Raw genomic sequence first — 68,592 nt, 5'->3', positions numbered from 1 at the left:
ACTAGTCATGATTTTATAGACCTCTGTCATATCCACCCTTAGTCGTCTCTTTTCCAAGCTGAAAAGTCCCAGTCTTATTAATCTCTCCTCATACGGAAGCTGTTCCATGCCCCTAATCATTTTTGTTGCCCTTCTCTGCACCTTTTCCAATTCTAATATCTTTTTTGAGATGGAGTGACCAGAACTGCACGCAGTGCTCAAGACGTGGGTGTACCATGGATTTATTTAGTGACATTCTGACATTTTCTATCTTACTACCTGTGCCTTTCCTAATGGTTCCTAACATTGTTAGCTTTTTTTCACTGCCGCTGCACATTTATTGTGTCTTTTTTTCTTTACACAACAAACATAATATGCAGGCTGTCTGGTCTAACAGAGTGACTCCATTAGCTAGTAACAGTAGTAGGCTCTTATCCTCTATGCAGACCAGTCATTGAAGAGGGACACAGTGCATTTGGTCAATGTTAGGCCATGTCTATATTGCAGCTGGGAAGGAGCCTCCCAGCCTGGGTAGACAAACTTGCACTAGCAGGGCTCAAGCTAGCACCAGCAGCATGCAAGCTAGTGTGCTCAAAATAGCCAGGTGGATGTTCCAGGTAGGGCTGTGATGCCTAGGTGGGGTCGGGTGGGCTCGAGACCCTGAGCCGGAAGGTCCACATGGCTATTTCTAGTGCACTAACCTGAACCCCACTGGCGTGTGTCTGGCTATCCGGGCTAGGAGACTTGCTTCCAGCTGCAGTGTCGCCCTTCCCCTATAGGCCAACAGCGAATCAAACTGTGGCTTCCACCCTAACTCCCTCTGCTCAGTTGCTCCTAGGTCCCAGGCATGTCCAGAGCCTGTAGGAATCTCCTGGCTGGAGATATTGTGACCCACATACCCAAGGGGGGGGACGGGGACGATCTCTCCCTCTGAACCTGGAGCTAGGGGAGGGGAATTCAAGGAGCCCTGGGTTTATTCCCTTTGTTGTGTAACACCCGCTCCAGGCCTCTCCTGCCGTTGCCAGCCAGTCAATCTGCCGGAGCCCTGGGGACGTTGCTGAAATGCCTGGCCCAGCTGCTCAGCAGGAGCCGAGGCAGCGAGCGGGAGGGAGATGCAGAGAGTCTGTGACCGGGGCTGTCCAGCACTGTCTGTGCTCAGCGCCCTAGGTGAACTGGGCCCCCTGACGGCATTGGTGCAGCCCAGGGCATTCTCATGTGGGGAAGAGGAAGCTGATGCAGAGCATGAGCAGTGATGGAGGCTATCACAGGGCGGCCCCGCATGGAGCCTCCCCCTTTGGCAGGCCACGGCACGGCAGGCAGGCCTGCCTCAGTCTCCCTTTTTCAGAGTCCCCAGAAATGGTCCAAAGAGTCTTTCTTAGTGCAAATAACCCCGTGGGGTTAGTTTATTACCAAAGAAAACCCCATAACAAGTCCCAACACCACAGTCCAGCGTTCCCCCAGCAACATCCAGCCCCAGCATCTCCCGCCAGGCGGCAGCTCTCCAGAGCAGCCCTGGGGACCCTCGCAGATGCCAGGCCCCCAAGCCCTTCCGACTAGAGGGCAATCTTGCTCTTCCCAGCAGGCACCCAGCCCCGCAGCCTCCCTCGCTCCCCCGACACACTCATAGGGTCTGGCACCAGCTCTCTGGCCCTGGGCAGGTCATCAGATAAGCCCCTCTGCTGCTCTCCAGCATCCCCAGCCCTTGGGGACGTCAGCCATCAAACCCCACTTGCTCTCCTGGCCTTCAGCCTTCCTCCCGGAAACACCGTCACCTTCCTTCAAGGACATCCCACGGTCCCCTGGTAGCTCTCACCTGCCCAGTCTGGTCTGACTCCCTCTCACTGGGCCACTCCCTGAGCCTTTATCGCTCCCAGGTGCTGCCCCGCCCTCTTAACAGGCTAGAAGGGAGAATCTGCTCCAGCCCCAGAGGCCAGGCACCCCATGACAGGGCATTTTGGTGTAGCCACAACCCGGCTCAGAGCCCTTAAACCGTCGACTGTGGCACTGGACTCTGTGCGTGGGGTGCTGGGTCCATCTTAGTGTGGAACAGGCATAATCTCAGCAGGGAGCTGCTGGGCTGGGAGTTATGAACTGTCCTTCCCATATAGGGTTTTAATGCACTTGAGGCCCTGTTGGGTGGATCCTCTGCTCTGCCAGCTGTCTGGGGCCAGAGGGGCTGGAACAATTTGTATAGTGCGAGTGCTGAGAGCCATTGAACCAAACTGTAAAGCCTGGATATGATGGAAACTATTTCCATGGAGGTCTTGGACCAGAAATAATGGTTCCTGCTGGCCTCCCGCCCGAGAACCACCAGAACAACGTGTCAGCCTTTGGCCAGCTGGCAGCACACTGAGACGACGGCCTCTTGGGCTGTACTGGAGCCGGGTGAGCGCAGTTGCTGGTGCTGGCAGCTGTATGCGAATAAGGGTTTTGAACCCTGGATTGACCTATATGAATTGGTAAGTGACGTCCAGTCTGCAAGCAGGGAATGAGTCGGTGGCAAGGAAATACAGCTCACGGGCAGCACGGGAAGGCACTGGAGGATGAGCAGCACTCGAATCGCGCTAGCTTGTGTCCATGCTGCTTAGCAGCTGACGAGTTGTGCTCGCTTGGGCTTTAGCCTGTCATGGTGTCATGGTACCAATGTGAGTGACTAGCACTGCCACACTCGAGGAGGGGGTTTTGTGCGTCTCCACACACCCCAGGAGGGGAGGGGCTCTGAGCCAAAGCAGCTGTGTCCTCTTTTACCTCTGTGAGACCCAATGCAAAGCAGGGGCAGGTCCCAGCACTCAGAGTTGAACACTCAGCCACGGCCCACCCCTAGCCCCATCTGGCAGGACAGCTCGGCTCTCCACATCAGCCCTGGAACAGTCCCGTCAAACTTAGCAGCCCCGTCACAGCCGTGAGCAGCGCGGAAGAATCTGTGCGGGGCTGACACGTGGCGGCGAGAGGCTGAGGAGCGACACGAGCTGTCAGGACAATGTGATGAGTCTGCAGCACAGACAAACTGCTTATGACGGTGCCCCACAGGCTCAGCCTCCAGAGCTGCCCACGTTCTCACTCAACCAGACGCCCGGTGAAGTCAGGGCGAGTTTTGCTTGTGCAAAATCGAAGTCAGGGCTGCAGGATCTGGCCTTCAAATAAAGCAGCAGCAGCGGTTCTGCCAGCCAGGCTCTCTGGGACCTGCCCCACTCAGTGCGACATAAACTCACCTTCATCCCAATTCCAGGGGCCGCTCCCAGCTGCTGATTTCACAGAGAAGCTGTTTCACTTCCACAGCAAGAGGAATCCATGGAGAGGAATCGGTTCCACCCTGCCCTGCTCTAGGGCCTTTTAGCCAAACACCTCAAAGCACTTTCCAAACATTAACAAGGGAGGAGGGGCTAATCTCCCCGCTGGGAGGCCACAATGGGGATTATTATGCCCATCTGAGAATAGGAATAATTCTGTTAACAACTTGGACAGGATTTGAACTCGTAGCCTGACGTGAAAGGCTCCGTAGTCTAGCGCCTCCTCGCACCACTGCTCTAAGGGGGGTGTCACCACTAGGAAAAAGGGTGGCAGTGGGGGGCGGGGGTTGGTCCCATGGTCGCTGACACTTAGTGATTAAAAGCACAGGGTGGCCAAGTCAGCTTGCGGTGGTCGCACTTGTTAGTGGGGGCAGGTGGGGTTTATCTCGACCCATTGAAACTACAGCCCAACTTCTCCACACTAGAATTGGACCACAGTAGTTACCATGATTCAGCTACTCTGTGGCAAGAAAAGAAAAGAAGCCCCAGACAAGGGCTAAGGGACGCCCCTTGAGGCCTTTCCCCTGATCCCCAGCAGCCTGGCACTGGAATTGCTGTGAATAATGGCAGTTTCCAAGTATGATCTGGGTATGAACCTGAGATATTTGGGCTCCATCCTGAATCTCATTTGCTGGCCCTGTTCCAGGACAACCAGACGTCAGCTCCAGCCCCCCCTACAGAAATCACCCCAAGGGTACAGCGTTTGGCTATGCAGAGGCCATAATACACAGTGGGGACCATTCTGCCAGCAGCCTGGATGTATGTCAAGAGCTGTTCTATTTGCCCAGGCAGGGGAGCATCAGCTGAGTCAAACAGGGACTGGCTTAGCCTCGCCTGGGAAAGCACCAGGGTGACCCCAGCGTCATTTGTTTGACAATCTCTATGGCAGCCTTGCAGGCCTGTCATGAACCTTTCCCAGCTCTGGCACCAAATCCTCCTGCCTGCCCTTTGCCGGGAGGTGGAAATGACTCGCCTGCCCCCAGAAGGAAGGTACTCACCCTAGGCAAGTCGACTGTTGCGAGAGTGCGGGAGGCCCCCCAAGCAACTGGGGTGGGTAGCAGCCTCCCATAATATCCTGTGGGGCAGCTGGGTTCTCGGCAGGGAGCTGAGAGACCGGGCTCTCAGTTCCCCACACTGCCCCTCCTCCGTCGGTGGAAGTGCTCCTGGTGAGGACCCCTGGAAGGAGGGTCGTGTGGACATCAGCCATCCCAGTCATTAACATAGGTCAACTTATCTTTGTAATGTAGACATAGCCTAAAAGACAAGCCGTGAGCAGTGGAGAAGCTGGGAATGCAGCATCAAGGAGACACTCCCCTCACAACACAGGCTTCACTCTGCCCTGTTGGTCCCTGCTAGGGGGTGTTCCTCCAGGGGATCCCCGCACCGCACTCCTCCCTCAGCTTTGTCATCCAGCATGACCCAACCTGCCGCAAGTGCTCTCCAGAGAGCACAGAGAGGGTCCCGCTGCCGTATGATGAGGGAGCACAGAGGCAATCGCCAGTTTCGGTTGGGATGGGGAAGGTGCTGATGTGCCTGCTCCCTCCAGGCATCTCTTTGGGGGAAGAGTTAAGATTGGGTGGATTCGGACAAAAGGCTTCAGCCCCGAGCTGGGGAGGAGTTTTGGGCTCCATGGCCCCTTCAGTTCCTGGCCTTTCTGCTGAGCCAGGAGGTGACCTACTGAAAAGCACCCCCACGGTGACTTCCCACCTCCGATCTAGCAAAGCCTCCCACATACCCATCTCACCTGATTCCGTCCCATCTAACAATCCCCCCCTGCCTCCCAGTGACAAGGACCCCCAGCTCCCGCCTGAGCTCTGACAATCACGCACATCACCTGAGCCTGGCGTGTCGTGCAAGCCTTCCTGTTGTCCCCGAGTGATAAATGCACCTGACTTGACCTCACCCCCAGTGACAAGTGCCCCCTAAGCCAACCTCGCCACCCCGATGTCAAAACCCTCCATCCCCTGCCCTGGGGCAACATTAAGAAGCATGCTTCAGGTTTTCCTGTTATGGCTCTGGCCTCCTTGTGCAAGCCAGGAGAGAGAGAGAGTGTGTGTGCATGTGCGTGTCTCACCAAGATGCTCAGCTGGTGTAACATTCCATGACACAGTGCCCAGTGAAATTCCAGAACCTTCAGCCAAAGGGCAGCTGGCTCGGGCTGATCTCTGCCTCTTTGCTGACATCTCCCGTCCAGCGTGAAGCGCTGCACGCGTGATTGAGAGATCAGGGTTGTTCCTCGGGTACAGGGTGCAGTTTGTTTCCTGGGGTGGGGGCAATGTTCGAGAGTGAGCAGAAAGGCCTTCTTGGGGTAACGGTGCCAGGGTGCCTCTGGCCAAAGCTGGCTTTGTGTGCTGACCAGAATATACAAGTCAGGACCCTATTTGCTTCCAGTAACACAGGTCCCCGCTCCAGGAGGTAATGAGACAGCATCAACTTAAAACAAATATCCTCCTTTGGTGTGAAAATCATTTACCTCCTATAGTTCCGAGTGACTCCCCTAAGACTGCAATGGCTGAAAGGGGCTGAAGAGAAAACTATATTTCTCTCTGCGTTTTCGTTGGATGACTGTGCACCGACCGGCAGCACTTTGTATAGAGCCCTTGTCACTGAGTCCCCAGGAGACACTGACAGTCAGTCCCCCCCTGCTGTTTGTGTGCCTCTGCAACAGTGGGAGTGGGGGGGGGGGATTAGCAGTAGGAAAATAAAATAATAATAAAGCCTAGATCTGCTCTAGCGCTTCTCCTCGGTGCGTTACAAAGGAGGTCAGCAGCCGTAGCGCCGTCCTTGTGGTTATACAACTAGAAACACTGGCAGCGGGGCTCGGGGGGGAGGATGCGGGGCCTGAAATGACTGTAAACACTTTATTTTAACCATCACTAGATTTCAAGTTGACAATGGCCCTCTAAAGAAACAGCTGGTCCGAGAGCTCCTCCGGTTCGAAGCTGGGGTGTGCACACACAGCATTAATGAGCATGTCCCATTCCATGCAGGACAGGAGAGCAACACCTCTGCTTGTGCATGAGCGCACACATGGCAGCACGCACACACACATACGTAGGTCTGGCATGTGGGAGCAGTGTTTCACACAGACACGGGTCTGACCTATTCCATCCTGCAGGAGGCGGTGTTCTGCATACACATTTTGCATGGGCCCAGCCTCTGATCTCAGTTAGACTGGGGTAAATCTGAAATAAACCCACTTTTTAATAGGGCTCCTTGAGATTTACATGGATATAACTTTGCGCAGAATCCGGATCACTGACTGCCTGAGGGGTGGCAGGGAGGTCCATGCACTCTGTGCTAGAGAGTAGAGACCAAGACACTAGATCACTCTTACCCCGCACCCCCACAGGCTGTGAGGGGGCACTTCTTGTTCATCTTCAGTTCACATTTCATTTTGTACAACCACCTTCTACTCAGCAGGCCCCAGGTGTGACTGAACTTGGCACGCAAGAGTGCAATGAAATGAATGCAATTGGATTACCGTAGCCAACTAGTCCAGCGCGCTGCGTTCACATCTGCTTTGGTGAGCAACATTGGCCCACGAAAGCCTCTAGGCTCTTGACTGGAGCTAATTTGCTTCATTGGTTGAATGACTGTTTCAGATGCCCTTTGCCTCAGGAGTAATCAGAATATAAACAACTGTTTCCCTCCCCACTGTATACTGCCTTTTTAGCTCCTCATTTTGCAATGCAGAATGCGCCAAAGAAAACAGGGAAGAAAGCAGTTTTCTAATGTAACCGGTGCTGGAATAGGAGTCAGTAATTAGTCCTAAACAAACCCCATAGTCAGTGGCTGACCTGAAACACTGAACAGCCTGACTGGGGAGGAGAAAAAACTGGAACATTTATGTTATTAAAAAAAAAAATGTCAAAACGGTGCTATCAGGGTCCATATAGCACAAGAGGAAGGATGGTCATGAAGTTCAAAAACAGACCTGGATATCAGCAGTTCTGGGTTCAACTTCTGATTCTGCCTCTCAGTGTGTAACCATGGACAAGACATTTAACCACTTTGTGCCTCAGTTTCCCCAGAAATTAAATGGTGTTAGTGATACTCTCCTGCCTTTTTGAGGGGCAGTGAGGTCTTTAATGGTCCTGATTCTGTGCAGAAGACCCAGGAGGTGCCCAGCTGTCTTCACATGGGCCTCAGAGTCCAGCTGCACAGATCAGATTGCAGGAAGATTGCTTTGTGATCACAGGATAGAGGGAATTACTCACATGAAAAACATTATCGTCAGCGCCTGAGTCGATATCAAGGTGACGAGTATTTTGGAAATGCTAACAGACTGTAGCAATGAGCACATCCTTGCGCTGATTTGCATATTTCCTCATTCTCTGTATTATAATATGGATTTCTAAGGCCTCCATCCTTGCAGCGTTTGGCCACTATGATACAAATGTATATCTACATTGAGTCCCTCAAGGGAAAGGGGTGACTCTCCAAAGCCCTTCCCGCAGAGTTACTACCATTTACCAAGGGCTGGTCTGCACTTGCAAGTTACATTGGCACAGCTATATTGCTCCGGGGCATGGCTAAGATGCACCCCTCTCAGCAATGCAGCTATGCCCATCTAACTCCCAATGCTCCATCAACAGAGCTAAAGTCAGTCAGGGGGGTGGTGTTCCTGCACCAGGAGAAGAAACCCTGCAGCGTGGGCTGCACCTACACTATGGGGCTATGTCCACGTAGCTATGCAGGAACATTCTCTGTAGTACAGACTTGAAAGATCTCAGTCTAGGCGGAGTTCAGGGGAGCAGTTCCAGTCCTGGCTTCCCCTGAGGGACTGTCACCGAGACGGACCAGGGCCTTGGCACTTCGATCCAGACCTGGGCTTTTCCCCAAGTCCGGGGCGGCGTGTTCAGAGCTGGGGTTCTAGCCTCAGGGTCGTTACCAAGAGAGCCAGGGCATTCGGCCCCCAGTCAGCACTTTCCCCAAAGTGCAGGGGTGGGCTGGGCTGGACAATGGACACAGGAGATGCTTTTCAGAACAGAGGCAGCTGAAAAAGTGTAAGACTGGACAGTAAAAAACACCCTTAGGGGGAGGGGGGCCAGATGCGAGGGGGCAGCTGGGGGTCTGTGTCCGTGCGTCTGTCCAGCTGCACACATCCCTGTCCGTGGTGGGCACTGGGGCGACAAGTGCCAGGTCAGAGCGAAATATTATTAATGCTTCATGAAGATCAGTGTGTCCGTGAGTCCGTCTGTATCCCCAGGTCTGTTTATCTCCCCTCCTCAGCGGTGTGTCTGTCCTACTGTCTTTCCTTCCAGTGTCTGTCTGTCTGTCTCTCCTCTCTGCCGTGCCCTGCCCCGCCTGCACCCTCTGTCTGTCTCTCTGCCCCCCCCCGGCTGTCTGTCTGTCTGTCCTCCCCGCCCCCCTGCACCCTCTGTCTGTCTCTCTGCCCCCCCGTCTGTCTGTCGGTCCCCCCCCCCCCCCTGCACCCTCTGTATGTCTGTCTGCCCCGGCTTCTGTCTGTCGGTCCTCCCCGCCCCGCCCCCCGGCACCCTCTGTCTGTCTCTCTGCCCCCCCCCCCCGGCTGTCTGTCTGTCTGTCCTCCCCGCCCCCCTGCACCCTCTGTCTGTCTCTCTGCCCCCCCCGGCGTCTGTCTGTCTGTCCTCCCCGCCCCCCTGCACCCTCTGGCTGTCTCTCCGCCCCCCCCCCCGGCTGTCTGTCTGTCTGTCCTCCCCGCCCCCCTGCACCCTCTGTCTGTCTCTCTGCCCCCCCCCCGGCTGTCTGTCTGTCCTCCCCGCACCGCCCCCCTGCACCCTCTGTCTGTCTCTCTGCCCCCCCGTCTGTCTGTCTGTCCTCCCCGCACCGCCCCCCTGCACCCTCTCCCCGCCACCCCCCCCGGCTGTCTGTCTGTCTGTCCGGACTCCATTTCCCAGCGAGCCCCGCGGGCTGCGACCTGCGAGCGACCCGGACTCGGGGCTGGCGGAAGCGGAGCCGGGGTCCGGGAGGGAGCGACCGGCGCGGCACAGGTGGGAGCCGGGAGCCCCGGGGCGGGGGCATGGAAGGGGGGCCGGTATGGGGCGAGCGAGGGGGGGGCGGTATGGGGGGCTCGGTATGGGGGGAGGGGAGGAAGGGGGCCCGGTATGGGGGGGAGCGAGGGGGGCTGGGTTGGGGGGGTGGGTGGGAGGCTGGTATGGGGGGAGCAGGGGGCAGAGAAGGAGGGGGGCCCGGTATGGGGGGGAGGAGGAGGAGGAAGGGGGCCCGGTATGGGGGGGGAGGGGGAGGAGGAAGGGGGCTCCGTTGAGGGGGTGGAAGAAGTTGGGGCCTTGGCATGGGGGGAGCGAGGGGAGGGGGGCCCTGGTGTGTGTGTTGGGGTTGTGGTGGGAGGCTGGTATGGGGGGAGCAGGGGGCAGAGAAGGAGGGGGGCCCGGTATGGGGGGGAGGAGGAAGGGGGCTCGGTATGGGGGGGAGGGGGAAGGGGGCCGGTATGGGGAGAGCGAGGGGGGCTGGTGTGTGTGTTGGGGTTGTGGTGGGAGGCTGGTATGGGGGAGCCCGGGTTCACAGGGTACCCACCTGGGTGTGGTTTCTGCCCCCACAAACTGCAAGCCTCAGACAGGCTCAGAATCCCCCCCCCCAGCCCCATTGGCTGACTGGAGCCCCCCCCCGCCCCATTGGCCTGACTGGAGCTGCCCTGCCCCCCCCCCAGTTTAGAAGTCACCCTAGGCCCGTGGATACCCATTCCCAGGCAGGGTGCTGGTGACTGGTGGGCCCCGCCCGGGAGCAGCGGGATGCTGGCTCTGCAAGGAGCCCCGGGGAAAGGTGGGGAGGTCGCTTTGCCCCGAGAAATCAGTGACACGGGGGATCTGAGGGTAGGTCTTAAAACCCTGCATTGTGCGCCGGTGTAGCACTTCAGTGAAGGCTCTGCTACACCGACAGCAGGGCTTCTCCCGTTGGTGGTGTTAATTTACCTCCCTGAAGGCGGGGGGGGGGGAACCCTCCCGTTGATGTAGTGCTGTCCTCACCCGAGGTTAGGTCGGTATAACTGCATCTCTTGTGAAAAATCCATACTCCCCTAAGCGACGTAAGTTTGTAGTGTAGACCTGGCCCCAGTATGCTTGTAACTTGTTTGCACTCTGTGCACCAGTCCTGAAACAGAGGTGGTCCCAAATGGCGCGCAGTCAATCAACTCTTCCAGAAATGTCAGCCCCGGTGCCTGTGCCCAGTTTCCCGAAAGCAACTTTACTCCGAGAAATTACTCTGATAGATTAAGGCAAAGAGCAAACTCTCTTGCTGTTTGCAACAGCTCCCCCAAATTGAGACGCCATCACAAAGCTAACAACAGTACAGCATTTCTTGAAAGACTGAATACTAAGAAAAATAACTTGTAACAGCACCATTGGTGACTCCTGCCATAACTATATTAATCTGAGTCACGGGGTGGTGAGTACAATGCTTAGTTCTTTCACATTCGCAAATAAAATTATTGAAATGGAAGTGCTGGGGAAGGGGCAAGCTGTGATTGATTGATTCAGGGGTAGGCAACCTATGGCACAGGTGCCGAAGGCGGCACACAAGCTGATTTTCAGTGGCCCTCGCACTGCCTGGGTCCTGGCCACCAGTCCGGGGGGCTCTGCATTTTAATTTAATTTTAAATGAAGCTTCTTAAACATTTTAAAAACCTTATTTACTTTACATACAACAATAGTTTAGTTATATATTAAAGACTTATAGAAAGAGACCTTCTAAAAACGTTAAAATGTATTACTGGCACGCGAAACCTTAAATCAGAGTGAATAAATGAAGAGGTTGCCGACCCCTGGGTTAATTAATTAGAGATCCCATGTCTGATTTATTTCTGGCCCTTCATGCAGCTTGAACAGTGAAACTGTCCAGTGTCACTTTCTTTTTTGTGTTCAGGGATCTGCAGGGGCAGGTATAAATCCAAGAAAACCCTCTCCCATAAACTTTTTTGAGAATCTCTTAAAACGTTTCTTTTCATGCTGGGCTTTACCCGCACTCTCTGCCCAAACAAAACCTAAATGCGAGGTCCTAAATGCGAGACACTGTCAAGAAGTTTCAGTGATGCCCTCAACTTGAAGTGTGGCTGGTTTATTAAAAAAAAATTAATTTAAGGAACACTGATAACCTGAGGGTTTTTTTAAACCATTCTTTAAAAATCAGTGCTCTTTTAAAACACCCTTTAACTACCATGTACAAAAATATTTTTTAGTTGCTTAAATAAATTGCAAGGGTTTTTCTCCTTCTCTGATAATATTCATAGATTCATAGATTCTAGGACTGGAAGGGACCTCGAGAGGTCATCGAGTCCAGTCCCCTGCCCTCATGGCAGGACCAAACACTGTCTAGACCATCCCGGATAGACATTTATCTAACCTACTCTTAAATATCTCCAGAGATGGAGATTCCACAACCTCCCTAGGCAGTTTATTCCAGTGTTTAACCACCCTGACAGTTAGGAACTTTTTCCTAATGTCCAACCTAAACCTCCCTTGCTGCAGTTTAAGCCCATTGCTTCTTGTTCTATCCTTAGAGGCGAAAGCGAACCAGTTTTCTCCCTCCTCCTTATGACACCCTTTTAGATACCTGAAAAAGGTATTCATAAGGGTCTTTTGGAAAGGTCTGGGACCAATACCACCTTAGCTTCTCCACACACCTGCTTGCTGCCTCTTACGTTCCAGCTTTGCTGCTGCCACTAAGGTAAACAGCCTCTTGCAAAGTGCTGCTAAATGCACAAAGGAAACAAACTAGAAAAAAGTCTCCAATTGCTTTAAGTTCTAGTGATCAGAGGGGTTACTCGCAACAATGGTAGGTGTGACTTCTCCGTGGATGATGTCCTTCTAATTCCCATAGAACTATCTCTGAGTCTTGTGCTTTTATTAAAGAGGCCTTGAAAGATTATTAAAAGTTGTGCTTCAAAACAGGGGAAATTCCTCCTGCATCCAGCAATTCATTTCACCAAACAGCCACTGGATGGCAGTGGAGTGATGGAAAGGGCACAGATTAGCCAGATCTCTTCCCCACTAACTGTGGTGCAGCTGCCTTGCAACAGCTGTGTTTCCCACTGCCCTCGTGAGCTACTCAGGATCCTAGTTTGCTCACTGCCTTCAAAGTGGGGGCTTGATGACCTCTCTGGTGACATGGAGGAAGTGGGAAGCCAGGTTTGCTCACCCTGCCAGGATCTCTGCCCCTGTTAAGCTCACGCATGCTCCTGGCTTCTGCAATTGCATCTGGCCAGGCAGGTTTGCAGCATGAATCTCAGCACTGAGATGATCTGGGATTAATTGCCTTCCCTCCCGCCCTGCAGATTTTGTAGCCATGGCAGAGCCGGCAGGAACGAAGCCAAAGCGCATCCTGGTAACCGGTGGCACCGGACTGGTGGGGAGAGCCATTGAGAAGGTGGTTGCTGATGGAGAGGGCAGGCCAGATGAGGAATGGATCTTCGTGTGCTCCAAGGATGCTGACTTAACGTGAGTCCTTAAGAACATAAGAACGGTCATATTGGGTCAGACCAAAGGTCCATCTAGCCCAGTATCCTGTCTTCTGACAGTGGCCAATGCCAGATGCCACAGAGGGAATGAACAGAACAGGGAATCATCAAGTGATCCATCCCCTGTCGCTCATTCCCAGCTTCTGGCAAACAGAGGCTAGGGACACCATCCCTGTCCACCCTGGCTAATAGCCATTGATGGACCTATCCTCCATGAACTTACCTAATTCCTTCTTGAACCCTGTTATAGTCTTGGCCTTCACAACATCCTCTGGCAAGGAGTTCCACAGTGTGACTGTGTCTTTTGTTTGTTTTAAACCTGCTGCCTATTAATTTCACTTGGTGACCCCTAGTTCTTGTGCTATGAGAAGGAGTAAATAACACTTCCTTATTTACTTTCTCCACACCACTCATGATTTTACAGACCTCAATCATATCTCCCCATAGTTGTCTCTTTTCCAATCTGAAAAGTCCCAGTCTTATTAATCTCTGCTCATATAGAAGCCGTTCCGTACCCCTCATCATTTTTGTTGACCTTTTCTGAACCTTTTCCAGTTCCAGTACATCTCCAATATCCTTGCTGCACTGGACTCTTCTTTGCTTGTTCGTTGTTGTCTGAAATGTCCCTATCCATTTTGGGGTGGCTTGCTGGGGGAGTGCCCTCACACTAGTTTCTGGAGAGCAGGGTTCAAATCCTCGGCAGACAAGTGAAAATGATGTGGGTGGCGCGGAGGGCTGTGCCTCGTCCGAGGCCCTGTTACAAAACTCCCACACGGTTCTGGAATGACAGGCAGTCTCTTCTCCAGAGATGCCCAGGAACGGAGCTACCAATGGGCGCTGCTGGTGAGGAGCATTGGCAGAGCTGTGTGTGAAGCCGTAGTGCTGGAATAGCAGGAAGGTGCTGTACGTTAGGGTGGAGGTGCGCTGGCACAACTGCATGGCCAGAGCCTGACTTAAGGTGATGCTGTCAGCCCCTTACTTTCTTTCTTCCCACTAAACGTGTGTCTACACAGCAAAAGCTGGCCACGGGCTAGCCTACCTGAGCTAGCAAGCTGAGTGCGTACCTAGGGTCCATGCTGGATTTGCACTATGCCCGCTGTGCTGTCTTCACTGCTATGGTTACCCACTCTAGCTGGATTCCAGCTAGCTCGGGTCGGCTAGCCCATGTGCAGCTTCTGCTGTGTAGACATACCCTAAGTGTGGAGGGTAGGAGAATCTGTCACGGAGTGTGGGGAGACACAAGGCCCTGCACCCCCGGCTTCCTGCGATTCACCATGACGCTCAGGCAGCCAGGAAAACAGAAGGTTTATTTAGACGACAGGAACCCAGTCCAAGACAGGTCTTGCAGGCACAGACAACAGGATCCCCCCCAATTAGGTCCATCTTGGGGCCCCAGGGGCACCACAGCCCCATTGTGGGGTCAGAGCCCTGTCGGGGCTCCCCTCCATTACACTAGCCAGCTCCTGAAACTCCCTCTCTCCTCAGCGTCTCCTCCCCCTGCCTTTGTTCAGTTTGTCACCTGGCCTCTAACCCTTTCCTGGGTTCTCACATTACATGCTCAGGTATCCTCCCTCAAGGCCAGTCTCCCATCCCCCAATGTAAACCATCCTCCCAGGCCAACACTCCCCACTCAGCATTCACAGCCCACATTTAAGAACAGTCCCAGTTCATCTCAGACTCATGTTCACTTCTGGTTTAAACTGGCTTTTGGAGTAGTTGAGACAGCCACAGAATGAGCCCATTGCAGCTGCCTCGCATGTGTTAACGCCGCTCCCCTCCCAGGTGCAGCCTCGTGAAACGAAAGCAAACTGGATGCGTATTCAGAAGTCTGATGTCAGATTAACTGGAGGTGGCTGGCCACATGTGGCGTGTGGCTCAGAGGATCTGCCGGTGACTGGGGTTGTGGGGTTGATCAGGGAGCAGCTCTGTTCCAGAAGAAGTCAGGCAGAGGGCAGGGTGTAAGTGCTTCTATTCCATGGGCCCCTGGTGTAGTGGAAATGCAGCGCGCTGGAGACCCTGAGTGCGTTCAGGATCTGGGCAATGTTGATCCTCACGTAGACGGAGGTCAGGAGTATTGTGCCTTTAAAAAAGGAAATGGTGTGAGTGAGGGGTGCTGTAGGACCATGCCGGGGCTAGGCTAAGGAGATGGGTCCTTTGGGTCTATCCGCTATCTCTGCTGTTGAGCCCTCCATCTGCTGGCTTCCTAGCCACGTGCTGTTTTCGCTCCTGCAGCTGCCATGTCATTTGTAGCACCAGGCAAGGAGCCTGGCCAATCCCAGCCAAGGAAAGTTAAACGATAACCTCTCTTTGGCAATTCAGTCCTTGCTGTCACCGGGTCCAATCACATTCCCCCACGTATGCCACTCCCCGGAGCCCCGCCCCCTTTCCCGGTGAAAGTGACCGAATAGGTCCTGTCTGGTCCATCCAGAGCTTTCATCCTGTCTGGTTTTAGTGATCTGCAGTGGTGGTGTAGCCATGTTGGTCCCAGGATATTACCTTACACGGAGCTTTCCTTTAGGTCTCTCTCTCCAACAGAAGTTAGTCCAATAAAAGATACTGCCTCCCCCCTTGTCTCTCTAATCGTTCTAGTGGTGGCAGCACACACCTATCAAACCCTCATGAGGCAAGAAGTCTCATTGTCCTTGTGCTGCAGGTTTGTTTGACGCTCCGTGTGCTAACAGGAGTGGCATTTAATCAGCAGCAAGATCAGCTTACTGCCTCCTGAGAACAAGGCTGGGAGCCAGGAACTCTTTGAGTTCTAACTCGCCCTGACACTGACTCCCTCTTTGGCCTTGGGCAAGTCACCTCGGTTTCTCTGACTGTACAACGCACTGCTTAGGGGTGCTGTGAGGGCCCGTTAGTTACCTGTGTAAAATGCTTTGAGGATAAAAAGAGCTGTATAACTGACATGCGATGGTGTGTGTAAGAGAAATGGCAGACAGCAAAGGCCTATGAGATCAAAGCTCACCTGTGCCGGGATAGGTACATAACACTCCACAGTGGTTAGGCAGCTGCCGTGCTGTGTCTCCTGCTTACCCCCTTGTTCAGAACTGTCTCAACAGACAGGACAGCGCAAGGTGCTGTTCATCGTATCCACCTGTCGTCTGTATTTCCTTTGGGCCAGGGAGGGTCTCTCTGTTATGTTTGGACAGCACCCAGCTGTCAATGCAGGATTGTTCCTGCCAGCATATTTTCTTTCCTGCTTCTTTAGCCCGTTTCCTTGAGACCCACTTCTTCTGCAGCCAACTCCTTTTTCCTGACGTCCGTCCCTAACCTTTCCTTTTCCATCCTGTTACTCCTAGTTCTCCTCCTGGGGGCTGCACTAAGTAACTCCTCTCCCTCCTCGGGGTTTCCACTTCTCAGGTATTTTTACATTTATTGCTGTTCTTTCTGACAAGCATCCACAAGGCTTTCCCCAGTCGTGGGCGCCACCACGCCGCAGCCAGTCAGCACACTAACGCTAAGCAGCACGTTAGGGCTCCTTTCCTGCCAGCGTTACCCCTTGAGTTTTACCTGACTGGGAATTAAAGGGGACACGGGCCAGCTATTGCCTTCAGCTTCGTTCCCCAGGATGCTCTTGCCACTGCTGTACAGTCGGTTAGTTAATTGCTCGTTAACGGTGCTTGCTGGGTCAAGGGTCTGGCACCAGGCTCCTTCCACGCCGCTTCCCCCGCCATCCGCTCCCATCTCATCGCAGCTAGCCCGCAGCATGGTGTCCAACCGGCATGTGGACAGTCCAGTGGTGGTGACACTAATCTGGGACTTGGGAGATCTTTCGACTCCCTGTGTGACCTTGGGGAAGTCACTGTGTGCCTCAGTTTCCCACCTGTAATTTGGGGATAACAGCACTGCCCTGCCTCCCAGGGGTTGTGAGGCTAAATACATCAAAGACTGTGAGGTGCTCAGATACTGTGGTCATGGGGGCCAGACAGGTACCTAGGATGGCTAGAATGTGCCCCTGAGGGTTCTGTTTGTTGTTTCCTCTCCCCTGTAGGAACGCTGCGGAGACCAGAGCCCTGTATGAGAAATACAGACCCACCCACGTGATCCACTTGGCAGCCTTGGTGGGAGGCCTCTTCAAAAACATCAAATACAACCTGGATTTCTGGGTAAGGGGCCAGGGTGGCAAATGCAAAGATGTAACATCTGGTCCAGCGAGCTGTCACTCTCGCTGCACCATGCCATGTGATCCCCCTTTGCCCTTCCTCCAAGGACTTGGGAGTGCTTTGCAGACATTCATGAATTAACCCTCGCCACACCCCCTGCCTCCAGGCTGTAGGTTAGTGTTAGCACCACTGTAATTGTAGGGAAACTGAGGCACGTGGAGGGCCAGAAATAGAGCCCAGGACGCTCAGGCTTATTAAATGGGTGGATAAAGTCATTAACCCCTTGGGTGCTGGGCCTTCTGACACTGCAGGTGGGCCATGTGAGTGCTGCTGAACAGGGAACCACTTTCCCACCAGGGCGCTTGTGAACTGCTAATGAACTGTCCCCGGCACTAGCCCTGCGTCCAGAGATTAACCCCAGGGCCTTGGCTGGGATGATTCTCTCCCCAGGCGCTGGTGAGTGACTCTCTAATATGAAGGGGTGCAGCTTATTAGCAGCTGGTGTTGGACCCCCTGGCCCTCTTCTCTGAATCACACACACGCACACTAGGTCAACCTAGCTTGGATAGATTTCTCAGGGCTGGCCCATGTGGTTCAGCGGCCTGCAGTCACCTTGCCTGTAGTACAGAAGAACAATCCATGGTGACTACAAGTCCCAGCATGCAATACTCCTCCTTGATCTGAGCAGTCTTCCCTTCGCTCCAGATGGAACGTTGCATTCTGGGATGTGTAGTCTTCATATGGTGGCTGGTGTCTGCTCCTTCCTACTCAAGTTAAGTGCAGTCCTTCAGCACCTGGCAAGTTGCTGATACAGCCCTGGGCTGGGTAATGTGTGGGCCTCCTGGCTCGCTGCTCTGTGTGCGCGTCTCCTTGTCTGGTCTCCCTTCACCTGGCTGTGGATCAGCGTTGGGGAAAAAAATGCTGGTCCATTCCCGGCCCAGCCCAGTAGGTGCAGTGGCTGTGCCTGGGGAGGGGTTGGGGAGCGACCGTATGAAAGGGCTGTGCAGATAGCAAGTCTGCATAGAGATGGGGGCCTGAAAGCCCCATAGCACCAACACGAGCAGCGGAACTCCCTGACCGGGGGGCAGTGACAGCCCTCTGGCAGGAGCTGTGGGTTGGGGAGTGGGGCCCTCGCTGGGTCCAGAGCTGACACGGCCGTGAGAGAGGTGGAATGCAAAGTAAAGTCCAGACCTGAGCGGTTGGAGCTGATCCCACTGCTGACTCCAGAGACAAGCTTGGAGTCTTCCCCCAAGGACTATCCCTTCAGCCCTCGGCCGTTCAACTCTGGTACCACCAGTGAGACTAGCCTGAGAGCTCCATGGCGACCCGTTCCCTGTCCTGAGCCTGTGACGTCAGAGACGGGGCAGGTTCTTGACATGCTGGAAGGCCCGGGTGGGTCATGCGGTAACCGATGCGAATATAACGTGACTCCTAACTCCCCGCTGGATGTCTTTTCCCCAGCGGAGAAATGTGCACATCAACGACAACGTCCTTCACTCAGCGTATGAATTCGGAGTGCAGAAAGTCGTCTCCTGCCTTTCCACCTGCATCTTCCCGGACAAGACCACCTATCCTATCGACGAGTCCATGGTAAGGGACGGCCTTCGGGCTGGGCACACAGCACCCTGCCTTACAACTCCTGTTGCTCACTCAGCTTCGCCTTTGCTCCGCCCAGAGCTGTGGCTTAAGCACAGTAACATTGGTTAAGTTACCGTGCACCTTGGAGGGGGAGATCATTGGGGGCTGCCTCAGTGCATCGGGTGGACAACTTACTGTGATGCCAGTTACACTGATCTGAGAGAGTGACAGCTGGTCATCTTGGCTCTGGTCTTCTTTCCCACTTTGGTTGGCTGACTCGGTGGGTGGGTGGGTGATGGGGAGAGCAGAGCTGACCCTTCGGCTAGCGTCCTGCGTGGGCTGGGATTCCTGCAGCTCTCTGATGCAGGCCTGTGCCGTAACCAGTCAGCTGCATCCTAGTTCTCTGCACCGCCGTGGGGGCTGTCCCTCACTCATTGCACTGATGTGCACGTGGGGTCGGGCAGAGTGGGGCGCGCCTGCCTTGCTCGACAGCGATCCCTCCGGCCAAACAAGGAGCAGGATCATCAGGTCCAGTGCAAGTCCTGTCCCAGCCTCCTCGGGCAGCCCTGCAGCACGGGCTCAAGAGGGATAAGGGGACATAGAGGATTCCTGCCATCTCTGCCTGCCTGTGACTTGTCTTTGATGCGAGCTGAGCCCAGGGCTGGCAGGTGGTGACAGCTCCCCCTTCAGCAGATCGAGGGGCTCCAGGAGGCTGCTCTCCCTCTCCGAACCCAGGATATGTCTACGCTGCACAGCTAATCTTGGCTCTTACCTGGGTTCTAGCCTTAACACCAGCCCCCTCCTCCCCACTGTCCACCTTCAGAAAGCTCTGGCCTGGCCTGGCCTGGGGGGTGCTTTAAGCCTGGGCTAGCTGACCCAGCTAGGAGTATAGTATAAGTCAGAGCCCAGGATCTGGGCTGGAACCCACCTACTCTGCAGTGAGGATGCAGGCTAAATCACGCGAGTGCCAATAGTCCTCCAGTGCCTTCCCACAATGCCTTCCTGAAGGACAGATAAGTTCTCTTGCAATTGACCTGATTGATGGGGGCAGGGGGGAAGAATCCTAGAGCGTCTCGTCACAAAGAACCATGGGATACTCCCCCCAAACACACACAGGCAAGTGCAGAGACAGCGAGGACATGGGGGCACGGGGAGAGCTTTGCTGTGTGGACGCTCGCACTCAGGTTAGGCTAACCTGGGTGTCAAGCTCCCGTGCAGACATAGCTTCCGTTTATTCTCCATACGCTCCTTCCCCCTGGAGCCAGGCAGCAGAGGTTGAAACCCCATTTTCATCAGGCTGACATTACTTTTCCCAACCGTGCCATCTACTGCGTTTCCCCAGATTCACAACGGGCCCCCTCACAGCTCCAACTTCGGGTACTCGTACGCCAAGAGAATGATCGACGTTCAGAACAGGTATGGTCCATCCCCTCCCCACTCCGCCCGAGCCCCAAGCTGTGTGGCTCAGGGGAGGGACTTACACAGTCCGTACATCTCTGTAAAGACCTTTGGGATCCCCAGATGAAGGACTGTATAAATATTATCACTGTCACTATAGGATAATTCCTTCCCCCTGTGCTCTCTGACCTCAGCGGGCACAAGGAGTGAGGCTGGGGGTGGATGGAACTTGCAGGGGCCCCGGAGGGGCTGGCCGGCCCCAGTTCATTTCCCTAAGCCCTGCTGGAAGAACAGAGTTAGGCTCTGATACACGGAACGGGGACAGTGACTTGTGCTCGCAGCCCTCAGCTGCATGGAACAAGCCACTGAGCTAGTCACTCACCTACCCTGGCCTTCTCTCCCGCTTCTCCCAGGGGGTATTTCGAACAGCACGGCTGCCGATTCACCGCCGTGATCCCCACCAATGTCTTCGGACCTCACGATAACTACAACATCGAGGACGGGCATGTCCTTCCGGGTCTGATCCACAAGGTGTACCTGGCAAAGAGTGAGTGGGGAGCCTTCATTCAGCTCTCAGCTTCATTGTCCACCCAACAGGGTTTTGTTGCTAGGGCTATATGGGCAGCAAAGACCATTCCTGCTGTGGGTAGGGAAGTCATGTGACTTTTTTGCTCCTAATGAAACTGTGCCATTCTTTGCATCCTATCCCTAAACTATCTGAAAGTGTTGCTGTGTGTTGTTACACAAGTGCCATGTTCCACCCCAGAGCTTGCTGCATTTCTGCAGTGGGTGAATGGATCCTCGCGTGTCCCTTACCTTTTTCAAATGTGGGTTACCTGGCTAATAGTGAAGTGCTTGAAGAGGCATAGCTGAAGGGGCTACTGTAAATTATTTGGTTTGCAAAATCCTTTTCTCTTTCTGATCTTCGCCTGGCCGCCTGGTGTGCTATTGAGGTTGCTGAGGAGACGGTGTTTCATATCTGCAGATATGTTGAGTAGATACCATTTAGCGCTGGGCTAAGAGGATGGTCGAAGCTTGGTCCATCCAGAATGTTTCTACATATCTCAGTGTGGAGGATTGCTGTACTGAATTTATGTACGCAAAGCAATAATGTCCTGGGAGTTTCTGGCCCTCATTTAGGAAGGGGGTTGCCCCATGAGACGATATGGGCTCGATTGATCATGGGGCTGATTTCCTAATGAAAGCATTAGGCATTTAGTAAGCACAAGTTGCCCTTTGCTGCAATTGTAAGTGGCGACGATGTAGCTTTCTGTAGAGCTCCACAAGCCCACATGCATCACCACTGAAATGCAGGTGCCTCTGGGGTGGAGGACAGCCGCCAAGTGAACACCCAACTGTGACTGGGAGACGGAGGGGAATTTTAGCTAGGATGCTAGGGCAGATCCCTCCCGTATGTGCCATGGTTTCATTAATGGACACACACACAGAGGACCCCAGGTCATGTCTCTCTCTCTCTCTCTCTCTCTGCATGGAACTGATCCTCAGGTACAAGATGGGCTTGGGGGAGGGGCAGGAAATGGGAGGGTTAACCCATTGGTACCCAGAATGGTCTGCATCCAGGCTGCAGTGTCACGTTTTGTGGAGTCCATTGGGACCCTGTGGGTTTTTTCTACTGTACAACTAAACCTCCCTGCCTCTAACGAGCCATGGATGGCTCCGGGCAGCCCTAGCTGCAGGGTTGCTAACAGGGTTTTCTGCTATAGTTGTTGGATGGTAAGTTCCTGAGAGCCATGATGGTTGGATTCCTCCCTTCTCACTTGGCTCTAGGCTGGGTATCGCCCCTCCCTGCAGGAGTGAAACTAGCAAGTGATTTCTGTGCGGTGTCAGGGAAGGGGTCCATGCTCAAATCTCAGCCATTGAGGAACAGAGAAGGGCCATTCTGACTCCATGGTGTGACAGGTTCCCCCAGGATGCCACTTGGAACTGGGGTACCACTGAGCTGCCTGATCCACCAGCCTGGGCTCCCTTTATACTGTGCTGCTGTGACAGGCTCTCAAGCCCCCACCAGTGCGCACACAGGTAGGGACACACCCAGCTGCAGAAACACACACACATGCTGAGATCAGCTCTGTATGGGAAGGCTCAGCTAAGGGATATACAGCGTAAGATCATTAAATTTGCCCCCTCCCTCAATGTGGAGGAAGGTATGCAACAGCCTTCCCCCGCCTCCAGTTACAAATTCCATAAACTGGTTTTAGAGAAAACAACACCAAGTTTATTAACTACAAAAGGTAGATGTCAGGGATTATAAGGGATAGCAAACAGATCAAAGCAGATTACCTAGCAAATAAAACAAACATGCAATATAAGTTTAAGATACTAAAGAAACTGGTTACATATATACCTGCCCCTGGAAATTTCCACTACATGCATCCGATGAAGTGGGTATTCACCCACGGAAGCTCATGCTCCAATACGTCTGTTAGTCTATAAGGTGCCACAGGACTCTTTGCTGCTTTTACAGATCCAGACTAACATGGCTACCCCTCTGATACTTGGTTACAAGAAGTAATTTCTCACCCTAAATGTTGTTTTAGGCAGACTGCAGAAACTCTTGAAGGCCAGATGCACTTGCTTGCAATTTAAAACTTCAGATATTTCATTCACGAGCTAGACAGTCTTCCAGCCTGGAGTTAGTCCTTCTCCCCTCATTCAGTCTTTTCTTTAGATGTTTACAGCTCCCCTCTTGGGCTGGGATTCAGTCAAGAGGGAACCATGATTATGTCACTCCCCGCCTTAAATAGGTTTTACCTATGGCAGGAATCCTTTGTCTTCCAGTGTGATTCCCACCCCCGGTCAGTGGAAAAATACTGGTATGATTCCTGGAGTCCAGTATCAGGTGACTTGCTCACATGACCTTGCTGCCATAACTCAGAGTCGGTTTGCAGCATTCCTCTGTGGGTGATAAACATCTTCTGAGACCTCTTGTTCTCTCTCATGGCCCTTCCTCACAGCGAGCTATCTAGACTGATTGCATTGTCTGGCGGGTGTCCCCCAGGTGTAAACACACTTGTCATTGATACATAGTCAGTATTCCTAACTTCAGATACAGAAATGATACAGGCCTATAAATAGGATAATCCTATTCAGTAAATCATAACCTTTCCAATGATATCTCACATGATCCATCTTGCATAAAATACATCATGGATCTGCTGTAATTATATCATAACAATATCTCTGAAGAATGTGGGGCGTAGTGTCACACATGGCTACTTACAGCCCCTTACGTCGAGCTGGAGCATGGCATGCTGGGATCTGTAGTCTCCGGGGGCTGCACCTCGGCTTTAGAGAGGAAAGCTGGCCTGGCTTTCTGTTGCACGAGGGTGTTTGGATAGGGGGGTGGGGGGGAACCTGTGGTTGACCAGGCCAATGCTGCAGTTGGAACATCCACTAATGGCCGTTCTTGTGATTGTCCCACAGAAAATGGCACGGCTCTCACTGTCTGGGGGACGGGAAAGCCCAGGAGACAATTCATCTACTCTCTGGTAGGCACGGCCTTCACGGAGTCCAGCCCGTTTGGACTGGGCCCAGAGCAGATTTCAGACATCCTGACCCCATGGCTGGGAGAATGGGTTGCTTGGCCCTGGGAGGCTGGCAATTAGCAGGGTGTGGGAGGTGTGTTCTGATCGGCGGGGGTTGCTGGCAGAGGGGACTCTGAAGCCATGTGACCCTTTGCAGCGACACGCTGGCATGTGCCTAGGCAATCTGAAGCCCTGGCCTGGGTGTGCTGTTAGCTCCCTGCACTCAGGCACAGACTGTTACCGTTATATGAGCCACGTAAAGCTGCTAAAATGAGCAAGTGTCTCTGACAAATAACGAGCAGTAAACCTAGGACAGGTCCCAGATTGCACATCCAACCCTGCACACTAGCTGGGGAGAGGGGTTCAGCTTGGCCCTGCCTTGGCAGCATGCGGGTGCGGGCTCTCGGGAGCTGGGCCTTGGCAGAGGCCGCCCTTTGGGAGGTATCATGGTTCTCTGTTAGCTTGGCCATGTCTACCAGAATGACTGTGTTTATTCCTGCCAAGCCAGGGCTGGGGTCTCTTTAAAGGCCCCCTTTAAAGCAAGGCTCAGAGGGAGGGAGCTGGCAGCTTGGGGAGCGAGAGACTGGAGCTGTTCCTGCTTTGCCCTGCTGTAGCAGGCTCAGCTTCCTGGCAACAGCCCCCATACAACATCCCCGGCCTTCAGCAAAGAGGAGCTTGTGTCTGTGCCCTGAGCTGGGATCCTGTGGCTCCCGGGAGGGGAAAGGGAGGAGACAGAGGGACTGAGAGCTGCTCCTTTGTGCCCACAGGACCTGGCACGGCTCTTCCTCTGGGTCCTAAGGGAGTACGACGAGGTGGAGCCCATCATCCTCTCAGGTAAGGTGTCCCCTGTGCCATCGCTCTCCCTCTGACGGTGTCACAACCCTGGCCCCTTTGGCAGATGCCCTCAGCTTGTATTGCAGCACTAGGAGGGGAAGTCCCGTGTCCCCACTGCTCCCCATGCCGTCCTATCTGCTTCTGTAGCTGGGTCAGTGCAGAACGTCCCTCTCCTCAGTTCCCCCCACAGGCTGACCTAAAACCCGCAGTGGTGGCACGAGGCGGCTGCAGGCTCTGGTCTCCCACCCTCCCGTCTCTAAGGGGAGGCAAGTGGCTACGAGAGCAGGGCGGGCGGCGATTTGTGGCTGGCACCAGGGGCGGAAGAACTGCCTAGCCTCACCCTTGCTCTCTGCTTAGTGGGAGAAGAGGACGAGGTCTCTATCAGGGAAGCTGCGGAGAGCGTCGTGGAAGCCATGGATTTCAAGGGAGAACTCATCGTATCCTTTTACAAATGGCTGCTCCGACGCCCGGCCTCCCTGAGCTGTGCCTGGCTCTCAGGGTCCTTGCCTGGCACCCATTCCCCGCACTCGCGTGCACCCTGGGGAGGGGGAGAACTGTCGTGTCCAAACAGCTAAGGCTTAATTCCCCGCTGATCCAGTGCAAGATTATTCCCTGCGGCATGTTCTCCAATGTTCGGTCTGGTCCAGCGTGAAATGGCTCAAGCGATGGGACTCCCCTCGCTTCCCGTGGGTCGGTCTCCGACTGGAGAACTTGTTCCATGGATGTTCGATCCGTGCTTGGAAGTTGGGGCCATGGAGGTCTCTGCGATCTGATGGTGACCCTGGGGTCTCCTTGGAGACGGCGGCTTCCATTCGTGGTGCAGCTGAGAGGGTGACCGCAGTTGCTGCTCGCACGGGACGTTCCAGGTTTGGCTATGGGCCCCCTTTATTGTCAGCCTCTTCCCTGGAAACAGCGGGCGCGAGGGCTCTCCCTCCTGTAGGATCTCTCCACTCACCCCTGCGCCTGGCTGGTCAGGACTAACCAACAGCAAGACCTTGTGGTTAAGGCCCAGGGTCTGCTGGCAGGACCGAGACAGCTGCAAACCTTACAGAAAGGGACACGCAAAGTAGACCTTTGCTACCAAGGCCCCAGCTCTTGTCCTGCCTGGCTGCTACCAGTGGGGGTCGTCCCGGAGTAACAGTAGCTTCGAACTCGGCAGAATTCCCGTTTGTTTTCCCTTACCCCCCGCGGTGTCCAGTTTGACACGACGAAATCCGACGGCCAGTTCAAGAAAACAGCCAGCAACGGCAAGCTGAGGCGGTGCCTGCCCGACTTCCAGTTCACGCCGTTCAAACAAGGTAAGGCCGCGCTGGTCAGGAGTCGTTCTAGTTCTCCTGCCCCTCGGTGGGAACATCCACTGCACTGCATCGGCTGCGTATGTCTGATCTCACCTCTGCCCTCCAAAGGAGTCGGGTAGGGTTTGTGGGGAAGGCCTTCTCCCTCCCGCGGGTGCTGGGAACTTGGTCCCACAGCCTCAGGCATCACCGTGGTGCATGCACCACGAATGCAAATGCAGCGAGTGTCTAAAGAGATGCTGTGAGAAACCCCTGTGAGCAGAGGCAGCAGCTCTGGTTGTAGGGGCAGGACAGTGCAGTGATTGAAGCACTGGCCTGGGGGCTCAGATTTTTGGGTTCTGTTCCCAGCTCTGAGACAGCCTGTGACTTCAGATGGGTCACTTCATCTCCCTGGTCCATTTCCTCCTCCTCTGGCATGGCGACAATGATTCTTCCACTCCTAGCTCAGTAAGCAGCGGCCAGTGGCACAGCATTAACTGGAGGGAGGGAGCCGCCGCTGGTTGTGCTGCTTCAGGCTGTATGGGGGTCTAACTGCCTTCCCCCTTCCCCTCCAGCTGTGAAGGAAACTTGTGACTGGTTCAACGTGCACTACGACATCGCCCGGAAGTGACCAGCACACCAAAGCCGTTGTGATTATCGGAGGTTCCTCTGAGACTCAGGGTTTTCCTTTGCTGGAGCAGAGGAGGGGATGCGTGAGGTAGTTTGGGGCTGTGAAATGATGCTGGAGATAAATTCTACTTTGGAAAAGCTGTCTCTGAGTGGGGTGGGGAATGGAATTGGGGGCAGAGAGATCCTGAATGGCCAAATCACAGATAAGCTCAGCAAACATGAGTGAGAAATGTGTAGCATTAGGGGTGGAGATACCCTGTCTTTCTCTGTGACACAGGACTCACACTACTAGTCATCTCAGCCAGCCAGGGGCGTAGAACTTTGTGGGGTGGAATGGGGAGAAACTCTCTGTTCAGGGATCAAAGTGAATCTTTGTTAAAAGGTTCCAAAAATGCAAAGACTGAGGCTTCCCCCGCAATGCTTCCAACATCCCTCCCTGTGGTTATAAATATCCCAGGAACTGCAGCCTGAAGAGCCCCTCACGTTCAGCTCTAGCTTCGGTCAAAAGGCGTTTAGGAAGGGAAGTCTTGCCTAGTGAGAACCCTCTTGGGCTTCCCCCAAAGACCACCGCCCTGGGAGCGGCCGGAGGGTTGGACCTGAGGGTTGAGGTACCTGGAAGTTTACATGCTGCCTTGGCATCATCTAATGAATATTTTTTAAAATCGACAGAGCCCCCTCTCCATCAGATCATCACTGTTCTCGCTGGATCCCTTATCTTGCCCATGCTGTTGTCACCTCATGTTAAGCTGTAATTGGTCAGGCTGCCAATCAAGTGTAAAGCAGTCTGGAATTAGGTTCAGAATAAATCAAAGCTGATTTTTTTCCCTTGTGTTTATGCTCTTGTAAAAACAAGATGCAGAGCGTTAATCCTGAACCAGAGCTTGGGCAGCCCAGCTGTATGTCACGTTCCTGGGACACTCCGTCTCATTGCCAGTGGCTGGTGCTGCTCAACAGTGAGGGCTGTTCATTATCAGAAATCTTGCCTTCTCCCCCAGGGTTAGAATGGCAGAGTGAGGCTCTCCTGCAGTGCTCAGACTGGGGGAGATAGGTAATAAAAAATAATAGATAATAATTGGAGATATACCAATCTCCTAGAACTGGAAGGGACCTTGAAAGGTCATCAAGTCCAGCCCCCTGCCTTCACTAGCAGGACCAATTTTTGCCCCAGATCCTTAAGTGGCCTCCTCAAGGATTGAACTCACAACCCTGGGTTTAGCAGGCCAATGCTCAAACCACTGAGCTATCCCTCCCCTTGATAAGGGAGCAAGTGTCCCTCCCTGTCCCTGTAACTACTTATTGTCACCAATGTTTGGAAGAAGTCAACAGGAATGTCTGCAGGCTTTCTAGGGTGTCCCTGTGGCTCAGTGTGGACTTGTCCCCAAGAGGTTCTGGTGCTTGGTCTTATTTTAAATCAGGTGATGGAGCTTCCAGTGCTCTCCAGCAGAGCAATGAGAGAGGACATGATCTCTAACTAAAGTAGCAGCAGCAGCTGTAAGTCTTGTTGCTAACCATCCTCTGTGAAGGTGCTCCCATCACCTACCCTGGGAGAACGTGCAGTCCCCTAGACTTTGACAGGAAGCTTTCCTGGGAGATGCCACCCCCATCTGCCATGAGTGGCTGCAGCTGAGCAAGGGCTGGCTTGAGGTGTGCCCATGTTCCACTCCCCTAGGCCAACTGCTTTCCCCAGGGCCTCTTTCAGAAAGGGAAAAAGCCCAGCTGTGTAGCTCTTACAATGTGACACATTCACTCTCCAGCCCCTGTTACAGCCTGTCTGGCTGCACCAGCAACTCATGGACTATTCCAAGACCTAGGGACAGGCAAGCTTTTTGTGGGGGAGGGGTGTTGAAACTCTCTACACCTCTGCTGGCATTGAGCATTGCCTTGGGAGCAGGTGGGCACTAAGCCAAGGCACCAGCGAGTTTAGCATTAGAGACACTCCCACCCCTTGGTTCTTCCAGCGGCTCTCGGCCCAAAGCATCTTTGACAGTGTGGGGATGGGTCAACAGGCAGGCTCAGAGGCTGGGGCTGCCCTCCCTCCCCTTCGCAAGGAACAGCAGCGGCCCATTGGTTTGCTGCTACCCCTGCACTGACCCAAGCCCCGCACAGCATGCAAGGAAAATCCCCTTCCACCCCTGCCTGTTGGTTCAGGCTCTGCAGGGGTCACGCAGGAGAGAGTTTTCTCACAGATGTTTCTGGGGACATCAGTGCAGCCACCACCTCTTCCTGGTGGCCATTCTAACAACCCCCCCCCTCTGTCCCTGTCTCCCATAGCCCTGTGTTGTGAGCCTGCCCTGGGGGGGTCAGGAACTCACTGGCCACGTGTGGGGCCTCAGGCGCCCTGGTCCCTGGCTGGGTGGGAGCAGTTCTGGGGAATCCCGCAGTGCCCACATGCTGCAACTGCCTCCGCTGACAAGAACCGCCTCTGGCACCAGGCACGCCAGCCCTACAAGTCTCCAGCAGCTGCACGGTTCCAGGTGCTGATCCCTGCTGGTGGTGCCAATGCAAACACCAGCGCATCTCTCGCGGCTCTTGGTAACAGCTATTCAGGACTAACAGCTGAGTGCTGCAAGGAGGGGCTTTGCCCCTCCCCCATCTCCACCCATGCTTTAGAGAGGTCATAGCTGCAAAAAAAAAATCTGCTAGTGGCTGCGTTTGAGAAACCCTGGGCTAGGGAATTTGAACAGCTGCCTGTTGAGGGAACAAGAGGGCCCATAGCCCAGCTTTAGCGTTGCTGCCCATCCCTATTCTCAGGGCGAGCTAGCATCGTCCTGGGCCCCAGGCTTCACTGCTGTGTGGCTGGAGAGAGGGGTCACCCCAGAGCTCTGCAGCCCTGTTCTCCTACCCCCCACTGGCCAGAATCACCCTTACTTTCAACTAGCCAAAGTGCCGGCACGTTGGAACAGGGCCCAGAGGGAGGAAGGTGGGATAGGAAACAGCCCCAAGCCTCAGTTTCCCTCTCCCCCAGGTCAGGTTTCCTACCACCCCCCGGTGCAGTAAAGGAGGTCTAGCCAGGCCTACTTTACCCAGTGCGTAAAGGTTCATGGACTGTCCTCAGGGCCTGTCAAATTGTTTGAGAAAAAATATTTAAGGAGACAGGGAGTTAATTGGAAGCACTAGAGTCTCCTGCTGTGACTGGAGGACTGTTACGATCCTGGCAGATAAACAAGGTACAGTGGCCAAACATCAGTGGACTAAATGTGTGTTGGAAATAGGCCGAACTGGCAAACAAAATCAGGAGGGGCTGGGCTGTTCCACCCACGGCTCCATTTTGGGGCTAACTCCCACCCACCACCTGAGAGGTGTGGCTCTTTCCTCCCCCCCTCCCACGTGTCCTTTTTCTTCCCCAGCTTATTTTCTTCTTTCCTGTCCCTCTTTTCCCCTTCTGTCTAGGGAGAGTCTGGCTCAGCCGGCCACCACGGCTGTAAGTCTGACCAGCAGGAGGCAGCTAAAAGGAGTGCCCGCAGCAGCCTGAGAGTGGTACAAGTTTGCAGGGTCTCTCGGGGGCTACTAAAGCCATGAGCCCTGCCTTGTTTTTCCAGCAGTAAGGTTGCAAATAGAAGTTAGCACTGGAAACAGAAGCTGCTTTCTCTCTCTTTGCTGCTCCTTCCTCTCCCCTTGTGTGTAGTCGTCTTGTTTTGGCTTCTAGGAAGTGAGATCAAAGTTTAACAGCAGCAACAACTTCCCTTTTACCCCAATGAAAAGTTATTTGCATCTTTAATAGCATCTAAAAGACTGCTAAAGGGAGCGTGGGGGGCTGCTTCCTTCTAAAACCTCTCTCGAGCGAACGGAGCGGGAACAAGGGGTGGCGTGAAAACGAAAGCCTGATTTTGTGTTTTACATTTCAAACGCTTGAACAGTTTTTCCTTCTGGATCTGTAGTAAAAAGTTAAAAGAATGGTTAGTGGTGGGTTTGCCGTGGTGCGAAGCAGGCTGAGGTCTCTGTATACCAAACCCCACACCTTGGTTAATACTGTTAAAAGTGTTGACAGGACCCTGACTGTCCAACATTATTTTCATCTAAATTAATACAACCCCATCCCCATTTAGCCAGAGGTTGGAGCCCCTGTCCACAGCCCAGGAACTCTCAGGTTTCTTTTGAGACAGACACGGAAATCCCAGCAGTAGATAAACGTTGTTTATTAAACCAATGTGCAAACAGCAGATTTCCATATAAAACTTGGCTACCAACATGGCACCTTCTTACCCCAGGCATCTTTACTGACAAGAGGTTTGTCCCAATGGTGCTGAGGGAGCTGCAGTCTGTGCTGCCGGCTCAGCTAAACCCGGATGAGTGTCTCAAGGGCTGGCAGAGGTGGAGCAGGCCAGAAGAACCCAGCTGGAGCTGGGCAGCTGTGGCCACTAGAAAAGCCAGCTTGGACTTGTAAACAGAGTCCACTGGCTCCTGAGTCAGTGTGAACGTAGAAGCTCCTCATCTCCTGCAGTTTTCATGGGGTGAAGCATTTGAGACACGTTGGAACATTCACAGAGCAGGGTGGTCTATTTAAAATGGGGCTTTCCTCAAAGAAGCTCCATGAGACCCTAGAAAAGCTGCCAGACAGGGGCTGCCAGGCCCTCTGCAGACGTAGTCCCTCCATTCAGACGTACACATTAAAATCAAAGGCAGTGTTTAAAATAATGCCACAGAATGGCTGTTGCTGAGACGCGGGGGTGGTGCCCCAGCTGCACTCCAGGAGTCCACAGGTCCCTGGCCAACCACCCAAGGTCCAGACTAGCCTAGCGGCTGCACAGGTTCGACGGCGAGCCCCAAGGCTCAGCTGGTGTAGGATACTTGTCCAGATACATGAACGTGGCAAAACTCCTGTCCGGGAACAGCCTTCTTCCTGCATGGCTGCCCGGCCTTGGTGATGCCCTGGCACAGGCGTCGCGGAGACATCGAAGAGGTGGACCTGGAAGAATGGTGAGACAGGCTGATTATACCTGCAGGTCTAGAGCCCTGTGGATCAAGTGTGGGGTCAGGTCAGCAACCACCAGGCTCTCACCAGCAGCAGGGGGTACCCCAGAGCTAAGGGGGGGGGGTGTCTCTGGGCAGCAGGCCGGGTTTGTTGGTAGCTCCAATGGAGAGGAAGTTAAGCTGCCGAAACAGCCACCCTAGGCGAAGCCAGCTACCAGTAATCAATGCTTCCAGCCCCTCCCTGCATCCAACTCTCCCTCCACCTGGTCCTCATCTACCATCCCCCCAGCTCCTCCCCACCTGCCTTGCTCTTGGATTTCACCCCCTGGCTCTCTCACTTCCTCCTCTCAGTCCCCCACACTCATCCTCTGGGCCGTCCGCTTGGGAGCGGACAACACCCCGCTTAGGCACACTTCCTCGCCCTGATCTCGCCATTCCACCTGCAGCCCTGCCTCAGCTCTCCCACTCGCCCAAGGGCTGTTCATGTGCCATACTGGGGCAGACCAATGGTCCGTCTAAACCTGTATCCAGTCATCTGACTGGCCAATGCCAGGTGCCCCAGAGGGACTGAACAGAACTGGGCAATCGAGTGATCCATCCCCTGTTGTCCACTCCCAGCTTTGCCAGTCAGAGGTTTAGGGACACTCAGAGCATGGGGTTGCATCCCTGGCCATCGTGGCTAATAGCCACTGAGGGACCTGTCCTCTATGAATATATCCAGTTCTTTTTTGATCCCTGTTATAGTCTTGGCCTTCACAACATCCCCAGGCAGTGAGTTCCCCAGGCTGACTCTGCATTGTGTGAAGAAGTGTACTTCCTTTTGTTTGTTTTAAACCTGCCTATTCATTTCATTGGGAAGGGGCAATAACACAGTCACTTTCTCGAAATCAGTCATGATTTTATTAGTTGTCTCTTTTCCAAGCTGAAAAATCCCAGTCTAACTTCATCTAGTCTTTTTAATCTCTCTCACCAACCTGCTCTCCCTGCAGCTGAGTTCCTGCATCGCCGGGTCTCTTTCAGCACCATCCATCAGCCCCCTCCCTCGCGTCCTGTCTCGTGGCCTTTCTGTGCCTTCCAGACCCGCAGTGTTGACGACGTCTCATCTGCTCTAAGCCCTCCCCTCCCCTTCTTACATTCATGCAGTAGCTGATTTCTGTCCACGAATCCACTCTCCTCCACCCATGACTCTCTTCCCTCCTCTCCCCAGGTCTGTCCCACCAACCCTCAGGCCTGGCTCACCCCCACTATCGACTGCAGAGCGTCTCTGACTGGTGGAAATCCCATGACTTCCTCCGCTGCGGATTCATTCTCTCCTTCGGTTCTGCCATCTATGTAGACGGATGCCTCCACTTCTCTGACTACACTGAATCCCACGCCCACAGTGCCAGCTGCATTTCACCACCTTGGACTCAAACCTTCCCTCCCCGCCACTCCCGCTGTTCTCCTCCTGCCCAGGATCGCGCCAAATTCTTCCAAGAGAAAATTGACAAGTGGATGCAGCCTTCTCCTTCCCTCCTTCCCCATCAGACGCAGTGTCCCGCTCTCCTCCTCTAACCTCTCCACTCATCACCCCAGTTACCTCATCCCATCACCTGATCTCCCTCGTGCCCACTCTCCTCCGGCTCTTCCCCTCACAATACAAACATGCTCTAGCTTCTCCCATTAAAAAAAAATCCCATTTGCCTGTCCAACTACAGCCCGATCTCCCTGTAGTTTCTAAGCTCATTGAATGCACTGTCTAGTATCGCTGTCTGGGATTCCTCTCTTCCAATTCCACCCTACACTCCCCCCTCCAATCCAGCTTCTGCCCCTTACACTCCACTGAAACTTCTCTTGCCAGAGTCTCTCAGAACCAGCACTCCATCCTCATCCTCCTTGACCCACCAGCAGGGGCGGCTCTAGGTTTTTGGCCGCCCCAAGCAGTCATGCCCGGGAGGCGCCCCGGAGCCGCGGACCTCCCGCGGGCATGACTGCGGAGGGTCCGCTGGTCGCACGGCTCGGCTAGACCTCCCGCAGCTGCGGGCGGTTCGCAGGTCCGGCGGCTCCGATTGAGCTGCCGCAGGCATGCCTGCGGGAGGTCCAGCCGAGCCGCGGGACCAGCGAACCGTCCGCAGTCATGCCTGCAGGAGGTCCACTGGAGCCGCCGGCCGAGCGTCCCCTCCGCAGTCATGCCTGCGGCAGGTCCGCTGCTCCCGGGGCTCCGGTGGACCTCCCGCAGGCATGACTGCGGCAGGTCCGCCGGCCCAGCCTGCCGCCCCCCCGGGAAAGGGCCGCCCCAGGCAGGAGCTTGCCCCGCTGGGCTCTGGAGCCGGCCCTCCCCACCAGCCACCTTCGCCATGATCCTCTTGTTGAAATATTGTCCTTCCATGGACTGCCTACCTCTCAGTCGCTCCTTCCGTGTGTCTTTCAGAGAAATCCTGCTCTAACTTCGTGTGGGGTTCCACGGGGCTCTGTCTGTGGTCCCCTTCTCTTCTCCCTTTACACCCTATCAATGGCTAATCTCATCTGCAAACACAAATTCAACTACCATTCTTCTGCTAGTGACTCACAGATCTACCTCCACTCCAGACTTGGCCAGATTACAGTCTCCACCCGGCTCCGACATCTCCTCATGGATGGAATCATAGCACCATCGGTTTGGAAGGTCCCTCAAGAGGCCCTCAAGTCCAGCTCCCTGCACTGAGGCAGGACCAAGTATACGGGGACCATCCCCGACAGGTATTTGTCCAACCTGGTCTTAAAAACCTCCAGTGATGGTGATTCCACAACCTCCCATGGAAGCCTATTCCAGCGCTAAACTCCCCTTATAGAGTTGGAAAGTTTTTCCCAATATCTAATCAGATAAATGTCTAGCCATCAACTCAGGTGCAATATTGCTAAACCAGAGCTCTTCGTCTACCCTCAGCCCCCATCCCAAGCCCTCCCCGATCACTGTGGACAATCCCACCATCCCGCCCATCACTCAAGCCCTCCCCGATCACTGTGGACAATCCCACCATTCCGCCCATCACTCAAGCCCGTAACCTGGGCAGCATCTTCAACTCAGACCTCTCTCTAGGTCCTCGCATCCAGGCGGTGTCTAAATCTTGTCGATTATTTCTGCAAAACATCTCTAAGATCCAGCCTCTCTCATCCATCCACACAGCTAGAACTGTGGTCCAGGCTGTCATCTCAATTACTGCAGCATCCTTCTCTCCGGCCTTGACAAATGCAGTCTTGCCCTGCTCATACCCAGGCAGAATGCTGCTGTGAAGATTATTCTCCTAGGCTGTCACTTTGACCACGACACCTGTCTCTTTGGATCCCTCCACTAGCTGCCTCATCTCCATTGTATCAAACCTAAGCAGCTCGTCTTCACCTCCAGGGCCCATCACCACCCTATCATCTCATTCAGTATCAAAATGCCAACATCAGCCTCCACCCCCCTCTTGCTAGATTTTCAAACCAATAACTTGGTGCTTTCTCCCGTGTTGCCCCTTGCTCTTGGGAGAAGCTTCCGCAAGCACCCAAAAAGCCACCTTGTTATCGTCTGTCAAAACTCTCCTTTGCAGCGAGGTCAGAAAACTTGAGAACGAGGCAGTTGGCGCGTAGAGATGACAGCCCATCACGCTGATCAGTGTTGTCTCACAGTGTCCTTGTACTTCCCCATTGGTCTGCCTCTAGCCACTAAAGCCAGGGACCACTTAGCAAAGTCAGGGCATCAGAAGCCAATGGCCTCGAGATTAGGAGAGAGAATGCAGCATTTAGTCCCTAGAGGGAGTGGCCCAGCTTGTTCCACTTGGAAAGCAAACCATACTCCTGGGGGAATTTGGCATCACTGCGCATGTGCAAAATTCACGGCCCCCGCAGATTTCTTTGCTTCCCCGCAGAAAAATGGCTTCTGACAGTGAACCAAAGGGAAGCTGCAAGAGCAGTCATGTGCCCCCTCCCCAGCAGTGCAGGCAGGTCGCTTTGGGCACCCAGAGCAGCTGGTAGGGATGTAAATCACCGCAGGGTGGGGAGATTGGACAGTCATGTGTGTGCATGCGCACGAGAGAGACAGACACACACACACTGGTCCCTCTCGCTCGCTATTAGAGCACACTCGGCGTGGAGGGGCAGGGCTTTGGGGCGTTTCTGAAGAGATAGAGCAGGCTCAGTTCCCTCAGGCAGAGCAGAATGTAGCAGCCTGCCTGCTTAGTGAATTGTTCCCGTTGCTCTTAGTGAGTTTCCCCAGGAGTATAAAAACAGGTATAAAAATTTTAAGGCTCCTTTGCATTACCAGAGTGGTGCAGAGGACAGTATGGCTTATGGAGCTTTAGTGATTAGAACTGGTCTAAATTCTTGGACTGAAAAAAAATTCCCATCAAAATGTGCTCCATGAACTCTCTGGAGATGGTCAGTAGCCAGTGTAAATTGGGAGTTTGAGTGCGCAGCCCTTGCTTGCTCTTCAGTTGCCTATGACGCAACTCTGAGCACATGGCTGCATATATTTGTTGGCTAATAACTAGAAGTAAAGGGTCAACATTAGCTACTTTACTGTTAAACAGAGCAGGGTTGGTGATTTCCTCCAATGCTCTCCACTCCCACTCTCCATTCACTGTATTGTAGTTTAAATACAACTACCAAAATAATTGAAAGCAGCTTGATTATATTGTGTAATTGACAAAAAATATGCAGAATTTTAAAATATCGTGTGCAGAATTTTTTCGGCACAGAATTCCCCCAGGAGTAAAACCAGCAGCCATGGGACAACTGTCGCCCAGAACGTGTCTGCAGCATTTCTCTCCTCTGCCCATCACGTAGGTCAGGCCACCCTCGCCTGGGGATGGCTTATTGCACCATCCGTCACCCCTTCTCTTAGAGGCAGGGCCGGTTACTAGCAGGAATAACCCAGCCGCAAAGCATCCCTTGGGGATGCCAGCGCTGGCCAGCAGGGATCAGTGAAGCGTTGCGCAGAAGGAATCCGCCGCAGCCTGTTCAGAGAGGGGAGCAGCGCGCTCTACTCACATGTCGCTAGCCATGGACTGGTCCGGGCTATAGGACCTGAAGTCAGAGAAGGGCTCGAACGCGGGGTCCAGGTGGCGCCTCTCCAGTGTGGCCTGTTCGGGAAAGAGCGAGTCACGTGTGGCGCTGATGAGGAGGAAGACAAGCTCCCCGACAGCGAGAGAACCAGCATCACCTGCAGGCCCAGTGCCAGAGCCCCCCCGTTGCTACCGAGAATCTGAACACCAGCTGTTGCTCTTGCTTCTAGAGCAGCGAATCCCCGCAGGGAAGCGTGCCCAGGAGCTGTGGCTCGGAATTTATGGCCCAGCAAGAGGCTGCAGCACCATGCAGGGTGGATCTGACGGTGCTTTGGCGGTAGTTGCCGGTCTGATCCATCGCAGCCCTCAAGGCCTGGCTGTTGAGGGCACTGATGGGATCCCCTGGAACCTCCCCCTTGATATCCCCAAGCGGAGGCAGGATTAGGACGTGCCAGGCCCTTGCCCCCTGCATGTCGATTGGTCACTTGGTGCAGAACCGGCTGCCAAGACAATCCCAGCCTTCCCTCCCCATCCCATCATGTCAGCAGCTAGAGTCCCTGTCTCTGACCCTGCATGCTGGATCACCAACCCCGGCTTGAGCAGTGTCACACGCCCAGCCACCCCCACACCCTGCTACCACCCTACGAGCTCGGGAACCAGCCATGCACAGAAGCAAGTTGTGTTGGTAACACGGCCCGGGAAGGAGACTCTGGACAGGTTTCCACCCACGGCTAGGTCAGACTCCCCAGGCGCAAGTCCTGGCCTGCCCCAGCTCTTGGGTGCTGAAAACCCTCCCTCGTCCCCAGGCCAGCACCCCTTGCACCAGACCCACTCCCAAGCCCTTTTAACAACCAGTTTCTGTCCACCCACATCCATCCAAGAGCCACTCCGGATCTGAAGGGTGAACCAGTTACTGCAGGACCTCAGGGTCTGGGTGAGAGCTATGGAAATTCCCAGGTCAGTCACTTTCACGGGGACCAGGGTACGAGACAGCAGATCTTCTCTTCCCACCCAGTGACCCAGCTGGGGGAAGCCCGCAGGCCCTGCCTGCACTGGCCCCCTGGCCGGGCTCCCACGCCAGAGCCACATTTGCCCAGCTCGGCTGAAATCAGCGGCTTTGTTTCTGCCGGCGTGAGCTTGGCCCCAGCACCGGAATGTGCAGACCGGCTTTGGGGAAAATGGCGCCCTGGGCAAACTTGTATTTTCACGCTCCTGGCCCCCAAGTGGGCAGCCCCCCCAATGCCCCTGGCCCCCATAGGCTTCCCAGGCTCCCCACCCTCCTGCACCCCTAGCCCCTGCACTGTGCCCCCTTGGCCCATGTGGGGAAAGTAACCTGGAGGCACAGAGCCCTGACATTGCTCCTCACTCCCCCCTCCACAGCCCCCTGGGGGGCCCAGAGGAATGTTGGTGGGGGGGTGGGGGGATCAGTAGCTGTGCATCACCGCTCAGCCCCTCCCCCCATTCCTCCGCTGGGAGAAACCTGGATCCCCCCCCGCCACACGCACACGCAGCGCTCCTCTGTGCTGCCGCACGGTGCCCCCATGACCATGGTGCCCCAGGCAACTGCCCAGGGCCCCCCCAAGGCCAGCCCTGAAGCTGTGCCTTTTAATGCTCTCTGCCCCCCATGCCTGCAACAGCCGGTGCCAAGCCGCCCAGGGCACTGGGGAGAGGGGGAGGGGCCCCTCACAGCACTGGTTAGTGATGCACAGCCAACGTCCCCAACCCACGTTAACCAGAATGAATGGAGAGACCCCGGGGGCATCTCGGCCGACAGCACGGACAGTGGCTCCGATTACTGAAAGCCTGTTCTCCCCTGTCCGCCTCTCCCCATCCCCACTCTCCTGCCTGCCTCTCCCCGAGCCCCATGGCGGGCAGCGCCAGCCACACACACCCCTGCCCCCCTCTCCCCGAGCCCCATGGCAGGCAGCGCCAGCCACACACACCCCTGCCCCCCTCTCCCCGAGCCCCATGGCAGGCAGCGCCAGCCACACACACCCCTGCCCCCCTCTCCCCGAGCCCCATGGCGGGCAGCGCCAGCCCCACACCTCCCTGCCCACCTCTCCCCGAGCCCCATGGCGGGCAGCGCCAGCCCCACACCCCTGCCCGCCTCTCCCCGAGCCCCATGGCGGGCAGCGCCAGCCCCACACCTCCCTGCCCGCCTCTCCCCGAGCCCCATGGCGGGCAGCGCCAGCCCCACACCCCTGCCCGCCTCTCCCCGAGCCCCATTGCGGGCAGCGCCAGCCCCACACCTCCCTGCCTGCCTCTCCCCAAGCCCCATGGCGGGCAGCGCCAGCCCCCCACCTCCCTGCCCGCCTCTCCCCAAGCCCCATGGCGGGCAGCGCCAGCCCCACACCCCCCTGCCCGCCTCTCCCCGAGCCCCATGGCGGGCAGCGCCAGCCACACACCCCTGCCCGCCTCTCCCCGAGCCCCATGGCGGGCAGCGCCAGCCCCACACACCCCTGCCCGCCTCTCCCCGAGCCCCATGGCGGGCAGCGCCAGCCCCACGCACCCCCCCGCCTCTCCCCGAGCCCCATGGCGGGCAGCGCCAGCCCCACACACCTGCCCGCCTCTCCCCGAGCCCCATGGCGGGCAGCGCCAGCCCCACACACCTGCCCGCCTCTCCCCGAGCCCCATGGCGGGCAGCGCCAGCCCCACACCCCTGCCCGCCTCTCTCCGAGCCCCATGGCGGGCAGCGCCAGCCCCACGCACCTGCCCGCCTCTCCCCGAGCCCCATGGCGGGCAGCGCCAGCCCCACACACCCCTGCCCGCCTCTCCCCGAGCCCCATGGCGGGCAGCGCCAGCCACACACACCCCTGCCCGCCTCTCCCCGAGCCCCATGGCGGGCAGCGCCAGCCACACACACCCCTATCTGCCTCTCCCCGCCCCCACTCTCCTGCCTGCCTCTCCCTGTGCCCCACAGCAGGCAGCGCCGGCCACACACACCTGCCCGCCTCTCCTTGTGCCCCACGGCAGGCAGCGCTGGCCCTGCCCCCAGTCTCCTGCTCACCTCTCCCTGTGCCCCACGGCGGGCAGCGCCGTTCTCTTCCCCCGCACCCCACCCCACCCCCCACACACTCTCCTGCCCGCTTCTCCCTGAGCCCCCCAGCAGGTAGAGTCAGCCCTGCCCCCACTCTCCTTCCCGCCTCTCCCCAAGCCCCACGTCGGGCAGCCTCGTTTCCCTCCCCCCCATACTCCTGCCTGCCTCTCCCGGTGCCCCACCATAGGCAGTGCCAGCCCTGCCCCTGCACACGGCGCCAGCTTCCCACCACTTACCCGCCTCTCCATCACCTCCTGCCTGCTGGCGCGGCTCAGACTGATGCGGCGCAAGTTCCCGATGGGGACGCAGGGAGCTGGCGGAGCAGCGGCTCTCGGCTGTGCCTTCCAGCCTGTAGGGGGCAGCGGCACGCCCCCATCCCGAAAGGGGTTTCCCGTCAGCGGGGACACCCTCCCCAGGCAGGAGTCGTCTGCAACACATTAATGGCTAGCACAGCGGGTACACTGGTCAGTCCCCTCCAGTACCCGGCTCCTGCGCCCACAGACAGGCTGAGCCATTCAACGCTGGAGCCCCAGGAGCGCGCCTATGGCTCTCAGCCTCCCTACCCCAGCCCACCCGCTACGGCACAGCCCCTGTGCGTGCAGCTCTCCAGCCACATGGGCCTGGCACACACCCCAGCCCTAGAGGCTCTGCCGTCTAACGCACGGGGCTCTGGAGCGGTTCCTGCCACATCCCCACCGCGGCTCAGCTGGAGAGGCTGCGGCCTCTGGATACTGCAGAGCCGACGGGCTTTGATGAGCAGCAGAGAGAAGTCTCACTAAGGGAGCTTTAAGCAGCCCAGCTGCCTAAGCCAAGGAGGGGGAAGGAAGGTCCAGTGGTTAGGGCTCCGGCTTAGGACATGGGAGACCGGCATTCAGGCCCCAGCTCTGCTGTGAGCTTCCTTCAGCAAGTCACCTAAGCCTCCTCCGTGCCTCAGTTTCCCATCTGTACAATGGGGATAACAATGCTTCCCTGCCACACAGGCGTGACGATAGATACGTTTAGAGTTTGTGAAGCGCTTTGAGATCTACGGAGGAAATGCGCTCGGTAAGAAACAGGCATTCACTGTTACTGTTGTTATTTAAGGTATTCAGGCCGAGTGCAGGTCCCTCTACAGACTGGGTGTCCAAGCTCTCCGGGGAGGTGGGGGTGATTGTCCCATAGAGGGATCAGGTCTTGCATCGACAGGGTGGGTAGATACTAGTGCTCTGATACACCCCAGCTCCCAGCCAGCCAGGGACAGGGATCTGCTCTCTTCAGACGCAGCATGGCGGAGCGGGGTTTGCTGCAGCGCTCTGGCACGCAGCAACGTGTTCCCCAGGCACCCTCCGTACTGAACTCATCTCACTTACCCTGCAGGTAGCCCATCTCCTCCAGCTTGTTCAGCTCTTCCCGCAAGAGGCCGATTTCACACTCCCTGCCAGGGGAAGGATGAAAGGTTACAAGACTCCATCACCAATGACATTTCACCCCAAGTCCTGCCCAGCTAAGCCCCTGCCCCATTCCCACCCTTCAGAGCATGAAGCTGCAGGGTGTCCTAGCCGGGGGCGCATGTGTCCCCTACAGACCAGATGGGGAGAGCCCTCTCTGCACCAAGCATCTGATTTAGTTGGGGATTGGTCCTGCTTTGAGCAGGGGGTGGGACTAGATACCTCCTGAGGTCCCTTCCAGCCCTGATATTCTATGATTCTACGATCTCTCTCTCATCATCCTTTTCTTCTATGTGCATCAATTTGTAAGTTTCAGAAGAGGTGTCCCTGGGTGCATGTGCATTAGGCGACAGAACAACGAAGAGCAGACGTGCCGCAGACACGTGCCCAATCCTCAGCCCCTTCAGGCCACAGCTGGAAGAGCAGAGGGGCCTCCCGCCTCCGTGGCAGATTGATCCTGCCAGACAAGTGGGTGTAGAATGGGGGAGTGAGATCCAGAGCCGGGGCGCCCCGCCCCGAGGAGAGGACACACTAGACCTAGATGTGCACAAACATCCCAGCTGACGTCCACTGGCCTGGCCACACATGGGAAGATTTGGTCCTCAATACCTGTGGGGGCATCCAAACCATACCAGGCTTCCGACACCAGCACCCGCACCCGGAGCCGCACGCAGAAGCGGGACCCAAGGCACTGGACAGCTGGTGTAACACGCCACTAACACAGCCAAGCATGGGGTCACCCTAGGACCCAGCTGGGAACCCCCCTGCACAAGGGCTATTGCAGGGTGAGCTCTCTGCTGCCACCCAGAGGCTATTCGGCACCAGCGCACCCCTTCTGCAGCCACTGGTGACAGGTGTTCACTCCTTCCTGCTGACATGATGCTGCGGCTGGGGCTGGGGATCGTGCTGCCGGCTACTACGGCAGCACATGTGCTCCCCAGAGGCTGGACAGCAGCATGGCGGCAAGCAAACCAGCATGGCTGCAGCCAGCCTCTGTGCACCATGTTAGCCCCCAGGGCTGGAGGCTCTGGGGCGCTGCTGCTCAGTTTCCCAGTCTAACACAGAAGGACCTGGGCAAGCAGCAGTCCACGTGAGGCTGCTTGTTGCTCTGCACCTTACAGGCCTGGGTGCTCCTGCTGCAAAGAACTCCTGGGTTCCATTCTCGGCTCTGCCACTGAGTCATTGCATGACCTGTGCCTCAGTTTCCCCCATCTGAACAGCCAGAGGATGTGGTGTAAATCCCGACCCAGAACACACCGACCCACATCAAGCCTGGTATGGTTTGGATGCCCCCACCCCACTGCACACAGACCCCCATGGCGGGCAGGGAGTGTGGAGGGTGAGATGCTATATAAATACCAGGCATTCTCATTACCAGCCTCTTCCCCTGGGATTAGCTGTAACCCGAGTCAACGGACAATCCCGGGCCTCATGTGAGAACAGGGCCACAAACCCTTCCTGGCACCCGACACCGGCCTTGAAAGAAGGCGGCTTTCGAGAGCACATCACTAACTCACTCGACTGGACATGCTAATCCGGACACTCACTAATGTGCGATCAGAGGCCATTTGAAGCGACCTTAGCAGAGAACCGAGGAGGGAAGCTGTTAAATGGGCACATCTGGCCATGCACCTGTTGTCCCCTGCAGTATCCCATACAGGGCTCCAGATTTACCTTGGTTAGCCACGTGCTGGTCCCACCTCCCCGCTCCTACCTGTCAGGGGTGGAGGTGATATGACAGCGGGGACCATCCTTGAGCTCTGCTTCGGGGGTGCTGGCCCCCACTGCCCTCCGGGGAGTCGGCGAGAGCGCCAGAGGCAGCTTCCGGCCCCTCGCGCTCCGGGCGCAGCAGCACACGCTCGCCAGCAGCCAGTTACCTACAAAAACGTGAGCAAAGCCGGAGCTGGGGTCAAGTTCAGAGCAGCGTCCGGCTAGCACAGAAGGGGAGCTGGGGGGTGGGCTGACGGACCTGTGGATTCAATATTTTGTTGGAGGAAAACTTACCTGCTTAGAGCCGGGGGTCAGGGTGCCGGGGGCTAATTCTGGCACTACCACTGACGCCTCGGGGTCTGCGTCCCTGCAACACGGGGGGTTCTGACCCACCCCGCAGGGGGCTGTGGGAGTTAGCACAGGCTGGCGGGAGGAGGAGATTAGCTGGCAAGTGTAACCCAAGCTGACAGGGCGGCTTTGTCCCGCTCTGGTGGCTGGACAACCTGAGCTTTCCAGGTCAGTGGGTGGTGGAAACTGACTGCACCAGCAGCCACAGGAGCGGTCAATGGTCTAGCTCAGGCCTGTTTACCCAAGCGTGGCCAATGGCAGGGCAAACTCTCCCTACGCTCTGCGCCGGCGTGTCCCCAGCTCGCGAGCCCACTCCAGAGCGGGGCTCTGTCTCCGTGGCCCATTCAGCCCTTGGCCTCCCTGCGCAGGTCAGGTCCTGGTTCCAGCGATACAGGAGAGGGGGGGAGCCGGCTGCGCTCACCGGCGACAACGAGCACCAGGAAGAGCGTGAGGGACGTGAAGCCCAGGGAGACGGCGTGGTTGAGCTCGGAGAGCGCGTTGGCGATGACCAGGACCAGGAGCACGGCGCGGGGCAGGCCTGGGGTCTGCAGGAAGGTCATGAGCAGAGCCGAGAGCAGGAAGTAGGCAGTGTGCAGGACGCAGGTGCAGGCGGCACCGAGGCTGACTCCTGCGAGACAGAGAGGGATGGGGAGACGGGCGAGCGGGCGCTTCGCCCCCTGACAGATCCATGCTCGACCAGCGCCATCTCCCGGCTGGTTCCTGCCAGCGGAGTGGCCTGGGGAGAGACGTCTCCTCCTTGCAATGTTCCCCCAAGTCCGGGGGCAGGGACACTACACTGCCCAGCTTCACCCAGGGTTTGGGGGGCTGCGGGAGGGGAGGTCACCACTACGATAATTAACGAGGGGTAGGCGGCATCTCTGCTGCAGGACCTGCCCATGCGGCAGCTTGCTCAATCCATTGCTACTCCCGCCAGCCTCTGACACCCATTCCCGTCGTACCCTCTCCGGGCTGGGACCCTCCCACACCAGGGGGCCAGCGGCTCAGGCCCTGCGATCGGACAGAGGGGCGTCTCCTCCTTTGCAAGTGCCTCTCCCACCCTTCCCCATGACACCTCTGAAACTCCCTCGCCCAAGGCCCATGCTCCCTGCACAGCAGACAAGGGCCTGGAGGCTTTGTGCAGCCCCAGCTGGGGAGGAGAGCGGGAGACCAAGCCCAGGGCTCCAATCCAGGTCTCTGAGCGCAGGGAGGAGAAAGGCCGTATGCTGCCTTATTCACTGGCCACATCCACCCCGCTGAGCAGTGGGCGGTCAGACCCCCTTCGAAGCCCGGAGTCGCTGTTCGGTGCCACAAGTCCCCTCCGGCCTAGGCTGGGCTGCGGAGCCCACCCTGGCGGTGCTGCAAGCAGAGAACCAATCCCTTGGCTGGCCAGTTCCCAGCCCACAGCCACCGAGCAGCGTGTGGCCCAGCGAACTCGGGTGGGAGGAGGCTGCTCAGCTCCTTGCTGCCCTGCGATGCACGTTGCCCCCACCCCCAAGTCACCTGCCCAGCCAATGAATCTCTGGATGTGCAGCAGCCGGCCCTCCACGCTGCTCTGCATGTGACCCACGGCGTAGAGCACCAGGCCCAGGCTCTGGTTCATCCTGTGCAGCTTCCCCATCAGCTCGTCGTAGTACAGGGCTGTCTGGTTCTGATAGGCCAGGAACAGCGCCAGGTTGGCCTCTGGGCAGAGAGGAGCAGAGGATTCAGCGCCAGCGTAGGAACCCAGCTTAGAATGGTGGGGAACTGTCCATCACGGGCAGGCCTGCTGGAGCATCGCAAGCCAGAGGGAGGCCCAGGTGGGATGGCTGGGGTGGAACTGGGCTTTGATTCCCTCTAGGGGTGACACAGCCTGGCATTCGTATTAGGATAGTAATTTAGTTTAATATTTTGCTGAGTGAGTCTATGATGTTACTTTATAGTCTATTATCTCTAGTCTATTCCTGTTCCTGCCAAATGTCTGGGGATTTCCTTTATCAAGTTTAAAATGTACGGTTATTGCCACTGTATGGTTCGCTTCTGCCTCTCCTCACAGTAGGCACAGCCTAGCTGAGGCTGGGACACTGCAATTACAGGGTAGATCCCACATTGAGACAGTTTCTGTCGGATCTGCCAGCACCTCCAGGAAACTGGGAGGGTAGAAGTGAGAATACAGGGTGGGTTCCGGAGAGACACAAGGGAACACAGTTCACCAGTGGTTCCAGCCTCCTCCCGAGTAGCTAGGTCAGCTGTGGAGGTGTTGGTCTCAAGCTGGATCAGGGCGAATTTGCAGGGACCAGACCGTCAAACACATGACAGCTGTTAGTCAGGTTGCTTAATGCGCTACCGGTAACACTCTGCTATGACAGCAATAAGTGTGGTATAGGAACAGTATCGAGGGGCACAGTGTAGTGTATGAGGAATTTGGGAAAGGGTTAATGAACTGGAAATATATGGTTTTTAAATGAAGATCCAGGAGGCAGGTCCCTCTGCCCTTGATGCAGGAGAATGTCACCCTCACAGCCCAATTACCAGCTGCCAGGCCCTCTCCACTCCTCAGCCTGTGCCCGGTTGTGATAACGGGGCCTACGGCTGAGAGCGAAGGTGCGTGCACCTAGAACACCGCACGTGCACGGGGCAAAAGGGACAGGGTGAGTTGTCCCAACAAAGAGGCCGACTGATCTAACTCGAGGCCTGTGGTAAGCTCATGCCCGGTCAACGAGAAAAGTGCAAGTCCTGACCGAAACTGGTGTGTTGGAAATTAAGCCTGGATGGGGGCTGGGGGACAGGGGGGAAACCGCCCCCTGGCCTCTGCCTGCTCTGCTCCCCTGGGAGCCGGGGAGCAGAGCAGGCTGGGGCCGAGTTGCTCAACTTACCACACGGTGAGTGCAGGCCTGACCCCTGCAGCAGTTCTCCGGGGAGTGGGGGCAGGGCAGGGGTGGGGTGGGGGCTTCGGAAAGGGGTGGAGTGGGGACAGGGCAGGGGCAGGGGCTGGAGCAACACGCAGCTGCGCAGGGCACCAGGAAATGTGGTTCCCCAAATTTCCTGGTGCCCTACACAGCTGTGTACTTTGCGTATGGGTAGGGACGGCCCTGGCTACGTGCCATTGTGGGCAGTCCCATCATCCCCTCCCCTCCATACACTTATCAAGCTCAGCCTTGAAGCCAGTTCGGTTTTTTGCCTTGTGTCTAATAAGAGTCTGGCTTAGATGGACAAGGCTGGATATTCTGCAACACGCTGTAAGACTGACCAGGAGGAGGCAGCTAAAAGCCGTGCCCCGAAGAGCTCGATGCGGGTACAACCTTGTCGGGCCTCTGAGTGGCTGATCAGACTGTGCTGGGCCTGTACTTCTCCAGCAGTGAGACTGCAAGTGAGCGTTAACCCCAGAGACAGAAGCTGCATTTTCTATCTCTGCTGTTCTTTTCTCTCACCCTTGTGTGTGCTGCTCTTGGCTTTTAGGAACTGGGATCAGACTTTAACAGCCGCTATAATGCCACCTCCAGCCCAGCTAACAGCTCTTCTCCCCAGAAAGGACAGTTATCTACGAGACTGTCCAACAGGGAGGGGATTTCCTTCTAAAAAGCTCTCTCCAGACAAAGGGAAAGGGATATTACAATGAAAAGCTGATTTAGTAACTTACATTGATTTCCCTTCTTTTTTTGAATCTTGATTAAGAGGATGCCTAAGGGTGGGTTTGCCCTGGGACCAAGCAGGCTGAGGTCTGTGTGTACCAAACCCCGAACCTTGTTTAACCCTGGGTCATGTTAACACCTTTGGCCCTGAGCCCCATATATTCCAGCTCAACAATACACCAGCCCCACCCACGCTGGCCAGCAGGGAGCAGCCTGCCCTGCCAGCAGCAGTCACGGTACCTATTTTGGAGTAGACCTCCTGGGCTCGCCTTTGCATCTGGGTGAGGTCGGTGAGGATGGCTCTGTGTCCTTGCTGCAGCTCCAAGTCCTGGTCATCTAGGTGGGTGCTCACGTTCTCTGCGGGGGAGACAGGGCAGAGCTCAGGTCCTGGCAGAAGCTCCCGTGAAGCCACTCCCCATGTTAAGTGTCATGCACGCCTGTGATCTAGTCACCCACCAATGGTAAAAGCCTCTTAGCCTAGGTGAGCAAAGATGCTGCAGAGGAGGTCACACTGTGCCTCCCTCTTCTAATCAAACCTAAGTGCCTCCTTCCAAACCTAATGCCCACATACGACCTCTACATGCGCCAAGAGAAGGGGAGGGCAGCAGGGAGAGGCGGGAGCCACACGGAGACTGCCGGAGGGTCAGGCTGCCAGACAGCATCATGCTCTCCCGCACGGGAGCTGGGCTCATTGGAGCAACCAGGACTTGTGGAGGTTCTTGCTCATCCCCATTTTACAGCCAGGCTGACTGAGCCATCACACGATCCAGCCACTGGATTCGCCCCGAGGTCCATGGCTCAGGTGGGAATCAGATGTTGGGTCTGTTCCTGGCTCCTGGTCCTTTGCTGTAGCTTCCTGGCTAGCTCAGGGAAGGGGAGGAGTAATGATAGAGGGGGTGGATCCCCTCAGCTGGGAACAAGGGTGGAAATTTCTTCTCTGGGACTCACGAGTCAGGTTTAGCCACAGCTGGCTCAGTGGGGCCCGGCCTGGGTCCCTGAAACTAACGGGCACCAGCATTGCCGCAGGAGCATTAGACACTCTAAGTCAACGGCTCCTGAATTTGTCCATCCCTTTCCCTAGCATGTCCTTCCACAACCATACTCCTGTGACTTCCCTTTTCGATCCCAGGTCCCCATCCCCTAGAATCACCCTCTTAACATAAGAACGACCGTACCGGGTCAGACCAAAGGTCCATCCAGCCCAGTATCTGTCTACCGACAGTGGCCAATGCCAGGTGCCCCAGAGGGAGTGAACCTAACAGGCAATGATCAAGTGATCTCTCTCCTGCCATCCATTTCCACCCTCTGACAAACAGAGGCTATGGACACCATTCCTTACCCAGCCTGGCTAATAGCCATTAATGGACTAAACCTCCATGAATTTATCTAGTTCTCTTTTAAACCCTGTTATAGTCCTAGCCTTCACAACCTCCTCAGGCAAGGAGTTCCACAGGTTGACTGTGCGCTGTGTGAAGAAGAACTTCCTTTTATTTGTTTTAAACCTGCTGCCCATTAATTTCATTTGGTGACCCCTAGTTCTTGTATTATGGGAATAAGTAAATAACTTTTCCTTGTCCACTTTCTCCACATCACTCATGATTTTATATACCTCTATCATATCCCACCTTAGTCTCCTCTTTTCCAAACTGAAAAGTCCTAACCTCTTTAATCTCTCCTCATATGGGACCCATTCCAAACCCCTAATCATTTTAGTTGCCCTTCTCTGAACCTTTTCTAATGCCAGTATATCTTTTTTGAGATGAGGAGACCACATCTCTACACAGTATTCAAGATGTGCGCGTACCATGGATTTATATAAGGGCAATAAGATATTCTCCATCTTATTCTCTATCCCTTTTTAATGATTCCTAACATCCTGTTTGCTTTGACTGCCTCTGCACACTGTGTGGACGTCTTCAGAGAACTATCCACGATGACTCCAAGATCTTTTTCCTGATTAGTTGTAACTAAATTAGCCCCCATCATATTGTATGTGTAGTTGGGGTTATTTTTCCCAATGTGCATTACTTTACATTTACCCACATTACATTTCATTTGCCATTTTGTGACCCTTCCCCACACCAGAATCTCCCTTGACCCTCTTTCTCACACCCTTTCCCCCCAAAACCACACTCTTAACCCGCTTTTTCCAGTCTCATGACCCTCCTCCCCATCAGAACCACCCTCTTGTGTAGCTGGGAACCCCCCACACCACCACCTCATTTAGCAAGATGGGAAGTCAAGCCCCTCCTCCCCCCGACAGCTGTTTGCAACCTCCGGAGAACCCCTGCTCTAGGGAGACGGGAGACGCTCCATGCCCTTGTCTCCCTGTTCTCACCCATCCTCTTGGTGATGCCCTCAATGAGCTGAGCCACCTGCTGCTGCCCGCTGGCAATCAAGGCCTTCTCCTGAGTCAGCTGCTCCAGGTTGCTGTGGATGGAGGACTCCATCTCCTCCTGGCCGCCCTGCAGCTTTTCCTGCTGGAGCAGCAGCTCATGCTGGCTGCTCACCACCTTGTGCAGGGACTCTGCTGTCAGCTCTTTCAGTTCCTCCTGGCCGTCCTGTTAGCGAGACACTGACTCAATCAGCAAGGTGTCAGTAGCGGTGCAGAGACTGCAGTGGTGCATGCTGAGGACTAAGAGATTACAAGTCCCAGCATGCCATGCTTAACAGTGGAGCATTGCACGCTGGGATCGGTCATCTCCCTCTCTGCATCAAAGACCACGGTGGCTGTGCCCTACTGTTCACTCCGCCCTTTGTTCATTGGCTCAGACCTCTTTGGAGCCACCCACCCGCCACGACCCACCTTCAGAAGCCTCATGGCCTCCAGCTGACTCATGGCGGCGGAGACCAGGGTGTTGACCGTGTGCTCCGTCCGGCGCTTGAACTGCATCTGGCGGGTGGAGTAGCAGACGGCGCGGGCCCGGTTGCTGACGATGTGGTAGGCGTTCCAGGTGTCAGGGTCCATGTCAGCAGTGCATTCTGCGAGGGGCTGGTTAGAAAGACAGCCAAGCAGGACTAGGTTCAATAAGGCCACAGGAGAGGGCCCTTCCCAATGCCCCTCATCCCTCCTAGCCCAGGAACTGCATGGCAGTACTCCAGAGAAAGCAAGAGGGGACCTGATCATGGCGTATCAGTAACTTCTCAGGGTTTTATAATCCAGCAGAGAAAGGCAGAACAAGAACTGAAGGCTAGGAGCTGAAGCCAGACCAAATCCAGCTGGAAAGAAGACCCATTTTTAACGGTGAGGGTGATTAGCCATCGGGACCAAGCTCCCCAGGGATGTGGCGGATCCTCCATCTCTCGGTGTCTTCGGATCCTGACCAGCCTTTGTGGAAGAGATGCTTTAGCCACACCCATGCTGCTGGCCTCGATACACGTGTAAGTGGGTGTACTTCGACGTGCTGTGACATGCAGAAAGTCAGGCTGGATGAGCAAATGGTCCCTTTTGGCTTTAATCTAGGAAACTATGAGAAGCAGGTCGTGAAACGGCAAAGCTGTCCTGGGTCCCCACAAGATAATAGCTTCTACAGCTATGGACAGTTTAGGACTCAAATAATAGGACCAACCTGGGTGAATTATCCTCACAAGCAAGACCGACCTAGTCTCACACAGCTGAAGCACTATTGTGTGAGACCAAAGTACCCTACCATGGGCAGATCTCAAGGGCAGATAGATGCCTTGCATAGTGGGCCTTGCTGCCTAAGATCTAGCATCGGACTGGGAATCAGGAGACCCGAGGTCTATTCTTGGCTCCACCACTGACTCAGCATGTGACTGTACACAAGTCACATCCCTGTGTGCCTCAGTTTCCCCTCTTTAAAATAGAGCGAGTCGCACTGACTCACCTTTGCAGAACATTTAGAACCCTAAAGCTGAAAAGTGCTATGCAGGAGCTATTCATCACAAATGGATTGACACAGCCCTGGTGTGGGCGCACCTGGGATTTTGTGCTCAGTCCTGGACACCATGGGACTGAGAGAGACTGTGACACTGGAGGGAGTTGGGGAAAAAAAGCAACAGACGTGATCAAGGGCTGGAGGGAAAGAGTATGCAGGGCTACGTGGCTAACTGATAGCGAGCTAGGCAGACGATATGCCTCACATTTGAAAGAGGAGCACCACAGAGGGAGAGGAATTACACAGGGCAATACCCACGTGTGAGACGGGATGAGATAAGGAGCGGGGATACTGCGTAGCGAACTCGCCGGGGCTGTGGAACCCAAGGCAATTGGCAGGAGACCCATTTTGGGATAGTGAAGAGGCTGACGGCACAAAACGCGCCAAGATCCATCGTAGGAACCAGTCCTGCACTGGGTGCAAGATGGACCAGTCACAGTCAGCCTAACGGGTCTTCACCTCTCACACCCAAGAGGTTCCATCATTGAAGCTACGCAAAATGCTCTTGGCCTCGCTGTCCCGATATCCCAGCGATGTGCAACGAGCCAGTCGGGAACATGAACCAAACTAGCTGTGCAGCCATCCCGGGGGATCAGCACCCCCAGCCCATCACAGCCCATTTCAATAGCTCCATCTGTGCAGGGGGAGAAGATGTTTGTGGGGGGCAGGGGGAAGGGAAGATGGGTGGGGGAGAAGGGTGGCTGCGGAGCGAAAGGCGTCAGCAATAGAATATGGAGACCTCTCCTTTCACCCCCTCGGAAACTTGGCTAAGGTCAGGGATGGCTGAAGGTCGTTCCCACCACGCAATGTCTGTTTGCAGGCCTAGGGGGATGTGAGTCTCATTCCTGGCGGGGCCACTCTGGTGCGAGACGGTTGTCTTGCCCAGGAGTCCCTGCTCCATGGCTTCCTTCACTCCCCAGGCCTGTGAGAGGAGAATCTCAGGGTGCCTGCACCGGCGGCAGCCCTCTCCCCAGCCAGCGTGGGAGGGCGTGAATTGAGAGCCGCCCCTCGCCATCTTACCATGTCGGCAGTGCAGGGATAGGTCCTGCGCCCCTCCACGCTCGCTTGGCAGTTGAACAGGGACACCCCCAGCTTGGCCAGTTCCTCTTCCGTCAGGTCCGTACAGGAGGAGTGGATCTGGGCAATAACCTGCCGGCAGCAACGCAGAGGGGAAGGAGCGTGTTAGGGCTTGTGGTTTCAGCAAGCTGGTGCCTCCCACACCCCCAACCTCTCCCAGGTGCAAGAGAAGGTAACGCCTCATCTGCAGGCCACACGTGGCCTCTGCCCCTAGACTTGCATTTTAAATCCTCACTTGCTGCCCCATGATAGGAGAATCATTAATGCTGGGCAGTGACTCAATGAGGAGAGCTCAGTTCCTGGGGTTCGCCCTCCCGCCCCACTGCTATCCTCCATGCCCCTCCTCACACGGCCCCTCTAGGCACCCCAATAACACAAGGGGAGCCCCTCCTCACACGGCCCCTCCCTGTGAAAGCGCAGTCAAGCCAGCTGGTGCCCTTCTGCCTCTGCTCCCCTGGAGATGTTACCCCAATGCCTCTTCCCTGCTCAGTCCCCTCCTCCCCCCCGGCCCCCAGCGGGCAGCTCCTCTCCCACTATCTGAGAGCAGCTGTTTCCCCTCCCGCCAGGCCAGCTCCCCTCCCCTCCCCACTTCTAGCTGCTCTGCAAATGCAGAAGAGCCTAAAAGCCTTCAGAGAAGCAGACTGACCAAAGAGCCCGCACCATGTGCCCCACTGGCACCCCCAGGCCATCAGCAAGGGCTCTGCCCGGGAACAGCTGCACAGCAGGGGGAGGAAGGCGGCATCGTCTTAATATACTTGACAAATAAATGCGGCTTGTTTCCCTCAGGCCTCCTGGGGGGAGGAGGGATGTGAGCATGCAGGGGCTGCGTGGACCCGCTCCAGGGTTGGGGAGCGTTCCGGGGGTAGCAGGTGGCCTGGAAGAACATCTGGAGAGGTTGGGGGACAAAGCGGACAAACAGGGTGACCTGCTTCACCTTCGAGGGCCCCCCACAAGACCCCCTTTACAGGAAACGAGCCAGCTAACGAGGGGCCGGGCAGCTGAGGAGAGCTCCTATGAACACCAGTGCAATTGGTGGCCACATGGAACAGTGGCACCATCAGCCTGAGCACCGTTGTCGTCTCCCTCCCCCGCTCCCTTTCACAGCTGCTCTGTTTAGGGCCTGATCATGCAAACATGAAACAGCTACGCACTGGGAGCAATGCCACTGAGTGCAATGCACGGCTCCTGCTCACAGGGAAGCACACGCAGAAGTGCTTGCGGGAGCTGGACCTTGGATGGCAAGTGCTTTGGGGCACGGACCATTCCCTCCTCCCAGCCCATTTAGTGACCTCCTGCAACAAAGAGATAAGGGACACCTTGTGGTGACAAGAGTCCAGTGGAGACAGATCCAGGTGCCTGGCCTCAGCCAGGAATCGCTCATCTCCCGTCGTCATCTCAAAGGGAGCATTAGGGAGACTCCTTGAGTCCGGCGCTGGTGTCGGGGGGATGGGGTCTCTTTCTGGAGCTGCTCCCTGCCTCAGCCAGCCAAAAAATCCAGAAGAGGGAGCGAAAAGGAGGGAGAGGAGGGTAGGAAGGAAGAGAGCCCGGCGGTCCAGGCGCAGCATCTTGCGGCATGGAAGGTGATCCTGCAGGGAGAGAACAGAGAGAGTTTGAACTGAGAGGAGTCTGGGGAGCCCCAGCCGTTGAGCAGCAGCTCCACATCCCAGCCCCCTACATCCCTCACGACTCCCTGATCTCAGAGAGCTCAGCCTGACTCGGTTAGGAGGCTCAGGACAGAGCAATGGTAAATGGCACGGTAGCGAGCTGCAGAGTGGGGCCCATCCAGGAGCCGGCGTGGGACTGGCCCAAACACCTTCCACAAGCTCCAGAAGAGGGGAGCGAATGGCACAGGCCTGATGTTACGTGGACAACCGCTATGCCACTGGTGTGCCGAGGCCATGGCCTGCCACGCCAACCGCACTGTCTCGCTGTTGCCTTATATTCCCCTGTCTGTACCCATCTGTGATCTCGTCTCATGTTTAGATCGGAAGCTCTCTGGGGGCAGGGACATGTCTGTGTTTGTGCAGCCCCTAGCACAATGCCATGTCTGGGGTTCCTAGGTGCTACAACAATACAAAGAAATAAACAACAGTGATGTTGGGAGTTGCCCAGGGGCTTACGGTTCCTCCCCGATTTCCTCCTGTGTATGTTCTGGAGGGGGCATCTGGGAGAGGAAGATAAATGGTCAGATAGCTAGAACTAACAGAGGGTCTGGGGATCATGGAAGCTAATGGCCCCAGCATGCAAAAGTCCCATGTTGATATATGCTGGGATCTAGAGTCTCCACAGGCCACACAACTGCATGCACCTGTCCTGGTCTCTCAATTATACAGAACTTTATGCTCCTAGATGCTGCTGGCAATGTGGCCCTCAGAGAGGTAACATTCGGGTACAGTCTCCAGATTTTCCTACAGCTGGTTTGAAGCAAAATGAGCCAGGCTGCCAGGGTAAGAGCCATGGGTAGCTAGCGACGATGGTGCTGCTGCGTACATGTTATTGGAGCTGTTATTTTACAGACCGGATTGTAACAAGATAACATGAAGGATGCTAAAGCCACCCAGGAGCAATGGAGATGGAATTCGGCTCCCAGCTCTTCCCTATCCAAGATATACTTTTAAAGAGAAAACTGCTCCTTCTTGGTAGACTCTGTGCCTCACATAAGTCCCTTAACGTTTAACCTTCAAATCCTTTTTGTCCAAGAGCAGCACACTTCCGGAGGCAGCTCCGTGCACTTAAACATTGGTCCCATACAACAGGAGACTTTGGCCAAGATGAAACCAGCCAAGGCAATCGTATCAGAGAGGCCCTCCACCCCTGAGTAAGGAACAAAGCCCACGGTATCAAGTTGTGACATCTACAGAAAGGCATGTTAGGAAAGGATCAGACATATCAATATGCAGGTGAAACCAGATATTAGCAGCAAAGAGTCCTGTGGCACCTTATAGACTAACAGACGTATTGAAGCATGAGCTTTCATGGGTGAATACATGACATGCATCCAACGAAGTGGGTATTCACCCATGAAGGCTCATGCTCCAATGCGTCTGTTTGTCTATAAGGTGCCACAGGACTCTTTGCTGCTTTTACAGATCCAGACTAACACGGCTACCCTTCTGACAGATGAAATTAATGTGCCTGTTGAAGTAGCTAATTATTTTCTAACTCCAATCTCTGTTGGTTTCACATCCTTTCATGTTAGAATTTACCATGTTGGCGGGTTGTACATTGTAGCTCAAGGGGTTCTGCTGTCTAAGAATCTCAAAGCAACATCCAAGATCAGTGGATTTGTCCTCGCAACCCACCTAAGATGACTGAAGTACTAGCCACATTTCCCAGAGAGGGAAACAGAGGCCACTCAGGCTCAGAACGCCGGTGCGGGCTGTTCAGTCGGTGGGCAAGCCGGCAATGATGCGGCCCCTGACAGACGGGATGGACGGCGCTCCAAGTCTCGGACCCGGTCCCGATCCAGGAAACGGTCGCCGTCACGCCGATCCCGATCCCGGCACCGATCAACGTCTCGGTACCGCTCCCCGTCTCGGCACCGGTTGCAGTCCCGGTACCGCTCAGTATCGCGGTACCGGTCGCACTCCCGGCGACTCCAAGTCCCCAGCTTTAGCCACTAGATGTGGTGTCTTTGAACAGCGATGTTACAGAACTTTTAAGAAAAGACCAGTAGTGGAATAAAGCTGATCATTTGATTCAGAAACCGTGACGCCAGCCACTCCAGGCCACAGCCCTGGCTGTCCGTTCACAGCCTGGGCCCGTCCCTGCAGGCCCAGGGCACTCAGCGCAAAGCGGGCACATTCGAGGCGGACGGCAGCAGGGCCAGGGGATTGGAGCAGGGCTCTCTGGGCGCTAATGAGTGACTGGGAGCGGGGGTGGGTGAGACACTGAAGGGCCCGTTACCATCATTCAGCCTGGCCTCCCGCCTAGCAGGGGCCGGAGGGGCCCACGGCAGCATTTCAGCCCCCCGCCCCCAGCTGGGGGTGGAGCTAGCGCTTAAGTACCGAGATGCCCCAGCCTGATGTAAAGACTCCATGCTGAGGGGGGGGTCTGCCCCCCCTTTCCAGCCCCCCCCCCCGGGATGGGGAGCAGGGCACCGCCCTGCGGGGAGAGCCGGGGGGGGGGGAAGGAGCCGGGGGGGTGCAAAGCTACTAACCAGCCAGGGGGAGGGACTGGGCTGGGGAGAGACGGGGGCGGGGCTGCCTCCCCCCGGGGACTAGCCCCCCCCCCGTTAGCATGTGCAGCCAACGTGGGAGGAGAGCGGGGGCCCCGCCCCCCGGGGACCCCACGTGGCCCAGCCGCGGCACTCACCTGACACCGCCCCCTAGGGAAGCAGCTTCACGCTCCCCGGGACCCATATGAAAGCGGCGCCCGATGACGTCACACCCGGCGCGGCCAATCGCGGGGCGGGGGGCGGTGCCGGGCGCGAGTACGGAGCCCCGCCCCACGCGGCTGAGCGCGGGCGGGCCGCGTGACGTGACGTGGGGGCGGCGGCGGCGGCCCGGGATGGAGGCGCGCGGGGAGCTGCGGGTCGGGTTCGTGGGCGCCGGGCGCATGGCCCACGGGGTGGCGCAGGGCGTGGTGCGCGCGGGTAGGGCCCCTCCCCCCGCGCGGGGTCCCTGTAGGACCGCGGGCCGCGCCCCAGAGGTGGCTGCATTTCAGCAGTGGGTCCCGGTACAACCGCCCCGTGTGAGGCGCTGCCGTGCCCAGCGCTGGAGTTCCGCAGCCGCGGCTACGTCCCTCGGCGGGCCCCTGCTGCACCCCCTCCTCCCAGCAGCACCTGCGTCTCCTTCCTGTGCGAAGGATTCCGGGATAAGGAGCTGCCCTGCCCAGCGTCCGCACCCCTGCGAGGGGCCTCTCTGCTCAGGTCCATTATCCATGGCCCTGGGGTCCGATTCCTAGGGAGTGAAGTCCGCATGGGGCTGCCTGGTTGTTGCCAGGATGCTTGCAGCCGTCCCAGGGCTGCTGACACCATTGCCCTCATCAGTTCCCTGCAATCACCTGGCATCGCACACGGCCCCTGATTGCCCACGCTTGGCAAACTCCCCCAGCAGCGATTAGCCTCTTCTCCCGCCTATTAGCATTTCACAGCCCTTGGGAATCTCACGCTTGCTGGTGAGGGGGGAACCCTTGGGCTGGGTTCTTGCCGCCGCCCGGGCTGGGTGACGGTTCCAAGGTTCAGCTGTGTTTGTCTTGGGCTCTTGTCTGTGTTGGAGACAACGCAGGATTGTCTCCATGCATCTTAACAGCAGCTGATTCCCTCTGCTCTGTGTTTTAAGGAAAAGTCAAAGCTGCTAACATCTTGGCCAGCGCGCCGTCGGACAGGAACTTGGGTGCCTTCCAGGTGAGCGAGGGCTGGCTGCGTGGGAAAGGTTGAATCTCTTCCATGGGACTGGAAGAGCTAATAGTGTCTTGATGTCTGGAAACAGGAGGCAAACGCAGTAGCGGTGCTTGATGCCGCTTTGTTGTTATCCCATCAGATCCTGCAAGCTATTAAATTCCTGTGAGGAACACCCGGGTGCCCTGGGAAATGGTGCTGGTGAATTAGCTGGGGGGGGCTTCCCTTTGGGTCAATACTCAGCCCAGTACCCCAGCCTTGCAGTTTAAAGTGCATGCCAGTAGCGGATGGAATGATCCTCAGATGGCCCTTCCCCACCTCACAGGGCTGAGTTTTAACCTCACAAAGCGTGTTAAGAGCAGGCGGGTGCTGAGTGCTGCTGTTGTACTGGTGAATTCCAGCCTGTCCCGCTCTGCTGGCCTTTCCTCTCCAAGCCTTTAACCGTGTCCCATCTCCTTGGGTGACAGGATTTGGGCTGCAGGACGACACACTGCAACAGCGAGGTGCTGCAGCGCTGTACTCTGGTCTTCCTAGCCACCAAGCCTCACCTGCTTCCTGGAGTCCTGCAGCAGATTGCTCCTGCCGTTACCCGGGACCACATTATCGTATCGGTGGCTGCTGGAGTCACTCTGCAGACCCTGCAACAGGTGAGTGTCTGATGGTCCCTCCCACCCCCCATGAAACTGTGGGGCAGCTGGCTGGGTGAGTGTCTGGGGCATGCACACGCCTGTGAAGGGTTTATATTTGCTTTTATACAATGGCCTGGATAAGAGGAAGAATGCCTGTAGGTAAAGAGCGCTCCAAATGCACGCAGCTCTCCAGTGAGGCCGGTGTGAATACAGCCAGGGCCAGATCAAGGCTCCCCGCCATGTGCCATAGATATGCCCCCCTACAGGGGACATCCATCCCTTAAGGATAGCTACCCTCTCCATCCCAGAGAGGCAGGGGGTAGCAAGGGGTGTCCCAGTACTCACACCTGGCCTGCTGGGGTGGAACGCCAGGCCTGCTGTACTCTTCCCCTTCTGCCACGCATGGAGTATTGTTCTGGGAAGGGCGGTGCTTGCTACTTCCAGGTGTAATCCAGTCCATTGAGGTGTATGAGGCCGTTCACGCCTCTCAGAGCTATTGTCCCAGGTTCTCTGCAGACTCAGGCAGCCGTCCCTGTACCTGTTATGCCCAGGTAATGAGTCAAGAGAGCTAGAGACTTTTATTTTTTTAAGTGAAAGCTGAAAATGTGCTGTAATCCCGTGATTCCAGGAGCTGGGGCCCAGGGCATGGGCCTGTCATGCCTATGCCTTAATCCAGCCCTGCCAGGTTGCCATGTCCTGGTTGCCAGCAAGCAGGTCAGTTTGTGCCAGTCTCAGCAGAGGAGCCAAAGCCCTGGAGCTTAGCACAGGCGTACATGGGCCTGCAGCATAATCCCTGGTGGCTTTGTGTTACTTGTCATCCGTCGGCTGCTCTCTGTTTAGTCCTGCTTCTGGAGTGTTGCCTCTCTGTACACATCTGAAGAGACTGAATCCAGCAGGGGGCGCTGAGCTGACACACACACACACACCACCCCTGGCTAGGCTCCGCAAACCCTCCTTCCTAAGTTGCTGTCAATGGTTTTTCCCCACCCACCTCCACTCCTCCCTGTACTTTGTAAAATGATTGTCACGGATTGAGTATTATGCCCTGTGCCCGTTTATCCTGACCTGCAGCCCCCTGTTATCCCAGTCCTGGACGACCCCACACACCCACACGCACGCACACACAGCTTTGCCGATGCCCCTCAATCCTAACCTTCCGCCCCTCGGCTATCTCAGCCCCGGCTTCCCCTGGCAATCATGCTGCGCTCCTGAGCTGCCTGGTGGGTGTGCCATGTGGACACACTGCAAGGGCTGGGTTAAGCCTGCCACGTCCTCTGTGACCAAAGGCACGTACTACGCCCTGCGTGGAGACCGCTGGGCTGTCTCCCAGCCCCGTCCCCACCAGCAGCAGTGTTCTCGTGGTTTAGCCTCACGGCCGTCTCTCCCTGCAGCTTCTCCCTGCTGGGACCAAGGTGCTGCGGGTCATGCCCAACCTGCCCTGCGTGGTGCAGGAGGGGGCAGTGGTGTTTGCCCGGGGGAGCTGTGCTGGGGAGCAGGAGGCCGCCCTGCTGAAGAGCCTGCTGTCCGCCTGCGGGCTGTGTGAAGAAACGCCTGAGTCCTACATCGATATCCACACGGGCCTGAGTGGCAGCGGCGTAGCCTACGTAAGTGCCCTTGCGCTGGCCCAGCGTCTCTTAATGCTGCCCTCCAGCCCCAGGTATTTCCCGGTTAATCATCTGCCAGCCCTGCCAGGGCAGGGTTCTTCCCTCCACCCTGGCCTTTCTGCAGCTGAATACAGTGACTCCCAAGCCTTGCTCTGGGTTATCAGTCCTGACACTTGAGGCTTCTCCGATGGGCACCCTGGGCTCCCCTCTCTCCCTGAACGACGAATCCCTGGTGCCGCCCAGCGCCTGCTGGGCTGTGCGCGCTCATGCCCACGATAGACCCTTGGCAGCCTCTAAACCATGTGATCTTAGAGTGGGGCAGCCTGCGCCCCTGGTGGGTTAGTCAGCAAACAGGGATCCGGGGCTGCTACAGCTGAGCTCTTAGTCTAGTAACTGCTGCCGTTGCCCATAGAGGCTTGGGAATCAGGGGTCTAATGGAGTCCAGTTGGAGACCTCAGTCCCTGGCCTGTAACTTGCTTCTAGCTTCATGGGCATCTGATTCCTGCCAGGATCAGGATGGTGGCCAGCAGCTTTTGGAAGGCTCTGCTGGCTCAGCACTGCCAGGCTGGCTCCTGTCCTGGGATGCCTCCATGTCCTGTCCTCCAGAAGCAACAGCCGTGAGATCTAGCTGTTCGCTGAATGTCCGCCTTTCCCTGCGCCAGGTTTACTTGTTTGCTGAAGCCCTGGCGGAAGGTGCTGTGAAGATGGGCATGCCCAGTGCCTTGGCCAATAAAATTGCAGCCCAGACGCTGCTGGTAAGTTTGGACTTTGCTCTCAGTCTTCAGATTCCCCCGCTTAACGCAGTCCTGCCCCCTCCATCAGCCCCCAATGCACCTTTCTTCTGACCTGCAGTTCCCCCGTCTATTCCAGTCCTGGGTTCCCCAGTGCAGCCTGCAGGACCTTCTGCTACTGCCCATACAGTAAGTGCCCAGGAAAAGCTCTCAGTCTTAGGGAAAACTCCTGTATCACCCCTGTGCCTTGCGGCTCCATCTGCCTTTCCAGTAATTCCTTAGCTGTCGCTCTCTTACCACACCTTGGTTCCTGCCCCCTTAGCTTCTCTGACGACTCTGCTGTTTGAGCTGAGCTGTGATCAGCCGAGTGTGTACGGGCTCCTCTGGGACTCGTAGGGGCCTTGCTGCGTAAGAATCCTGAGTTCCACCACTTGCACTCAGTGCAAAAGATTCCTGGGGACTCATCCAGGACGTGATGGGGCTGAACTGGAAGAAGCAAAGCCTCTTTGGCTGTCCTAGTACGGCCACCAGAGGGAGGAGGTGGCTGCAGCTGAACCGGACAAACCTAGGAAGAGTCAGTAACTGCCCCAAAGTCCTTCCAGTCAGCGAAACCAAAACCATGTGAACAGAGGGGGAGCAGGATACAGACTAGAGGTAGGGACTGTGGAAGGGGGCACCTGGGGCCAGCTGCCCCTTAATCTGTGGATTACCAGCTGGCCAATTTCTTGCAGCCATCATAGATTCCGAGGCCAGAAGGGACCTCTGTGATTATCTAGCCTGACCTTGTGTTTAACACAGGCCAGAGACCTGCCCCCAAATCATTCCTAGAGCAGAGCGGTTAGAAAACAGCCAATCTGGATTTTAAAATTGCCAGTGATGGAGAATCCACCAAGACCCTTGAGGTAAATTGTTCCAATGGCCAATTACCTTCACTTTTAAAAATTATGTCTTATTTCTAGTCTGAATTTGTCTGGCTGTAACTTCCAGCCCTTGGATGGTGTTAGACTTTCCTCTGATGGACTGACGAGCCCATTATCAAATATTCGTTCCCCATGTAGGTACTTATAGACTGTGATCAACTCACCCCTTAACTTGCTCTTCATTAAGCTAAATACACCAAGCTTCGTGAGTCTATCCTTGTAAGGCAGGTTTTCTACCCCTTGGAGGAAGCAGGTCATGAATTTACAATGGAGTACGTTAGCTGACGAGAGTTTGAGCTGGTTCCCCTTAACTCTTGTGTCAATGGCATTCACACCATGTATAACAATGGCAGGCAGTGCGGTCTAGCAATCAGAGCAAGGTGCCCAGGTTGGAGACATGGGTTCTGTTCCCAAAGGCCACAGAGTGAGCCAATGGGAGAGTGGGGAAGTCATGTCTCTTCCTGGGAAGGAGCAGCATGGTCTCCTCCCCCCGCTCCCCAAATCAGAGAGCAGGGACACTTACAGGATGCTAAGGCACAGCCCCCCACCCACCCTGCTCTCATCTGAGCCCGTCTCCTCTTGCAGGGAGCAGCAAAGATGATCCTGGAGACAGGGGAGCACCCGGCCAAGCTGCGCAGCAACGTCTGCACACCTGGCGGCACCACCATCCACGCCTTGCACGAGCTGGAGAAGGGGGCGCTGCGGGCCACCGTCATGAACGCCGTGGAGGCTGCGACCACGCGGGCTCACGAGCTGGGCGAGAGATAGGGGCCCAACCGGGCGGGGTGTTCCGGGGCGCCTGGCCTGTCTGAGCCATGTGCGAATCTCCGTTCCGTGATGGAAGGAAGTTTCCCAGGTTGTCCAGCGGATGTAGATCCCATTCTTCCCTCCCTAGGTGCCTCTCTTCCTGCCTGAGGGATTCCCAGCTCCAGGTCACCAGTGATCTCCTCTAGCCCCAGTCCTTCCCCACGGGGCATGGCTTCCCCACAGGTGAGGCAGGGTCCCCTCGTGTTCCTGGCAGTCCCCCGACCTGCCTTGGCCCAGCCCTGCCTCGGCTGTGGGGACTTCACACTCGTATCCATTCCGTACGCGTTGGCTGCTCTCTCCGGACGGTGGGTCCCTGATAAGTGATGGCAACAGCAGGACGTGGGAGCTGCTGGCCCAGACTCCTGGCTTCTTCTGCTCTCTTTTGTTTAGAGACGGTGCCCATCCTCCGAAGGCAGCCTTGGCACCAGGCTGGCCGTCTGCATCTGCAATGATCACACGGCTGTCAGGGAAACAGTCCCGACCGGTAAAGTGCAGCCTTCCCGTCTGCCGCCTGGTGACGGTCCAGCCAGCGTCTCACCTGCTGGTGGGTCTGGTCTGGTGGCGGGTGGTGTGAGCAGGTGCTGGTTTATAGGATGTTCTCCTGGGGGTGATGGCTCCTGGAGCCTTAATGCAGCCTGCAGCTTCCCTCCCCCTTTAGCAGGGAGGAGCAAGTCCCCAGGTCCCAACAGCCCCGGCTCCCTCTGAGTGCCTGGGTGAGGGGGGAGTTCCCTGTATTCCTGACTGTTTTCACTGCTGGGTGGGCAGGAAATAGGTACCAGCAGAGGCCTGGAAGAGACCATAAGCTCCAGCTGCCTGTTAGCAGCTGCACCGGCAGTCCCAGGAGAGCCCCAGCTGCCATGCGGCGTAGGAAGCTATGTGTGCCTGCAGCGGGCGGTGAAATAGAGCTGTACTGTGCCCTCCAAAGGTGTGTTGATCTCTTGGCTCCTCTGCTAACTAAAGGGTTAATGGTGACATCATCACCTGCTGTAGTGCATGCAAGCTGGCCCCTGGCCTGGGGGCAAGCAGCGGTCAGCAAAGTTAGGGCTGGTCTCAGGCAGAGTGCCTCCGTTGCAAGCGGAGAAGAAGCTGGTCCATGGCTGTAGGGTGCGTTAACCCTCCTCCTCCTGCTGCAGCATTTTCAGTAAGGGGGGTTGGCACAGATCCTCCATGTGCAGAAGCTCCTCCACTCTGCTGCAGGGCCAAATCCATCACTACGCAGTGTCCCTGGCTCACTGTCAAATCGAAGTCAGGGAGCCCCCACAGCCCCGCCAAATGCTCGGTGAAACCTGGTATTGACAGAACCAGGGAGGGAGGTGGGTAACTGGGTCGTCGGGGAGCTAGAAGGGGGAAAGGGAATTTATCTCCTCCCTCCTTCGGGCAGCAGTGATCGTAGGGTGGGCGGGGGCATCAGAGTTTATCTCCCCATGCCAGCAAACCTCGACCAACAGCTCCGCTGCCCTATTGTCAGCCACGCCAGCTACCAACAGTACGTTGTCTGGCTGTGTGATAAAATGCTCAGCAGTGAAAGAGTTAACGATGGCATGCGGAGGTACCTGTAGGGCTGTGTTCTGGCTGCACAAGACTCCACTCCCAACTATACTTACCTACCTGCTCCCTCGGAGAACGCACCCGCGTACTTTGGCCATCACAAGCTGATGCACGGAGTGCTTTTCCCTCTGTGGCTCTCAAAGGCTGGGTGGCATAATTGTCCCTATTCTACAGCTGGGGAAACCAAGGCACAGGATGGCAGAGTGACACAAGCCAGCTCGGTATTAGAGCGTAGAGCTCTGATCTGAGTGCTCAGCCTCTCGGTCTCATCTGGCAGCCTGAGACTTGAGGCCTGCCACCCCACCCCTGCCTGGTGAGCTGGTCCCAGCCAGGAGCTAACAGCCCCTCTCACATTCATGCAGGGGAACCCACAGCGGGGCAGCGAAGATCCTTCCTGAACTGTGACCCCCGTTTGCTCTGGTGTGGGGTGGGCAGGTAATGCCAGCTCTAAGCCGAGTGGTGAGCTGCAAACAGAAGCAGAAAGTGCCTTGGCCTCGGCAATCTCTGACTGGCTGCACTACCAGCCCCTTGGTGCGTGCCTTGGGGTCAGGGCCAGCTGTGACCCCGGCACAACGCATGGCCCAGGGGAGGAGGATGTGCTCTGTGTGCCCCGTCTCCAAATGGCTCTGAAATGTCCTGCCCGGGTTTCCCCCACTGCTCCCTCCGGGATCTCAGCCAAGCTCACGGTCCTGGGACTCCAGCTACGTAATGCACCTTGGCAGGTGGCATCATGCAATATTCATATGGCTTTGGAGGATGACACAGATATGGACCGGCCCTCCATTTAGGGGCTTGAACAGATGTCCCTGCAAGGCCAATTCCCATCTCCTGTGCCACCTCCCACTCTGTGGCTCATTCTCAGCCACGCAGCCAGCCATCTCTCTGCTCCACCCCCGTTTGCAGCCCTTCAGGGCTGTGCCGGCAGCTCTGGTGCAGGACCCTGAATTGGCTTCAGGTTGAAATAATGAGCGGAGTGAGGGAAAGAAATAAAGGCTGCAGGAGGTAGGGTGCAGAGAAGAGCAGCACGGATGCTGTGGGGCTGGAGGGACTGGCTCAGGAGGAGAGAGGGAAGCTGTATAGGGCAGTATCCAAAGCCCACTGAAGTCAATAGGAATCTTTCCATTGGCTTTAGTGCACTTTGGATTGGGATACTGAGAGGGGGAATTGCAGGGAGCCTGATTTTTGGGGGGATGGGAGGAGCGATTCCTCCAGAGTAAGAACAGTGCCAGACAGGATGAGGATCTATCCCCCTCCAGGTTGCCCCTGGAGCTGGTCAGGAATTGTAAGGTTTTCATCTTTGTTTACATTTTTCTACAAATATGTTCAGGTTTTCATTGAAAAATGGGGTCATTTGGGGATATTGTCTGATCCCCCCCCGCCCCCCAAATAAAAACCTAATTGAAAACGTATTTCCTGCTGAAATTTATTTTATGAAAAGGTCATTTTCTGTGTAAGCCAACCCCCCACCCCTGTATCTTATGAATGAAAAGTATTGATCAGCGCTGGCTGGCTGCACTTCAGAAGCAAGGGTGAGTGGTGAATGGGCTGTTAAGGATAGGTTTCAGAGTAGCAGCCGTGTTAGTCTGTAGCCGCAAAAAGAACAGGAGGACTTGTGGCACCTTAGAGACTAACAAATTTATTTGAGCATAAGCTTTCATGGGCTACAGCCCACTTCATCGGCTGCATAGAATGGAACATATAGTGAGATATATACAGACATACAGAGAACATGAACTCCCACCATTTCATGTTCTCTGTGTGTGTGTATATATATCTCCTCACTATATATTCCATTCTATGCATCCGAAGAAGTGAGCTGTAGCCCACAAAAGCTTATGCTCAAATTTGTTAGTCTCCGAGTTAAGGATATTTACTTTGTATATTTTAACATGTGATGTTCACAAAATGGGTTTTAACAGTTAGCAGATCTTGCTTTTTGAAGCTTAACATCTATGGTCATTAAATAATTATTGTCTGAAACTTGCCCCCACACTGATTTCCCACAAATGTGAAAATTTAAATAGATAAAAATTAGGGGAAAAAATGCTTAAAAAAACTAAACATTGATATGACCCATTGAAATTGTAAAAAACCCAGAAGGCTTGAATTCTGCCAAGCTTAGTTGTAAGGCACTCAATCACTGGGGTTGCTAGGTTCTGGGCTCCAGCATTATTTTCTTTGACCCTTGGGGAAAGGTCTTAATTTTTTGTCTTTAAAACTAAAGTCTAAAGACACAGACAGACACAGACACACACACACACACTCTCTCTCTCTCTCTCTCTCTCTCTCTCTCTCTCTCTCTCTCTCTCTCTCACTTTGAGGAAAGGAGGAAGGATGGTGCATGAAGTGCTAGGCTGGGACTTCAGAGATCTGGGTTCAGTCCTTCGCTCTGCCATAGCCTCCCTGTGTAATCCAGGGCAAATCTCCTGCTCCAGTCCCCACCTGTCAAAGGGGGAGAACGCGCCTCATTTCCCCCCACCCTTCATCTGGCTTGTCTGTTTAGATTGTGGGCTCTTCGGGGCAGGGACTGTTTCTCATTGTGAGGCTGTGCAGTTCCTCACAGGTCAAAACTCTGAATTTCTGTTCTGCACAGAAATTCTTCGGCCTCTCGAACAAGTTTTTGTTCCAAATTGGAACAGAAACTCAAAAACATGCCGTATCCCAGGGAAAAGGACAGTCTGGATTTTTTTTATTTTGCGGCAAAATCAAACTGTTTTGGTTCAGTATTTTTCCGAATGAACGAGCAGCCAGCTGAGCCTGACTCTAGGGAAAAGTCAGGGTCCAGAGCTGCAGAAAGGGTAGCCGAGAACGCTGAGAGCCCTGGTGCCAACTGGAGCTCCCAGGGGTGGCTCTTTTCCTGCTCGGTGGCATGGACCCTGGAAGCCCTGCAGTCCACCAGATGAGTGGGTTGGAGACCTGCCAGCTGCCTGCCAAAACCCTGCTTGTTGGTTCATTGGAAATGCGTCAGACCACTACATCTCTGCAAAATTGGCATTTTCCAACAAAACTGATCAGTTCTCCTAGCAGGATGGGGCCCTGGTCTCAGCTGGAACCTTTTTGCCCTGGAAATAATGAGAAGGCTTCTGAACGAAGGAGGAAGTGATCTCTGGTTGCTGAGTGCTGGGATGAAAGCAGGGAGAGCAGCAGTAAATGGTAACAGTGGATTCTATGGCACTAGGGGCTGGAGAGCAGCTTGCAGCCCAGACTCCGCTGGGGCAGAGGGGGAATGCATTCCTTTCTAATTAGCGTTGCGCTGGAGATCCTCGGACACAGGGAGGTAGCTGGTGCTTCAAGGCCCTCTCTTGTTCCGCACTAGACTGAATGTCCTCCAGTGAGAGGCATCGGAAAGCACCAGGGTGCAGGGAGAAGAGGGAGGCAGTCAATGGAATGTCTGCCCAAAGTGTGCATAGAAAGTCTTTCATTTCATAATAAAACACTGGGCAGCAGCCTTGGGTTCACACGCTATAAATAGGTATAATTGCATATTCCCCTTCTTGGCTTGCAGAAGCACCAGCAGTTAGAATGAGTTTGACATTTATATCCCACCCTGGGGCTGAATGAAAACTCACCCGGCAAAAAACAATTGTCTCCTGAGCACATAAAATCCTGAGGTTTGTGGAGGGGACAGTCAGCTGCTGTGATGATTTACATTTCCCTTTTAAGGCACAGACCTAATGAATTGGTTTATGGCATGTGCTACACAGGACTTTGCAAGGTTACACAAGCAAGTGTATTGCAGAGAGGAACAGCTCTGTTTTCTGGTGAGCGCCATAAACACCTTTTGCTAAGGGGAAGCGCTTTGCTGATTCAGAGTGACACAATGGTCCCAGGTTTGGATAGATCTGTTCTCCTCTGCATTCCTAGCAGCCCCCTTTTACTGAACCAAGGGATTTTAAAACTAACAAATCTTTCTTTTGCAGCATTTAAGGCCAGAAGGGACCCTCGCGTCTGATCCCTATTAAATATTTACGTCATTCCCACGATATTGACCCCAATAACTTAGGTCTAACTAAAGCCTTTCAGTCCTGGGAAGCCTAATCTGAGGCCTGCCACAGGCAGAGAACAGGAGAAACCAAGGCGGCATCAATGCCTGAAACTGACCAACTTCACTGTGAATTCTGGTGGGAAGTGCTGCTGCTGTGCAAGGTGCTGTACATGACACAGAAGTGTGCAGACAGATGCTGCAGTTCAATCACAACTTTTTGGGCTCACTAGCACTCACTGATGTGGGAGGGAAAGAATCATTCCCTCGACTTCAGCAATCGCTGGGTGAAATGTTCTGGCCTGCACTCTGCAGGAGGTTGGACCTGATGGACATACTGGGCCCTTAGAATCTGTGAATCAAGAGGGCTCCTGCCCATTATGATCATCTGGTTTCCAGTGCAGAAAGGCTAAACTCTACCCGGCTGATTTTCCTGCTCACACCCAGATCCTTGCGGAAGTAGCTTAGTGTCATCCCCATTTTACAATGGGGAAACTGAGGCAGAGAAGGGCCGTCACTTGCTGAAGCTTGCGGGCTCCTCATCAGTGCCTCCCAAATCTGTGTTTGTGGCAGTGCAGCAAGTCCCCTGGCTGTGAAAGCGGCACTGCACTGAGTAGGAAGAGAGAAAAGGGGCCGGGCCAGCCCTAAAGATGGCCCATAGGTTCTTCTCGTGGGTGGCCTTGACTCACCAGAGGTGGTGAAGCTGGTCAGCTGAGATGGATTTTCAGCTTTCCCTTACGACATCCTCTCCAGCCTGCCTAATGCTCCAGTCCACCATATGGACCCACCCTCCCCATCAACCAGTCTCACACGGCTGACCTAGCAGGCCCCCTGCCACTCCATCCAGCAGCACCTGACCCCTACTGCTCCTGCCAGCCTCTTGCTGTGCCCCCAGAGGGAAGGGACAATGCCTGTGCGCACGCACACACGCCGCCCCCCAGCGCTACCAGGAAGGAGAGAGGGGTGAGCTGCTGCAACTGACAGGAGAGCAGGTGGTGGCCCGTCAGCATGAAAATACAGCCTGGGAGGGTTGGGGGAGGGGCAGTGCGGTGCTAGTAAAGGGAGGAAGCTGATACCTGAGAAATGCACCTCCCTAGGCCCTCTGGTATATGACAGTCAACCCAGATCAAGGATAGGATATGCTCTGCCTGGGGACCAACTCTTGCCAGGGGGATGGGCTTGAGCTCACTGGCCTTTTCCATCTCCCCTGAGCAGAGCATAATCCTCAGTGGCAGAACCAGAATGCTCCATTTATCCCCCACACAGCTGCTGTTCTCCCTCTGAGGGCCAAGATTCCTCCCAGGGCTACAGACTCCATGGGAACACCAGCCACTGCATGTCATCATCAACATCCCGGCCCATCGCTACCGGCCTGATCCAAAGCACAACGACCTCAGGCAGCCTCCTCCCATTGCAATGGGCTTGGATCAGAGAGCCGATAGTGCCCTCAAGGGGCATTCGCTTATCCCCAAGCTTTGCTATGGGAAGGGCACCCTCTGCTCCCGGGGACCTGTGTACACACATCAAGGGGAGGACCCGCTTTGAACCAATCCGGCCCTTCACAGAGGATCTCAGAGCATTTCACAAACCTCAGTTAGGCACCGTTCCTTCTCTGAGAGTTGCACTGATTACATTAGTTAAAGTTTGTAAGACAATTTGACAATGAAAAGCTCTTTCTGCATGCTACATGTTACTGGTACAACACGCAGGTGTTACACTCAATAGCATCTTGCCGTAAGGCTTTGGCCACTGTCAGTACAAACCAGCTACAACAGTTCAATGTCTGTTTCGAAGCAAGCTTAGGGCAGTGTTTGGGAGGTACTGGAGCGCACAGAAATGAGCTGACATGGCCGCTGCGCCCCCAAGACTTCCCTGAAAATGAGGTGCATCTTCCCGGGTCTCCCCAGCAAACAACACGGACA

General features: G+C 55.6%; 3 protein-coding genes across 9 annotated transcripts; 2 read left to right on the top strand and 1 right to left on the bottom strand.

Moving 5' to 3' along the window:
• Positions 1-9,152: 9,152 nt before the first annotated feature.
• Positions 9,153-26,912, top strand: GFUS (GDP-L-fucose synthase). Its single transcript, XM_045002916.1, has 11 exons — positions 9,153-9,244; positions 12,541-12,703; positions 16,718-16,832; positions 18,291-18,419; positions 19,750-19,823; positions 20,219-20,352; positions 23,250-23,314; positions 24,118-24,184; positions 24,542-24,621; positions 25,383-25,482; positions 26,034-26,912. The coding sequence occupies exons 2-11, from the start codon at positions 12,552-12,554 to the stop codon at positions 26,087-26,089; spliced, it is 972 nt and encodes a 323-aa protein (XP_044858851.1). The 5' UTR covers positions 9,153-9,244; positions 12,541-12,551; the 3' UTR covers positions 26,090-26,912.
• Positions 26,913-30,223: 3,311 nt separating this feature from the next.
• Positions 30,224-55,999, bottom strand: LOC123364089 (protein brambleberry-like). Of its 5 annotated transcripts, none has more exons than XM_045005883.1 (13): positions 55,892-55,999; positions 52,425-52,694; positions 51,052-51,180; positions 48,939-49,124; positions 48,471-48,693; positions 46,373-46,489; positions 44,025-44,204; positions 42,946-43,152; positions 42,181-42,343; positions 40,389-40,453; positions 39,276-39,466; positions 35,989-36,080; positions 30,224-30,994 (listed from the first exon to the last, which is right to left on the bottom strand). In XM_045005883.1, the coding sequence occupies exons 1-13, from the start codon at positions 55,982-55,984 to the stop codon at positions 30,859-30,861; spliced, it is 2,052 nt and encodes a 683-aa protein (XP_044861818.1). In that variant the 5' UTR covers positions 55,985-55,999; the 3' UTR covers positions 30,224-30,858. The 5 variants fall into 5 exon arrangements, with proteins under 5 accessions (XP_044861818.1, XP_044861822.1, XP_044861820.1 ...); XM_045005887.1 differs by lacking the exon at positions 55,892-55,999 and adding an exon at positions 55,423-55,493 and having other exon boundaries at positions 30,225-30,994; XM_045005885.1 differs by lacking the exon at positions 55,892-55,999 and adding an exon at positions 55,015-55,045 and having other exon boundaries at positions 30,225-30,994.
• Positions 55,594-62,865, top strand: LOC123364091 (pyrroline-5-carboxylate reductase 3-like). 3 transcript variants are annotated; one of them, XM_045005889.1, is made up of 6 exons: positions 55,594-55,702; positions 56,391-56,455; positions 56,917-57,096; positions 58,470-58,682; positions 59,345-59,437; positions 60,919-62,865. In XM_045005889.1, the coding sequence occupies exons 1-6, from the start codon at positions 55,618-55,620 to the stop codon at positions 61,099-61,101; spliced, it is 819 nt and encodes a 272-aa protein (XP_044861824.1). In that variant the 5' UTR covers positions 55,594-55,617; the 3' UTR covers positions 61,102-62,865. The 3 variants fall into 3 exon arrangements, with proteins under 3 accessions (XP_044861824.1, XP_044861826.1, XP_044861825.1); XM_045005891.1 differs by lacking the exon at positions 60,919-62,865 and adding an exon at positions 59,535-60,579; XM_045005890.1 differs by lacking the exon at positions 55,594-55,702 and adding an exon at positions 55,859-56,071.
• The last annotated feature ends 5,727 nt before the right edge of the window (positions 62,866-68,592 follow it).

Source organism: Mauremys mutica, chromosome 2 (genome assembly GCF_020497125.1).
Source record: "Mauremys mutica isolate MM-2020 ecotype Southern chromosome 2, ASM2049712v1, whole genome shotgun sequence".
Taxonomy (NCBI): domain Eukaryota; kingdom Metazoa; phylum Chordata; order Testudines; family Geoemydidae; genus Mauremys; species Mauremys mutica.
This window is presented reverse-complemented; position numbering and strand designations above follow the sequence as displayed.

Coding starts and splice junctions, on each gene's coding strand:
- GFUS (XM_045002916.1), top strand. CDS start 12,552: ATGGCAGAGCCGGCAGGAACGAAGCCAAAGCGCATCCTGGTAACCGGT. Junction 18,420..19,749: donor ATCCTATCGACGAGTCCATG/GTAAGGGACGGC, acceptor GCGTTTCCCCAG/ATTCACAACGGGCCCCCTCA. Junction 25,483..26,033: donor GTTCACGCCGTTCAAACAAG/GTAAGGCCGCGC, acceptor CTTCCCCTCCAG/CTGTGAAGGAAACTTGTGAC.
- LOC123364091 (XM_045005889.1), top strand. CDS start 55,618: ATGGAGGCGCGCGGGGAGCTGCGGGTCGGGTTCGTGGGCGCCGGGCGC. Junction 55,703..56,390: donor GCAGGGCGTGGTGCGCGCGG/GTAGGGCCCCTC, acceptor CTGTGTTTTAAG/GAAAAGTCAAAGCTGCTAAC. Junction 59,438..60,918: donor TTGCAGCCCAGACGCTGCTG/GTAAGTTTGGAC, acceptor CTCCTCTTGCAG/GGAGCAGCAAAGATGATCCT.
- LOC123364089 (XM_045005883.1), bottom strand. CDS start 55,984: ATGGACCTGAGCAGAGAGGCCCCTCGCAGGGGTGCGGACGCTGGGCAG. Junction 52,695..55,891: donor CGCACAGGAAGGAGACGCAG/GTGCTGCTGGGA, acceptor CTCTCCCTGCAG/GATCACCTTCCATGCCGCAA. Junction 49,125..51,051: donor ATCCCTGCACTGCCGACATG/GTAAGATGGCGA, acceptor CTTTCTAACCAG/CCCCTCGCAGAATGCACTGC.